This window comes from Protopterus annectens, chromosome 11.part0 (genome assembly GCF_019279795.1).
Source record: "Protopterus annectens isolate FY-2018-M chromosome 11.part0, PAN1.0, whole genome shotgun sequence".
In the NCBI taxonomy this organism is placed as follows: Eukaryota; Metazoa; Chordata; order Ceratodontiformes; family Protopteridae; genus Protopterus; species Protopterus annectens.
This window is the reverse complement of record NC_056745.1, coordinates 98,953,501-99,025,589: the sequence shown is the minus strand read 5'-3', so window position 1 is coordinate 99,025,589 and position 72,089 is coordinate 98,953,501. Positions and strand designations below refer to the sequence as shown.

General features: G+C 39.5%; 1 protein-coding gene across 1 annotated transcript; it reads right to left on the bottom strand.

Moving 5' to 3' along the window:
• Positions 1–20,412: 20,412 nt before the first annotated feature.
• LOC122814910 (uncharacterized protein PB18E9.04c-like) lies at positions 20,413–68,464 on the bottom strand. Its single transcript, XM_044087175.1, has 2 exons — positions 67,516–68,464; positions 20,413–21,473 (listed from the first exon to the last, which is right to left on the bottom strand). Exons 1-2 carry the CDS (start codon positions 68,462–68,464, stop codon positions 20,413–20,415), a joined length of 2,010 nt encoding a protein of 669 aa, XP_043943110.1.
• Positions 68,465–72,089: the final 3,625 nt, after the last annotated feature.

Below are 72,089 nucleotides of genomic sequence, written 5' to 3'. Positions count from 1 at the left end.
AGAGGGAGCAAAACCAATGTAGTGAGATAGGATAATTTCCTGGTTGTGAAATTGACTTGGGTCTGACTGGAACAAGTTGCCTAACCATGTCAATTATATAACAGTACCTAGCCTTAGAACAATTATTGATAATTTGCTTGGGAATATCTGTTTCATGGCTACTTGGATGCAAGCCTGAGCCTGGCTTAGTATTGTATCATAATATATTCTGTTGTACTGGATTGGAGATAAAGCTTCTGTCATCAATCTGCATAAATGCAGGGCCAGCTCCACAGTTTTGGAGGCCTGTTCAAGGTTATCAACCTGAACGGCTCCCAGAATTAATAGCACAGGGGTCCTGACAGGCTTAATGGGACTGACATATCCATAGCAGTATTTTAAAGACTTGATAGCCTATAGATATTAGAAATTTAGGGTACTTGCTATCATTAAATAAGTCTAATAGTGCCAAAAGTATTAAAGGGATCAGAGGTCAAAGGTGGATTAACAGAATCAAGGGATCCTCATGATTACCAGAATCAGCCACTCAACCTAGCAAGTTTAAAAAAAAGAAAAAAAAAACTTCCTTAATGAGCGTAATAATATGATGGCTAAAGACAAAACTGAATCAGATGACTGACAGCAAGATTAAAAATGTAATGGTGAGGAAGCAGACACTGTGTGAAAAAACTGTTATTGTGGTTTGTCAGGAAGTCTTCAATGCTGCAAGTTAAAATCAATTATTGTGGCTACTATTTTATTAACTTCATTGCATCCAACTTCAGAGGTATAAACAAAAATGTGGCTTTTTTCCAGGGGACCAAGCAATTGGAATACAGTTCTTTCAGATTCATCAGAATCAAACATCAGAGGTGTATTCAAAGTGTGGCAGTTAAAGTAACTTGTCAAAAAAAATTTTATGTGGCTTGTCAGGGGAGCTGTAGTGTATGTGTCTATAAGCAACTCACTATTATTTTGGGGGCACTTGATGGTAGTTTGGACAATTCCTTTTCATTGTTTGCCTTTGCATATGTTATTGAGATAAGGCCCATAAATGGAAACTTTATTTGTTGCAAAATTTCACTAGAATTTGTACACCTGTGGTATTATTTGTAATGCAAATTGTTACCTTCACATAAATTTACAGCATTATATTTAACCTATTGTGACAAAAATGCCATATATTTAATGTCATTCTGTTAGTGACTAGTTATAGTTTCATAGTTATGGCAAAATATTCTTTAAAATCAAATAATGAATCTGAATCCAGAGAGCACCCATGCAATACCAGGCTAGAACTCTTACCACACTTTTCGGCCACCAAACCAGGATTGAAACACTAAAGGTGAAGGAGTGTCTATACTCACCAAAGATATTCACACCACCAGGCTAGTTGCCCAACATAATGCGTCTGAAATTCTCCAGGTCAAACTAACACTAGGTAAGACTGCAATCCAAATTGTAGCTTGCTACAGACCCCCCACCATGCCCCAAGATTCTCACTACACCTTTCTAAACATACTGGAAAATATTAAGATACAACCAAACAACCTAATACTGGGTGACTTCAAATACTTTGCCATTAAATGGGAAAACTTCTCGTGTACCAACACCTTTGCCCAGCGGTTCTTGGAATTCATAAATTCCAATGCCCTGGATCAACTAATCCATTGTCTCACTAGAGGCTCCAATATCCTATACCTGGTCATTACCAACATGGGAAATCGATGCTCCACACTTATGGTCACCCCCTCGTTGGTCAGGTCAGACCATAAGCTAATCACCCTTAACATCCACATCCCACCCCCACCCCCCAGTAAGGAAACCTCCGTAAAAAACTTCTCCAAAGCCAACTTCATGTTACTCAAGTCAGAAGTGACAAACTTCATGACACCCATGCAGGTGGGAACTGAAAGTTCAACTGCTGAATCTTACCTTAAGGCACTGTACGAGCACATCCACTCATGCATGAATCCTGCCATCCCAAATAGAAACAATATACTCTCCTCCAACAAAATGAAGCCAATCTGGTGGTCACCTGCCATAAACAAACTTTACAACAAAAGGAAGAAACTGTTGCAGAAAAGAGGAAAATCCCAGGATGCAAAAAACTCCCTTCCCAGCCTCAGTAAGAAGCTGTGATCCCTCATAAAATCCTCCAAAGCTAGTTACGAAAATAAAATTGTCAAAGATTCCAAAGACAACCACAAGACATTCTAGAACTATGTCAAGAATCTAAATGGCAATGCTCAGATCTGCTCTGAGCTACAACAGAATGGCATTAAATATACTGATCCCAAGGATATTGCCAATATCCTGGCAGATCGATTCAGTGCCACCTTCACCCCCTTCTCACCCCCTAAATGGCCCATCTCAATACCGGAAGATTGCCAAATTCCAGTAATAATGGCCACACAGGTAAAAAACGCACTCTCCAAAGCTAAGAATACAGCATCCATGGAACCAGATGACATCCTGGGCTGTGTACTACATGAACTACAAAATTAACTGGCACCTCACCTAAGTGTCATGTTTAATCATAGCCTCACCTCAGGCTTCATGCCCACTGAGTGGTGCACAGCTACAGTTATCCCACTCCACAAGGGGAGATCCACCTTGGATCCTGGGAACTACTACCCCATCAGTCTAATGAGCCTGATCTGCAAGGCCATGGAATGTATTATCATGGAACTTATAAACAAAGACATTGGCAACCTTCAAACACTGGACCCCACTCAGTTTGGGTTTGTGAAGGGACGATCTTGTCTCCTGAACCTGATTGACTTCTTCGAATCAGTCTCCAGAGCCGTGGAGATGGGTAAGGCAGTCCACACAGCCTATCTGGACCTCGCCAAGGCCTTTGACACCATCCCCCACTCTGAAATCATAGATAAACTTACTAAGCTGGGCATTAATCCCTACGTCACTCAATGGGTTGCCAACTGGCTTACTGATAGAACCCATACTGTAAAAGTAGCTGGCTCCAAATCCACCTCCAGACAAGTGACAAGTGGAGTACCTCAGGGTTCAGTCCTGAGACCACTCTTGTTTGGCATCTACTTCTCTATAGTACAGGCCAATACTGAGGGGCTCTGGCTAACAAAGTTCACAGATGACTGCAAACTGGGAGCCATTATTGAATCTCCAAATGATGTGGATACTCTACAAAAGGGCCTTACAGAAACAGATGCTTAGTGCCAGAGCCATGGGCTCAAGCTCAATGCCAAGAAATGTATAGTTATCCCCTTTGGGAAAAAACATGTACCCATGAATTACCACATAGGTGGCAGTACACTAAATACCAGAAGTGTGATAAGAGACTTAGGGACACAGGTGGACAGTGGTCTCACCTTCAATAACCACATTGCCACAACAGTCAGGAAATCCTTCTATGTGGCACACCTCATCACTAAGGGCTTTTCATCCAGAAAAAAGGAGGTCATTGTCCCACTGTAATCATCCCTCATTAGACCCATTATAGAATACAATGCCCCATTTGGTATGTACCTCTCAAGACACCTGCAACAACTGGAAAGGCCGCAGACATACCTCACTAAAAGAATCATAGGCCTAAAGCAGATGCCCTATGCTGACCGCCTTAAAAAAACTTCAGCTATACTCTGTTGCATATTGTCTACTCAGAGGCGATCTCTGCTTAACATACAAGGCCATGTCAAACCCAAAGCTGTTGGACATGCTACACTTAAATAAAACCCAATCCCTCAGAGCCACACGCTCCAGGGATCTAAACCTTGACATCACAATAAACAAAACATGCTGGAGGGATAGGTTCCTGACCCAGAGACTCCCCAGACTCTGGAATAGACTGCCCATACATGTCAAGCAGAGCGCCTCTTTGGCCCTCTTCAAAAGGAACCTTGACGATTGGATGGGAGAAAAGAAATTCACCCCTGGGGATCACGTGAGTCACCCTCTTAGACAGGGGTCCAGGAAGTAACTAGTGTGGGAAGAAATAGCCAGGGAATTGTTATGGCTAGGCTTGTATAGTCCCTAGGGCTGATAGCCTAGTACCAACCTATGAACCTATGAAAACTTCAGTGTCATGTGAGTAGTTAATGCAGCCTTAGTGCATGTCTTGTGGACCTGATTCAGGCATCCATTCTCATTACTTGAGACAGTGCAGTACTTTGACTCTGTGGTGGGTATAGGTAGCAGAGATATGTGATACATGTAATGTGACCCCCAACTTTGCCAAGTCGATTATGTTACGCTTGAAACAAAAATGTTGCATATCACTGCTCTAACTTATACCATTACTGAATTAATGGCCTTAATCACATAGATTTTTCAAATGTTTCTTATAGAAACTGTATTACTTGGGTATGATTTTACTGTTTCATGAATATATCATTATGTAATATCATCTTCAAAACTTTTATATATGTATGAAATTAATAAAAACTACCATACATCTGTACTTTTATGGTGCTCTCATAATTTTATTTATCTCACAAAAACAAACTCAATTTAATCTGTTCCACTGTTAACCTGTCAGTCTGAGTCATGGCCGAAAGTTTTCAGGCCAATTAATAAATGAAAACATAATTTAAAAAAAAAAATTAGTTGTTTAACAACAGAACAGAGAAAGCTCGACTGTCAAAGGTAACTGGCCAGAATTACAGGCTAAGTAGGGAAGGGATGAAGTGTTCTGAGACCGGAGAACAGACAAGGGTTGACAGTCAAAGAATGCATGCTGACCATGTAAGAATGGAGACCAAAGCTCTACCAAAAACACGTGGCAGCAACCGTTGGAAGATTTCTGATTAGGTAATTTGTAGCACTGAAGAATATGACAAGAAACTCTTACTTGGGTGAGGCACAACTGATGCTTAAGAGGAATTTTACATATAAATAATTTTATGCCCCACTCTCTTAGAGACATCAAAGCTCTGATTCGTATGGGTTCTGAAGCATTTTGCATTACAAAGTATTCTTTGATAGCATTAGCAAGGCTTTGACAGGAACAACGAGAAAGTGCTTTGGAAAGAATTTTCTGTCCAAATCTAACAATGATTTGATGAAAAAGCATAAGATTGTTGTTGTGAAATGACATTGTGGCAGTCCAGGATAAAAACACAGTAAACTCTGGACTCTTCGGAGATATTAAATAAGACTACGGACAAGCTTGATTTATGGATGACAGAGTAGGAAATGGATACAATTTTTATGCAGTTAAAAGGAAGTTATTCACTTATTAAATGCTATTTCCATTGCAAAAAATATTTTTGTTTAGCATTAAATGCATGGCAGTAGAAGGCCCGCTACACTGGTCGCAAAGACAGACATATTAGTTTGAGATGCTTTTCTAAAGTATGCAACCTACATAGAATAGACAAGCATTATGTGATGCAGAGAAACAAAGCAAAGCGATTTTGGCCTGAAGTCATGCTAAACAGGAATATAACATCTAGTCAGTGACAGAAATTCTAGAAAGGGAAGATGCAGAAAAAGACGGAGGAGAGGAAATGTCAGAACAAGAAAATGCAGACACAGGGCAAATGAGAATCATGAATGTGCAGGGATGGTGAGAAGAATAAAATATCAAGGACAGGTTTAAGACTCAGATGCATATTAGATTTCAAAATCGAGATGAAGAAAATAAGAAGAATGAAGAAAAAAAACAGAGAAGTTACAATAATAAGCAGCAGGTCAACTGATGCACAGCTTGGTATAATCAATTATTTGCTAAGACTGAAATGTGCAACACGGAGCTTGAACTATTTAATTTAAATGCAGAAAAAATGAATATTTTGCTATTTAATATTAACAGTATAAGTGAGTTTTATAGAAGAGCAGTCTTGTTACCATTTTACAAAAGCTAAAGAAAGAAAAGTGAAATATTTGGGCATACAGGATATTAGGATTACAGTTTTCAAATAATGGAAAAAGAACACAGATAGGGAATCTTTTAGTTTTAAGAAGAATTTTCTGAAGTGGCCACTTTTATAAGCTTAGATTCAGGCTTTCGGCTTGAGAATAAAGTTTTGGCACAGCCTAGTGGGGAAAGTATATAGATGTAGCAAAGGTCACTGAAAGACTAAGAATGTGCATGCGCAGTATGTGTGCCCCAGTACGAAACAAATACATAGCTAAAGTACATGCAGAGGGGAAGGGCGATCTCAGAGTTTCAGAAGGTAGGAGTTGTGATATGACTATGGGAAATGAAAATGCATTACATGAACTACGTTTGAAATGATTAATAATGTTATTGCTACTCTTTTCAACAAGTGATATGAGGCCTATACCTTCCATTTAAGCTGCCACTAACTATGGAATATGGGAACATAGGTTTAACAACTCATCATAATGCCACACATCTAAGTACAAACAGCACTAGTACCTGGTGTGGGAACAGAACCTGCAGCCTTCTAATCTTTCTCCCTTTGTATCTGAGGTTGCAATCTGCTAAGCTACTCATACTCCCAATGGTAGATAGTAGGGAATTACTGTCTTCATTTTTACGTCTTCAGTACTTCGATCATTTTGTGTTCTCCACATGTTTAACCACAACTGCTGTATTCATAGGTTAGTACTAAGCTAGTAGCTAGCTCTTGCAAGCCATTTTAAGCCAAGCCAATTATCCCTTGTGAGACTCAAACCCTGCACCTTGTGTTTGTAAGGCAAACACCTTAACCATTAGGCCACCCCTCCCAACTCTATTCATCCTTTGTTGCATGCAAATATTCACCATCAACTGTGAACTTTAATTTCTTACACTTAAACTTTAAAGGGGTTTGTAAATTGTTATTCCAGCTATGTTTAGTATCTTACCAAAAGAAAGGATAACATCTAGGGAGGGGATGGCAGCTGCAGCCAAATGCTTCTCTGTGACACCCAAATCTACTTTTTGTCACTGATGTATCAAGTGATTTTGATATCTGTTTGTCTTTCAGAGTAATATTCAGATACTGTATATATCTAATGGTTTCCTCTTCTGCAGTTTATAATGTGGCCTGTGGTTGTTGCTGTCCTGGATGCACAGTTCTACACTTAAATTATTAAATTTTGGTTATGATGTGCAGCCAGCTCCATGGTAAATAAGATCTGGGACTATTACCCTGATGACCCAGGATCAGTTGTAACCAGGGTGCTGAAGGAGCTGGTGAGATAGGATGAAAGTGAGTGCCTGATGCTAGCTTGCCTATCCTGGGGGTTGCAATAGGTGCTAAAGTCATCTGGGCTTATGGTAGTTACAGGTTAGAGAGGTGCTCCGGATGTGTGCCTGGCTCTTCCAAGCTGTGTTTTCACATTAACCTCTGCTGAGCACGTCAGATTAGGCACACTCACAGGCATACCTCTCAACTGTGCAGATTTTTGCCTTATATTTTTGGTCCGTTTTTCATAAAATTGTGGCTTTCTCGCAAATTTGTGGCAAATCATTAAAGACATTAAGGTAGAAAATAATGACAGACATTTGAGTTTTAGACCTCCTACCCTTCAGAAAAGTTATGCTAATGCAAACTGTTATTATATAAACTTTCTAAGTTTGTCAAAGCAATATTTCAAAATTGTTCCTATTTGTACCACTTTTTTAATGGCTCTGTCCAGATTTCTTACTCTAAGAGGTTGAGAGGTATGCTCATAGGAGAAGTTGTAACAAACCCCTACATCTGTGGAGAAATCATGCATCCCACCAGAGGAAGGGGTTAGTGTCACAAAATGGAAAATCTCCAATGGCTACATCGATGATGGCTGTGAGGGGACTGCCTCACACTGATGACAGGGAACAAAATGGCATAGTTACAGCAGGGCCTTGATTTATGGCTGCATGAGTAAAAGAAAAAGTGTTTTACAAAATGAAGTGATGCAGGCTATTACTCAACCAAAACCCTTTTGCCTTGTCTTACTCATTCTGCCTTAGGTTTCCTGTGTCTGTTGGATTGCAAGCTTCTCTCTTATCTTCTGTTTTCTTTGCCCTGTTTCCATTTTGTTACAAGTTTCTCTGTCATCCACAAATTCATCAAGCACTTTCTTCTAGACTGATGGTGATGTTAGCAGTATGCATATCGAGAAGGCTTGGCTCAGTGTTAACTGCTAAACCCTGTGATGGGTCATTTATCAGCTGTGCCTCTATGCATATCGAGAAGGCTTGGCTCAGTGTTAACTGCTAAACCCTGTGATGGGTCATTTATCAGCTGTGCCTCTATGCATATCGAGAAGGCTTGGCTCAGTGTTAACTGCTAAACCCTGTGATGGGTCATTTATCAGCTGTGCCTCTATGCATATCGAGAAGGCTTGGCTCAGTGTTAACTGCTAAACCCTGTGATGGGTCATTTATCAGCTGTGCCTCTATGCATATCGAGAAGGCTTGGCTCAGTGTTAACTGCTAAACCCTGTGATGGGTCATTTATCAGCTGTGCCTCTATGCATATCGAGAAGGCTTGGCTCAGTGTTAACTGCTAAACCCTGTGATGGGTCATTTATCAGCTGTGCCTCTATGCATATCGAGAAGGCTTGGCTCAGTGTTAACTGCTAAACCCTGTGATGGGTCATTTATCAGCTGTGCCTCTATGCATATCGAGAAGGCTTGGCTCAGTGTTAACTGTTAAACCCTGTGATGGGTCATTTATCAGCTGTGCCTCTATGCATATCGAGAAGGCTTGGCTCAGTGTTAACTGCTAAACCCTGTGATGGGTCATTTATCAGCTGTGCCTCTATGCATATCGAGAAGGCTTGGCTCAGTGTTAACTGCTAAACCCTGTGATGGGTCATTTATCAGCTGTGCCTCTATGCATATCGAGAAGGCTTGGCTCAGTGTTAACTGCTAAACCCTGTGATGGGTCATTTATCAGCTGTGCCTCTATGCATATCGAGAAGGCTTGGCTCAGTGTTAACTGCTAAACCCTGTGATGGGTCATTTATCAGCTGTGCCTCTATGCATATCGAGAAGGCTTGGCTCAGTGTTAACTGTTAAACCCTGTGATGGGTCATTTATCAGCTGTGCCTCTATGCATATCGAGAAGGCTTGGCTCAGTGTTAACTGCTAAACCCTGTGATGGGTCATTTATCAGCTGTGCCTCTATGCATATCGAGAAGGCTTGGCTCAGTGTTAACTGCTAAACCCTGTGATGGGTCATTTATCAGCTGTGCCTCTATGCATATCGAGAAGGCTTGGCTCAGTGTTAACTGCTAAACCCTGTGATGGGTCATTTATCAGCTGTGCCTCTATGCATATCGAGAAGGCTTGGCTCAGTGTTAACTGCTAAACCCTGTGATGGGTCATTTATCAGCTGTGCCTCTATGCATATCGAGAAGGCTTGGCTCAGTGTTAACTACTAAACCCTGTCATGGGTCATTTATCAGCTGTGCCTTTATGCATATCGAGAAGGCTTGGCTCAGTGTTAACTACTAAACCCTGTGATGGGTCATTTATCAGCTGTGCCTCTTTTCAGTGGACCCTGTTTTTAGTTCTTATAGGTTCATAGGTTCATAGGTAAGTACTAGGCTATCTGCCCGAGGGCATTTATAAGCCTAGCCCAAATGTGTTGGCTTTCACCACCCCCTTTGATTAGTTCCCTGTACCTCTGTCCAGCTGAGCCATTAGTTCCCTATATCTCTGTCCAGCAGAGCCACTGCAGTGATCCCCGGGGTAAATTTTCTGTTTCCCATCCACTCATCAAGGTTTCTCTTGAAGAGTGTTAGTGAGGGGCTCTGCCTAATGTAGATTGGAATCCTGTTCCAAAGTATGGGGAGTCTCTGGGATAGGAATCTATCCCTCCAGCACATCCTATTTATCATTGTGGTGAGATTTAGATCCCTAGAGCGTGTGGCTCTCGGGAATTTGTTTTTTTTTTAGGTGGTGCATGTCCATCAATTCTGGGTTGGACATGGCCTTGTATGTCAGGTAGAGATCACCTCTGAGTAAGCAGTAAGCAACCGAGTACAGCTGGAGTTTCTTCAGTCAGGCTACATAGGGCATCTGTTTGAGGCCAGTAATCTTCTTGGTGAGGTACTTCTGTAGTCTTTCCAGCTGTTGCAGGTGTCTTGTAAGGTAAATCCCAAATGGGGCGTTGTACTCTATGATGGATCTGATGAGTGATGAGTAGAGGGGCATAATAACCTCTTTTGTTCTAGATGTGAACCCTTTTGTGATTAGGTGGACCACATAGAAGGATTTTCTAACCACCTTGGCAATATGATTATCAAAGGAGAGATTACTATCTACTTGGGTCCCCAGATCCCTTATTACATTTTCTGTATTTAGGGGACTACCACGTATGTGGTAGTTTGCGGGTACTTTGTTTTTTCCAAAGGGGATGACTATGCACTTTTTGGCATTTAGCTTGAGGCCATGATTTTGACACCAGGTATCTGTCTCAGTGAGACCCTTCTGGAGGATGTCTGTATCAGCTGGAGAGTCAGTTATGGCCCCCAGTTTGCAGTCATCTGGAAACTTGGTCAGCCATAGTCCTCCTGTGCTTCCTGTACCTCTGAGAAGTATATACCGAACAGGAGGGGTCCCAGGACTGATCCCTGGGGGACGCCACTTGTAACCGGTGTGGATTCTATCTGTGAGCCAATTGGCAACCCATCTCGTGACATAGGGGTTTATGTTCAGGATGATGAGCCTGTCTATAATACCAGAATGGGGAATGGTGTCAAATACCTTTGTGAGGTCTATGTAGGCTGTGCGGACCTCCTTTCCCTTGTCTAAAGCCTTGGTAACTGTCTCAAAGAAGTCCACCAGGTTTAGGAGGAATGTTCTGCCCTTAACAAAGCCAAACTGGGTAGGGTCCAATGTTTGGGGATTCATGAATTCCATGATGATGCGCTCCATAGCCTTGCAGACCAGGCTAGTCAGGCTTATAGGGTGATAGTTCCCGGGGTCCGTTGTGGCTCCACCTTTGTGGAGCGGGATAACTGTTGCTGTGCACCACTCTATGGGTATGTAGCCTGTAGAGAGGATGAGTTTGAACAGTGCATGTAGGTGAGGGGTTAGTTCATTTTGGAGCTCATATAAGACACAGCCTGGAACACCGTCTGGTCCCATTGAAGCTGTGTTTTTGGCTTTAGATAGGGCTGTTTAACCTGTGTGTCAGTGATTGCCGGGGCTCTACATTTTTCTGGTATGGTTATGGGCCCTTAGGGGGTAAGGAGGGGGTGAAGTTAGCACTAAACCTGTCTGCCAGAATGTTGGCAATATCAGTCGGTTCAGTGTATTTTATGCCATTCTGCACTAACTCAGAGCAGATCTGAGAGTTTCCACTTAGGTTCTTGACATAGCTAAAGAACACTTTGTGGTTATCTTTGGAGTCCTTGGCAATTTTTCTTTTGAAGCTAGCCTTGGATGATTTTATGAGGGATTGTAATTTCTTGCTGATACTGATCAGGGATGTCTTTCCTTCTTGGGATTTTACTCTTTTCTGTACTAGTTTCCTCCTACTATTGTAGAACTTGCTTATGGCAGGGGTCCACCAGACTGGTTTCCTTTTCTTGGAGAAGTGAGTCTTGGTTTTGCTTGGGATAGCACAATCCATGCATTCTTGCAGGTGCTCATAGAGTGCCTTTGTATGGGATTTAGAAGCTTGGACAGCATTGTCCTTTAGCATGGGGGCTATGATTCCACCTCAGTCTTAAGTAACGTGAAGTTTGCTTTTGAAAAGGTTTTTCACAGTGGTTTCCTTGATTGGGGGTGGGGGCGGAATGTGGATATCCAGAGTGATTAGTCTATGGTCTGATCTAACCAGTGAGGGGTTGACCTCCGGTGTGGAACAGCGGTCACCCATGTTGGTGATGACCAGGTCCAATATGTTGTCACCTCTGGTGTGGGTGTTGACCAGTTGATCCAGGGCATTCGAGTTTATAAATTCTAAGAAGCACTGGGCAAGGGAGTTAGTACTTGAGAAGTTCTCCCAGTTAATGTTTGGGTAATTGAAATTACCCAATATTAGGGGGCTTGGTAGGACCTTCTTATTTTCCAGTGTCTCCAGAAATGTGGAATGGGGGTCCTGGGTCATGGTGGGTGATCTGTAGCAAGCTACAATGTGAATTGCAATTTTGCCAGTTGTTAGTTGCACATGGATGATCTGTGAGGTATTGTGCTGCGCCACTAACCTGGAGTTGTGGGTATCCTTGATGCATATGGCTACACCCTCGCCTTTTGTGTTTTGGTCCGGGTTCTGTGGCTGAAAAGTATGGTATAAGTTATAGCTTGGTAGTGCTGGGGTGATCTCTGGAGCCTTAAACCAGGTTTCTGTTACTGCACAGATATCAATGTTCTCCATACTGAGGAGTGCCTCGAGTGCATGCATTTCGAGGTTTAGACTTCTGGCGTTGAGTAGCATTACCCTCAGTTTTTGGTTACTTGTGCTATTTACGGTGGTGGGTTTGTCTTTTGAGCCTTGCCTAAAAAAGGCACTATGGGGGTGGCAAAAGCCTTGGCCAGTATTCAAAAGCCTAAGGGTGGCAGGTGCAAGCCATCTCTTGCAAAGCAATGTATCCCAGGCGGACAGATACTGGATCCCTTTTAAATGACACCAGAAGCTTAGCCAATTGTTGAAATTGACCATTTTTTTCTTTATACTGTGGCATCATTCTTGGTGAGGGCAGGATGCTACTCAGGGTCAGGGTCATATCGGCCGGTCTGTTTCAGCACTGTAGCATTACACCGTATACATACCTGAGTGTGTGATATCACTGAAGGATTTCCAACAGTTTAGGTAAACCACAAGTGGCACACATCCACAGAATATTATCAATGCAACCTAACTGAAAAATTGAAGTTTGCTTAAGAGATTTTCTAATGAATGACTCATGCTGATGAAATGTATTCATGAGTCATAGGTTCATAGGGCAATACTAGGCTAATTACCCTTGTAAGCCATTTTAAGCCTAGCCAATTATCCCATGGGGGAATCAAACCCTGTACCTTGTGTCTGTAAGATAAACACCTTAACCATTATGCCAGCCTCTCAGATTATGCCAACCTCACAGATATGAGAGAACCCTAGAAATAATTTAGGTTATAAATCAGTAATAACAATTTACAGTGTGATATGTGGAAATATAATGGCATTCCATGGCAGCATATAACCAAACAGAACTGATAAATGGACCAATCTGAAATGAAACATTTACAAATAGCTCAAAACAACACTTTCATGTTTACCCTCAATCAAGCTAAGAAGCACTTCATTTATGCCCATAGACCAAGTGCCACACAAATTCTCCTTACATTAAATCAGCAGTCCTGTTTCTCTTCATTCTATTACGTCTGCCCTGCCTGTCTGCCAGTTATGTTTTGTGGTAAAATACCCAACTCCCGAATTTCATCCCAGCAAGTAAATGACCAAATGTATCCTTCCAACCATTTCATCCGCCCAAGTAATAACCAATGCATTAGAACACTATGGTTTTCCCTCTGGAAATAGCAACCTAGAGCAAGAAAAATGCGTTAAGAAACATACGAAACCCAGTTTTATTGAACATAACAATATCCTTATTCAGTTTAAATCTTTGGGTGGTCCTCTGGAAATAAATGCAGACTAAATGTCATATGCATTGATGATTTATTACATAATGTATTGACTGACATGCTCGCATGGAATTTCTTAAACTTTTTATTGCATTTCTTAATTTGTTAATATAGTTTTATTTCCCATTGCTGTTTATATCATCACGCATTTAAAGCACAGGATTTAGGAGTGGTGTAAATGGATGTTTTCAGTATAAACACTGCTGGATGCTTGTTTTGTTTGTGGAAGAAACACTGAATGCAGATTAGGCTTCCAAAAACCTGAAAAAAGCCATTTTTCTTTGTTTGGTAACATGTTTGATGTTTGCATTTTCTTTACTCTCTAACATATTTGGTGTTTACACTCCAGTGATTGCAGTTTTAGCAGATTATAGAGGAATGCTGTTGTGTTTATTGTGTTGATGAGAAGTAAGGACTTCAGCATTGCAATATGAAACATCATTGTGACGGTGCTGTGAAGTCGCTATAGCAGGAGCAACTGCTCAGGAGTCAGGTGACACATCCCAGAACCTCTTGAGGCTGAACTGTTTTGATTTGCTTTAATTAAGGGGAGATTTTATTTTTGGCAAAGAATGTTTAAAAAAATACTTGTTCATATGCCAGAAAACATTTTATAGAATGTGTAAAGCCACATAACACGATTTTGTGACTGGCCTTTTTGCTGAAAACAATGTCGTTGTCCATTTGTTTAGTCAGTACTATGTGCTTTACAATACTACTTCTTTTGTAGAAAAAACATTTTTTTCTATCCTATAATGCATGGTAATGTTATGCTAGAGGTAAATTAAGATTTACAAGTTAGAGTACTAACTAAACAAGTTGAATCCCTTCCACATTATGGTTATTCTTCTTTGAGAAAGCTCAGCACAGTAAGAATGCCATTGATTCAGCACCTGTATGTCTTTATGTGTCTGTGTAGACAAATCCACACAGCAATTAGTTTACAGATAAACCCTCTGTGACCCCAGAGCACAATATCTGTATGAATGTATGTTTCTGTAGGTCTCTCTGACTGTTTACTCTCTTTTTATTCACTTTGTGATTTCTCCTTATCTTCCTGTGTTATCGTGAAAAAAAAGAAACATTCACTAGCTGTCAAGTTTACAGCAAAACAAGAAATCCTTGCATCTGCCTTGGAGAGATGTAAAGCATAGCTTTGCTCTCTCTGAGGCATTCTAGTTCAGACTGCATGCCAAAGGCATTACACCAAAGCATATTTCACAGTACTGTGGAGTGCATTTAACTCGGGGTTGTTCAGTATGTTGGAAAAAAGCTCATGACAGCTGTTTAGTCATAACGAAACTAAGACTTTATTGTTCTAATAGACATGGTGGCCAGTAAAAAAATCAATGGTCATAAACATCACAGTCTGCACTTTTGGGAAACCCTCACTGACGTGAGGTTAGTAAGGCCTGCAGGGATATATATCATTACAATAAGGTCTTACTTGTGGAATAAGTAAACATGATGTTGGACATCTCTCCTCAAAATCTTTTACAAATTTGATTAATAGCTACCCAGACTGCAATAAATCCTGGTTAGGTTTACTTATGACATTGTCTTATCAATTACTTTTCTTTAGCTGTAGCAGTTAATTATTGTATTTATTTATGCATGATAACAGGATAAGGCCAGCTACTGAGAAACCATTTCACTGGAGATCCAGAGAGAGTTCCATACAAGATTTAGTAGTAGCAGAGCACAACAAAAAACAAAATAGCTGCAACAACAACCTTGAATAAATGTAGCTTAACAGAGTTACAATTTTAGGTATAGGACTGCAATATTTAAATAGTTATATAGTTATGGACTATCAAAAGTCTCTTTGCTAACACAAAGGTGCTGGCAATTGGACAGAATGTGGGCAGCCCTGGATTCAATTTCTTGAATGCCTACAGCATTAAAAGCATTCAATAAATTTTGGTAGGGTTTTCAGTTTAAGGCTTAAGCTCAGTTTATTCACGTGCTGATAACTAGATACTGTACAGTTAATAAAGATAATGCAACAAAACCCCAACACGGATAAGTAAATTACAAGGACACACAATCTGAATAAATTACAGATTAAAGCCAGTTTGGAAAGGAATGGCTTAATAGGCCACTTGAAGCACATAGTGTGGAGGTTCCCTGTAGTGACTGGCAGGTCCAACAATAGAGCAATGAAATATGTCATTTCTTTGTTCTAAAAAAGAGCCCTTTACTTAGGGTTTCAATTCACATAAGACCAGCCCTGATTACTTTGGCAACAGATTCCAAGCTAAAGACCTTGTCATAAGACTCCAGACATACTTTTAAGTACCAGCAGCTCCAGGTGTACATGAAATGGCTGATACCAAACCAGCAGCTGTAAAAATGGAGGAGGAGTGGGGTCGTGTAAACAAATGTCATATAAAGCTAAGAAAACCAAGATTAAAATTTTGCAGACACGAAAGTGAACAGAGATCCAGTGCAAGCTGCAAAGAATTGGATTAATATGATGACAGCAAGAAGCACCAGGAGCTCTACATCCACTGCAGTTTATAAATCACTGAGTATGACCTTCAAGAGCATGAATTTACAGTAAACCAAACAGAAGGGCAATTGTATTCAATATCTCAAAGATGTTCTCAGAAGGAATAAGCTACGTCTTGTGGGCAGAGTTTCTAAGGTGGAAACATGAGAACTAGGCAGTAGATGATACAGGGTACTTTAACATCAAAACAGTGCAACACTGAGCACATTCAAGAAAACTTCTTACCTCTTTGTAACCATAACTAACACTGCAACACAGTACTGGAGCACTAGACTCCTGAAGCCTGCACTGTATTGCCATGATAACCATCTTAGAGGTACTTTTTTCAATTGCATCTTACCTGGTTGTGGATACATTTCAGAATGTGTATGAGTATGTTTATGAAAAATGTAGTTTCCTGACAGAAAGATTGTTATAGCTGTGTCATTGACATAGTAATGATAGCATAAGCATTTCTCTCTTGCAATGTCTCCTAGGGATTGTATTTACACAAAAGACAGCACTGGACCCAAAATGAAGCCTTGAGATACATCACAGTAAAGAGATGAAAATGTTCATGGCAGAAACTATCCTTTGAGGTGAACCAGAAAAGTAGTAGGCAAACCAATCCAGGGCTACATCTGTGACACCACAGTTCTATTGTAAATGCTCCGGAAGGATACCACAGTCAACTGTATCAAATGCCAATGAAAGATAAAGCAAGACCAGGATCAGATAGGTGCACTGATCTTGTGATATTCAGAGATCATTAAGACCCTTTCAGGATTATCTTAGAACTGTTCTAAAACTGAAAACTGGACTGAGAGGGATTCTGTGTTTTATTTCTGTTAAAGTAGGAATCATGACACACACAAATCTCCTTCTCCAGAATTCTGATGGTGAAAGGGAAGGTTGAGATTTGTATATAATTGATCAGGTCATTTTGTTGAGAATCTAGATGACCAAAGCCTCCATAACTACAAATGGAAAAATTCCTGAAGTGGAGGGAATAAACCACCAAAAGGCACACTATGTAAACTAAAAAGTAATAAAAACGTTGCACCAATAGTCCCAACCAAACGTATATTCACCACAGTTATAGCACTTTCTGAGTTTCTGATGAATTTCCTGTGTTTTGTAATGAATGTGCTAAAACTGTGGTTTTATTATATATATTATTATTATAATTCTATAGCAGAGCAAGAAATGACAATTTACTATGGGAGGAGACACAGCACCTCCATATGGGACACACAAGTCTGGTGGGCAAGGGGTTAAATCCAAAAGAGGCACAATCCATGCTACAAATCAGCAAAGTAAAATCTGAATAACTGGGAGTAACAAACTCACTTTAACTTGCAAAACAGGGCATATTGCTCAGCACCGCTTTTTGTCCTGGGAAGCAATGTGTGAGGAATACCAAGTGTGATCAAGGAAGGTAAAAAGCCTAAATCCAGTCAGTCAGTTTGCATTCATCGATGGAAACAGCCTTCGGAGTGGTGAGGTAGGCTGGGATACAGCATTTATCGATGGAAATAGCCTTCTAAGTGGTGAGGTAGGCTGGGATACAGCATTTATCGATGGAAATAGCCTTCTAAGTGGTGGGGTAGGCTGGGATACAGCATTCATTGATGGAAATAACCTTCTGAGTGGTGAGGAAGGCTGGAATGTAACATTCATCGATGGAAATAGCCTTCTGAGTGGTGAGGTATGCTGGGCTGCAACATTCATCGATGGAAATAGCCTTCTGAGTGGTGGGCTAGGCTGAGCTACAACATTCATTGATGGAAATAGCATTCCGAGTGGTAGGGTAGGCTGGGCTGCAACATTCATCGATGGAAATAGCCTTCTGAGTGGTGGGTTATGCTGGGATGCAACATTCATCAATGGAAATAGCCTTCTGAGTGGTGGGGTAGGCTGATCTGCAACATTCATCGATGGAAATAGTCTTCTGAGTGGTGGGGTAGGCTGGGCTGCAACATTCATCGATGGAAATAGCCTCCTGAGTGGTGAGGTAGGCTGGGATGCAACACAGCTAACTTTGGGCTCCTAAAAACGGAGGTGGCTAACTTGATGGCACCCATGCAAATGAAGATCAGTTGCATGACCGCTGAATCATACACAAATGCACTGTACGAACATGTACACAAATGCATGGAATTCACCATACCCAACAGAACTCAGATGCTCTCCTCCCAAAAAAGGAAGCCAATCTGGTGGACCCTGCCATAAACAAACTCTACAACAGGAGGAGGAGGAAACTGAGGTGAAGTCCCAAGACTGGAAGAACACCCTTATCAGCCTCAACAAAAAGTTGAGATCCCTCATCAAATCCTCTAAAGCTATCTATGAAAACAGAATTGCAGCAGATAGTAAAGACAACCACAAGGCCTTCTATAGTTATGTAAAGAATTTCCACGGCAATATCCAGATTTGCTCTGAGCTACTGCAGAATGGTACCTCCTATTCCAAGCCAACAGATATTGCCAATATGCTGGCCGACAGATTGAGTGGCAACTTTACCCCTCTCTCCCCCCCTCAAGGGACCAGTCACAATACCAGCAGATTGCCAGGCACCCAGTATTACTGCTGCACAGGTTAAAACAACACTGTCCAAAGCCAAGAATACAGCTTCTATGGGACCTGACAATATCCCTGGCTGTGTTCTACATGAACTACAGAATGAACTGGCACCTAACCTGTGAGCCCTGTTGAATCACAGCCTCACCTTAGGCTTTGTCCCTACCGAATGGCGCACTGCTACAGTCATCCCTCTCCACAAAGGAGGAGTGACTACAGACCCTGGGAGCTATCGCTCCATTAGCCTGATGAGTCTGATATGCAAAACTATGGAATGCATCATCATGGACTTAATAAACAAGAATACAGGGAATCTCCAAACTCTTGATGCCACACAGTTTGGTTTTGTGAAGGGTAGATCATGCCTGCTCAACTTGGTCGACTTCTTTGAGTCAGTCACTAGAGCTGTGGATGAAGGCAAGGTGGTTCATACAGCCTACCTTGATCTGGCCAAGGCCTTTGATACCATTTCCCCAATCAGGAATCATAGAAAAACTCACTAAGCTAGGCATCAACCCCTATATCACTAAGTGAGTTGCAAACTGGCTCACAGGTAGAACCCACAGTGTGAAAGTAGCTGACTCTCAGTCAGACTGCCGACCAGATACTAGTGGAGTACCACAGGGTTCGGTCCTGGGTCCTCTTCTGTTTGGTATCTATTTCTCTGAAGTCCAGGCCAACACGAAAGGACTCTGGCTGACAAAGTTTGCAGATGATTGCAAGTTGGGAGCTATTATTAACTCCCAGAGTGATGTTGACATCCTACAGAAAGGCCTCACTGAGACTAATGACTGGTGTCAGAACCATGGCCTTAAGCTCAATGCCAAAAAATGTGTCATCATCCCCTCTGGGAAAAACCCGGTTGTCATGAATTACCACATCAATGGTAGTCCACTGAACACAGAAGGTGTTATAAGAAATCGGGGAGCACAAGTTGACAGCAACCTCTCTTTTGACCACCATATTGCCACTGTGGTCAAAAGGTCCTTTTATGTGGCACATCTCATTACTAAGGGTTTTGCATCCAGGAAGAAAGAGGTCATTGTCTCCCTCTACTCTTCCCTTATTAGGCCAGTCATTGTGTACAATGCCCCATTTGGCCTGTACCTCACCTAACACATGCAACAACTGGAAAGGCCACAAAAGTACCACACAAAGGGGATCCTAGACCTTAAACATTTGTCCTATATGGACAGACTAAAAAAACTCCAACTATTCTCTGTTTCATATCGCCTACTTAGAGGCAATCTCTGCTTGACTTACAAAGCCATGTCTGACCCAATTCTGTTAGAAATGCTACAGCTAAAGAAATCCCAATCCCTCCGCACCACATGCTCCAGAGACCTCAACCTCATTACCACAATCAACAGAACATGCTGGAGGGACAAGTTCATAACCCAGGATTGCCCATGGTATGGAATAGATTTCCCATACATGTCAAGCTGAACACCTCATTGGCACTCTTCAAGAGAAATCTTGATGAGTGGATGGAAAATAGAAAATTCACCCCAGGGATCACTCCCGTGGCTTTATTCGACAAAGGCACTGGGAACTAAGGTCGGGAGGCACGATGTCAGGGTAATCTTATCGGATAGGCTTGTAAAGGCTCCAGGGCCATTAGCCTGGTACTCACCTATGAACCTATTCATAGATGAAAATAGCCTTTTGAGTAGTGAGGTAGGGTGGGATGCAACATTCATTGATGGAAATAGCCTTCTGACTGGTGAGGTAGGCTGCGATGCAACATTCATCGATGGAAATAGCCTTCTGAGTGGTGAGATAGGCTGGGATGCAATTTACATTGATGGAAATAGCCTTCTGAGTGGTGAGGTAGGCTGGGATACAGCATTCATCGCTTGAAACAGCCTTATGAGTAGTGAGGTAGCTGGGATGCAACATTCATCGATGGAAATAACCTTCTGAGTGGTGAGGTAGGCTGGGATGCACATTCATTGGTGGAAATAGCCTTCTGAGTAGTGAGGTAGGCTGGAATGCAACATTCATTGGTGGAAATAGTCTTCTGAGTGGTGGGATAGGCTGGGATGCAATATTCATCGATGGAAATTGCCTTTTGAGTGGTGAGGTAGGCTGGGATACAGCGTTCATCGATTGAAACAGACTTCTGAGTGGTGAGGTAGGCTGGGATGCAACATTCTTTGGTGGAAATAGCCTTCTGAGTGGTGGGATAGGCTGAGATGCAACATTCATTGGTGGAAATAGCCTTCTGAGTGGTGGGATAGGCTGGGATGCAACATTCATTGGTAGAAATAGCCTTCTGAGAGGTGACGTAGGCTGGGATGCAGCATTCATCAATGGAAATAGCCTTCTGACTGCTGAAATAGGCTGGGATGCAACATTCATCGATGGAAATAGCCTTCTGAGTGGTGAGGTAGGCTGGGATGCAACTTTCATCGATGGAAATAGCCTTCTGAGTGGTGAGATAGGCTGGGATGCAACATTCATTGGTGAAAGTAGTCTTCTGAGTGGTGACATAGGCTGGGATGCAGCATTCATCAATGGAAATAGCCTTCTGACTGGTGAAATAGGCTGGGATGCAATATTCATCGATGGTAATAGCCGTTTGAGTGGTGAGGTAGGCTGGGATACAGCGTTCATCGATTGAAACAGACTTCTGAGTGATGAGGTAGACTGGGATGCAATATTCTTTGGTGGAAATAGCTTTCTGAGTGGTGGGATAGGCTGAGATGCAACATTCATTGGTGGAAATAGCCTTCTGAGTGGTGGGATAGGCTAGGATGCAACATTCATCGGTAGAAATAGCCTTCTGAGTGGTGACGTAGGCTGGGATGCAGCATTCATCAATGGAAATAGCCTTCTGACTGGTGAAATAGGCTGATATGCAACATTCATCGATGGAAATAGCCTTCTGAGTGGTGAGGTAGGCTGGGATGCCTAGTATGTCCTTGCCTAGAAGACAGCATCCACTTGGCTGGCCTCTACAAATATATCCCAGGGTGATGCACAGTTTTGTGTGTTTCTCTGGGGCTCTTTAATCTAGTAGGTAGTATAATGATTTGACATTTAAAGACTATTCTTCAGCAGACAGGCATGGCATCACTTATCTTCATTTCTTTCACCTTCCTACTTTTCTACACAGCACTCAGAGTCATGCACACTTGCATTCCAGGAAGTGATCTGGATGCACATGACAAGAGACATACAAATCCAGAAAGATCATCAAGGTCATATGATATGCCTGACAAGCTCATGTAGATCGCATGCACTGCTCTCGTGGAATTGCTGAAGCAAGTCACGGCAGAGTAAGTCAGGGGTGAGCATGCTGAAATTATTGAATTACAATAGCTACAGTTCAGAGGGAGTTCCACTCAGGGTAGTTTGACTACAAAATTAGCTAGTTATTTAACCAAGTGCCAGGCTCCCTCACAAAGTGACTGGAGCAAACACTTAGCTGAAAAATCAAGCCCAGTTTATGTCAATGCTTTGGATAACAAAGGTAAAAACCTAAGAAATCTCAAACCTTTTATAACAGAAAATAATTATTTTTATAGGATCCATTGACTCCACATTGAAGAAGATGATGATGTCATCTGACGCTGCCCACTTAGGGCCAGACAGCACCAAGGAGATGACAGAATCTGTAAATGCTGGAAGGAACATGCTCCTTACTCTGGGTAGATGGTAGATGAGGTGGTATCTTCAATTTGTTCCTGTTACAGTAACAATATTCATGCATTTGGTAGCTCTGTTTAAAGTACTGGTAATATGAAAGGACAACTGACAAAATATGACACACCAGCCCACTCTATATACATGTCATGGCAGTTTAGCTTACACATTTTGCTGCAGACTGTGACAATTTCCATTTCAGTTCTCAAGGATGTGGGTTTTTTGCAACCTCTTTTTCATAGCTTATATCACCATTACCTATTCTCAAATTAACAAAAAACAGAACAATGCAGGGAAAAATTAAATATGCCTTTTCTTGAGCTAAATTAAAAATCCCCAGTGTTGTCGAAGTGATATTTTTTGCATCCAGTGCTGAAATGCAGGTTAATTCCTAACTACACATGACAGTGTCATAGCAGCTTGTACCTATATTTGAAAAGAAACAGTTTTGTATAAACACACATACAAATCGGTTCATAGATATGTACCAGGCTAGCTGTCCTTGTAGGCCATTTTAAGCTTAGCCAGTTTCCTTTTTTTGTACTGAAAATAACATATCCCATTTGGTTATAGATTGGCCTTACCCATCCCGTGGTTCATAAATACATATTACCCCTAATGAAAATAACTGGGATCATAATGTAGATAATTTGTGGGACCCATGCATGGGAACGCATTTAGGAGCTGCACCTGTCCATTAGTTGTACAGGGTGAAGTCTTGGGGTAAATTTTCTTTTTTGAAACCATAGATCTACATTTTGCAGGCATGAACTTTGTTTTATGTGAATGGCGAGTCTCTTCCATAGCAGCAGTATCCTCTGCAAAATATACATGTCCCTCCAAATCATTTATGTAAATATGCGCACGAGTGTGCACACACACACACACATACACACACACACACACACATACACACATACAAACACACACACACACACACACACACACACACACACACACACACACACACACACACACACACACACACACACACACACACACACACACACACACGCACACACACACATACACACACACACACACATCAGTCATATAACTCTTCCCTGATTTCATTTTTTCAGATATTTAGATGCTTATAATGCCACAAGAAGAACTGAACCCCATTCTTAGTTAGAGTACATGTAATCGACCCCATTCCTAATTTGGGATATATGTAATACCATGACAAGTATGATCCCATTCTTAATTTGTGATATGCAATGCATGATAAGAATGGACTCCATTCATAATTTGGGATATATGAAATGCCATAAAAATGTAACCCACTTTCTAAATCAGGACATATTTAAAGTTCATGAAATCATTATTGCTTCAGTGTTTGGTATTTGCCAGGGTTGCACTGCCCAGCACCCAACAGGCATTCAGGAATTGCCTCCTTTCTCTTTATCTGTTTTAGTCTGTCTACTCCTAGGCATAATGGAAGAATCTGGGTGTCCTTGTTCCTTAGGGCTGTCTCTGGTGTTAGCATGAATTGTTTTGATGTTTTATAATTTTGTTTCTCATTATGCATGACACTGTAATCATGGGTATTTTTAGTCCTTGGTCTTTTTTTATTCACTCGCAGCTACCTTTCTTGCTTCTGTTTTCTTATTTAGTATTCAGTGGTCTCACATGACTATTAAGGTTGCCAACTTTTCAAATGTCCAAAGAGGGACATTTCTGGTGCAAACATCAGATTTTGCAGGCCAAAACATACTCACGGGCAGTACAAATGACAGAACTTCACTTTTTTGCCTAAATAAAAGCTTATTCTTGTAGCATTTTAGTTGCTTATTCTGTTTCTTATAGCATTTAGGTGTTTCAGATACAGAATTAACTGTTTTATGCAACTATTACATAAAATATAGGAAATAATTTTGTCCTAAAATCTCAGGACATTTGCCATTTTTACAATTTTTTTGCCGGACACAACTGCCCAAAGAGGAACTGCCCCCAAAGTGGGACAGGTGATAACCCTAACGACTATTACTTCTTCATTCTCAGTAATTGTTTATGTTTTATGTTTCTTGTTTTTCTCAAAGAGCTGTATAATGCAATGCTTACACAGATTCCAGTTTATCCATCTCCTCACATATTGTGTGTCTTATGGGTCCTCCCTTGAAAATTTCTCTTAGCATTCAAGGATTTTTGATACCACGATAGGAATCAACCCCACTCCTATGTTAGGGCATAAATAAAGTTCACAAAATAAGTTTTGCTTAAATTATATATAGAGTTATCTGTACTGGTAATGTATTTAAGCATGCTTACAAAATGTTTCCAATCAATCCATTTGTTCCTGCTACCACTAGCATTATCTGGGTGCCCTTATTCAAAACTGTTCTGTGATTCTGTAGCAATGGGTCTGTTAATGTGACCAGGGAAGTCTGTGAAAGTAGTTACTTCGTCGGTGTTGCCTGTAATCTGTCAGTCTTTTTGTACAATAGTCAATGACTACAGCATGCTTTCTCTGTCTGTTTTTGCATCTAAAGTGATTGTATTTGCCTTGACTTGCATGTTTGCTTCCCACGTTTGGCTTCAGGTTGGGTGTTTGGGGTACATTCCCACACTATTTTTTGGGTTAAGTGATATGAACAAACACATTTTTACAGAGAGCTGAGTAAGGAAATCATTTTTAAAAGAAATGTAGTTTACCTTAGATGAGTATTATGCATAAATCAGATGCTGGATGCATGTACAACTGCTTAATTCACTTCTTTAACTTGCAGCTTATAAATAGCAAACTAGGATTTGCACAATAATCATTTTGTTATATGAAATAATGTGAAATGTTAGTGAATCAACCATATTTATTTAAGTAATTTCTGAACAACATATTTTTATATTCTACCTTTTTTGTGGGCTGTTGAACAATATGTCTGTCCAACCGCATGTGGACCATGCTAGAGATTGTCATGTTTGCAGGGAGAGTTCTTGCTAGCTGCTGTGGCCATCCCCAGAATGGGGGCTAACTAGCAAGCATGTATGTGACTACTGGAACATTGGTTTGTATAATCAAGGTGAGCCATCTGTAATAAACATTAATTCTTTGACAGATGGGTCATGTAAATTAGGCAGTCATCCAAAAGTCATCCATTTTAACATGATCCGATATACATCACCAGAAACAACACCTAGAAAACACCAGTGCAAAGCAAATTGAACTATTTGTGGTGGCAACCTTTTATGGCATCCCAGTTGATAATTCCCACTCCAGCCCTACCTCCCAAAGAAGAGAATTTAAGACAGGATACATGTACCTTCCAGTGGGCCTTCCATTCACCTATGATTCCAAATTCATGTCACACCCGGTATCAAAATAGATTCTGAATTTTATTTCTCTAAATCATATTAGTAAGACTTACAGGGTGTGTCGCTTATGTGAAATTTCCCCTTACATTCATCACATGTAATCTCTATTATCTGCTAATAAGCTTTGCTGGTATGGTCATGGACTTCCTTTAGTTCCCTCCCTCAGGACCCTTACAAGTTATGTTAATATGTGGCAAGAAGCTCTAGCTTCTTTATGTTAGGAACTGAGCTGAGGGAAGGAAGAGCATTGAGTTTTTATCTGCTAATATTACAACAGAGATCAAGGTTCAGTGGTGTGGAAACTCTGTACCGTTTCCTCATGAATGCAGTCCTTTATTCTCATACTTCAGGCCCGACAGATAGCAGGCTATACTTAACAGCTTCAGTGATGACTAGATAAAGCAGTAGTGTAGTCTTATGTACCACGGAAGCTCAACACTGTGGTATCCCATTTCACCTCTGCAGATGCATGACAATACTTTGTCTCTAGTCAACAGCAGTTATTCAGTGGAAGCTTTCTTTGGTACTCTTTGCATCTGCAGAAGCCTTTGGCACATTGAGTCATACAAATAAATGGATACATTTCAGTACTGGCAGTAGAAAATGAAGATTTTACTACTGGGAATGAGATATTAGCCAATTTTAATACGCTTTCTGAATATTATATTTCTTCCTTAAGCATTTTCATAATGAGGCAAGCATTAGTATTGGAAGTGGGCCTGTGTTATGTCTGTATTTCCGTGCCAGCATGAAATAATAATGAATGAATGATGTCATCTTAGAAAATGGTTTTGAAAAATAAAATGTGCAAGTTGGCTGAAATGTGTCCCTAGTATGCTATTATTTTTCATGCACCCCAGAAAGAAACAAGTGCTAATTCACCGCTCCCATTACATTAGACATGTGTGGGTGGTTTATAGTTATAAAAGATCATGCCATTATTTCCCAAATAATAATGAGAACATAAATAAATTAAAATAAAAGTAAAATACCTTATAGATAACACTAGATGCTCTATCACAAGTGGGCAGGAAATGAATAGCAATGTTATATTTCTCTACCATAAATGAATGCTCTTGGACTGAGAAAATATTGTGTCATGCAAGCAGTTATCCCTTTAGTAAAGCTATCAAAGCTTACCTGCAGAATAAACTGAAACCTTGTTTCCTAGGTAACATTCATTCTTTCCCAGCCACTCCCTTTTCTCAAGATGCGTGAATCCAAACGTTTAGCCAGATAGACTGTGCACAGGTGAGTACATATCTGAAATTTTGTCGACTGAGGCTAGAATATGTTTACAACTGTCTATAAACACATGCCCTGGGATTCAATAGACTTCATGTATGCTTTGCATGAAGCCTACATGGAGTTTACATGTATGTGTTGTCGCACGTGGTGAGCAGCAGCACTCATAGCATATTCATGCTGTGTACCATGTTTAAACATAAATAAGCAAGGTTTCATGGCTGGCAACAGTATTGCCAGCCAGGAAAATGTGTAAGTGAACACAGGCAGCAATCCTGTTTAAAATACACTGGCCTGCGACAAACTGGAGAAAACAACACAGGAATGGCAAACAGGAAAAAAGTCTGAGTTCTGTTTTAATAAATGCTGTACAATGAAGTGCTTTTCGTTTGCTTCCAAAGCAAACTTCTTCAGATTACAAATACACTTTGCAAAATGCATTTAAATAAAGACAGGTGATACTCTTTATCACAACAAACCTTTGCTACATGCATTCCTTAAAGAAACACTCTCACATTAAAAACTACTGCTCACTACTCCAAAGTTAATTAGACGTCGCAGTAGAAACAAAACAATATTAACTCGTATAAATTCAAAATAGAATTAGAGAGCATTTATATGCCATAAGAATCAATTATGAGAATAATGCATTAGCTAAACATGTGATGATGGAAGATAAAGAACATACTTTTAAATTCAAGGTAATAGATGTATATATGCCTAGGATACATGAAGGGAATATAAGGAATGCCACAGAAAACAAAGAGGTCAATTGGATTATTAAACTCAGGGCAGATAAAGGCAGAGGCCTGAATGAAAGAGCCACAATAAAACCCATCCTTAGGAATAGAAGAGTAATGGCCAAGAAGTAATAAAATTTTTTTACTGATAGTCAATATTATAGACAGTTAAGTCCCAATATCATCTTTACTATCAATACAGCAAAAAATGGCAAGTACTCCGTACCTAGGTGAAAAGTAAAGCTAGTGCCTAGTAATAATTCCAAGTGCCAACTTAAAGGTCAAATGAACGTCCCTATATGTAGACTCTTAAAAGTATGGCATATAGGCCAGCTGTAGTAATCTCACTGAGGCAGGTTTTCAGATGATCTTGTAATATGATGTTTTACCAACAATATATAGAGTTATTCATATAAAGTGATCAAGAGCATGTCAAGTGTTATGTTAGCACTCAATGGTGTGCACTGCTTGTTAGTCTTGATTTTAATTAGTACATAGAGTTTGAACATGCCCATCGCTAATATGATTTTGAGTGTTAATCTCATCTATGTAATGTGGCAATCGTTGAAATGCCACGGGGAGTTGGTGACTCTAAGTACATCATAGTGGATGATTGTTGTTTTGAATGTTATATCTGCTTTAGTAATGGAATTATGAGTGTTTGGTAGTGAATTGACAAGTTGCTAATTTCTAAGTAAAAATTTATGGGGCTATATAATGCACATGGTCTATTTATATACATATGCATTTTTTATATATGAATGGTTTTCACTTAAACCAGATTTGAGCAGTACCACCTGTTGTAGCTTATAGCATATGCAGTGTTCTTATGGTTGAATTTATTTTTAAAAGCATTTTATAGGTATTCATAGGCTTTCTGTGTATAAGCTTTCGTTTCATAATATACAGAACATACATATGATAGAATTTATCTTTAAGACGTTAATACTAAAAGTTCACAGAATAGATGTATTAATTTTTAAATTTATGTGAGAGTGTACAAAGTTAGTATATATTAATGATGGCTTGTACTGACAATAAAATCAGTAAGTTCTATAGGTAGATCGGCTGATAAGCCGGGGTATCATAATTTTGATAAAACCTTGCATCCTATAGGGAGCCGATGTGATGATAGGTGCTTATGATGAATAATAAGAGCTCCGGACTATGTCCACCAAATACGGAGCATCTTATGTTCATCGGCATATAAATGATACATTGGTAGTAATGTTATTATATAACATAACTATTATATGTATGAAGTTATTGTGATATGCAGTTCACTTTTTAAAAGGCTATAGGAATTTATAGTTGTGAATATATTTAAATATTCAAGCATTTTATATTTTGAAATTTTACATGTATGAATGAGGTATATATTGTTAGCAGTGCTTTATATCCAATAGAGTGTTTAGCCTTCCTTTAACAGTTTTAAAAAGGTTAGGATGCTCAGAAATACATCAATACTTTTGTATACATGCTAATGTGACTTTAAACTTACGGAAAGGTTGGTCTGCTGAGCAAGTTAATTGATTAATTGAAGCAACATCACATGATGAGTATATAAGCAAATGTTTGTTTGGAGGGAAGTTTTTAAGGTCTGAAGAAGCTTTTGGTGAAAGTGCTAACCTGTGCACATAATAAAAGAATTATTTTATTTTTTATGACCAAGACTGGATTACTTTTACGAGCTAACTGGTTGTCTCTCGCTGGCTATCGTTTTTGGACTTATTACTACTTATTTTCCAGACAGCAGAGAGGCATTTACTCCTGTGGGTGTGTTAGTATTAATTGTTATGTTTGGATATAAAAAGTGCTCATTACTTGGAAACTATAGCTCTCATAAGTAAGACACACCAAGTTACATATATATATATATATATATATATATATATATATATATATATATATATATATAAAATAAAAGACATTTTTATCTTTGTAGACTTTTCAATTTCAAAATACAGCTGATAGAACAAGCTTCATTTATACCAGGAAAGTTATAAGCATTCAATTTAATTTGTCACAACAATTCTAATTCTTCTAAACGTAGGGATAAAGGTCTACCTCTAATATCTAACGCTACCTGGTCTATAACCATAAATCTAAATTTATGGTCTTGAAAAGTATAAAAGTTTGGCAATCGCTAATACAACGGAACAATGATGAACAAAACAGAGGTTGCCAAAATGCTATACGGTCTTGGGATGCCAAACAAAAATCAACCAGTTATCAAAAAATCAATACCAGCTGGATTTTTGTTTGGCATCCCAAGACCGTATAGCATTTTGGCAACCTCTGTTTTGTTCATCATTGTTCCGTCAAATTTATGGTCTTTGTACAACTGTATGTGTTTTGCTAGTGCATTATCAGTTTTACCTTTAGATATTACATACTGGTGTTTGTAGACTCTATCACGGAGTCTACATTCTGTTTTTCCAATATAGAATGCAGCACAGCATTGGCATCTAGCTAAATACACCACATTTCTGGAATTACAGTTGAACCTCTGTTTTAATTTGAATTGTCTGTTATTGATACTAAAATTATTGGTAACATCAATAAATTTACAAAAGTTACAGGGTTCACATTTGCCCATACCTGTTATTTTAGGAATAATTCTATGCTGTTGTTCCAACAAGTTCTTTAAATTTTTACCTCTTCTGAATACCACTTTGGGACAATCTCCCAACTTTCTAGATAATAATGGATTCATTCTGAAAAGTTCCCAGTTCTTCTGAATAATCCTCAAAATAACTTGGCTATCCACCGTAAACATAGTGGTGAAACCTAGGTGGAAATCTAATTTACTTTTTGTCACCTCACTATTAATGCTGCCTGTAACTACTACATTACTTACATTTCCACTTTCAGTTTGAATGTTAACTGACTGTTTAACACTAAGTACAGGATTGTATATCTTATTAGATTGCTTGAATTTTATTTCTTCTATTAATGAATCCAATAAAGTTTCAGAGTAATTATGCCTCAGAAACATATTTTTCAGAAAATAGCATTCATCTAGGAATTCATTCTCCTTGCTCACTATACGTGCAGCCCTCACCAGTTGGCCTTTAACCACCGACCGCTTCTGGTGGTGGGGATGGCAACTTGAGAAATGCAGGAAGGTGTTAGAATACGTACTCTTACTGTAGATCATAGCCTCAAAACATTTTTTACCCTATTCTTTGAGAGCCAAATATCTAGATATGCTATTTCCTCAGTGTTAAATGTTGATGTAAATTGTAACAACTGGGTGGACTTATTGAAATAATCCAATAGTTTATTACAGGCTTCAAGATTACCCTTAAATAAAATAAAGATATCATCCAGGTATTGTGTGCAGTAAACAATGGAATTGTTTACATTTTCCATCTTAAACACAAATTCTGTCGCCTAATATGCCATGACTAAATTTGCTATACTGGCTCCACATGGGGAGCCCATAGCTACTCCTACTTTTTTCAGATAGAACACATTATCAAACAAGAAAAAATTGTTAGACAAAATGATGTCAAGTAGTTCCATGACCAAGGATATTACTACTTCTGATGCTCCATTTTTCTTTAACATAAAACCTATCCACTCGATCCCTGTTAAATGTGGGATGCAGGTGTACAGGTCTTTAACATCGACTGTAAGGAAATTACAGTCCTCATCAAACTGCAGACTGTCAATTTTACTCAAAAAAGACCAAGAGTCTTTACACACTTGGTTTTCAGCTGATAAATACTCCTTAAGTAGAGAATCAACAAATTTTGCACATTGATAAGTAGGTGAACTACGTCCATCCACTAAAGGTCTCATTGGTGGATCCTCCAAGTTTTTATGGATTTTAGGTATCCCAAAAAAATAGGGGATCCTAGGATACGATAGTAACATGTAGTTATATATTTTTTGTTCTATCCTACCTTCTACAAATAGATCATTAATGCAATTTTTAATTTGTTTATAAGCCCTATTCACTTCTGTATGTGAACTCACTTCGTAGGCAGGAGTGTCTAATAATAACTTCATCCTACCAGTGTAGTCCAAATTGTCTAGGACTACCAAGCCCCCACCTTTGTCTGGTTTACACACCCGTATATCCTGTGATTTAATAAAATCCAAGTATTCACGTTCCCGTTTACTGATATTATATGTGTACCCACCCTTACATTTATTTTTGATATTATGTCTAATATCTAATTCACAAGTGTGTTCAAACACTTGAAGTATCGGATGTAGTGGTGGGTTGAACGTGCTAGGTATATAAAAGTTGTCAAACACAGGTGCATCCATCACATCCCCCATCATCAGATTAAAATTCAATTTCCTGGTAAAAGTTTTAATGTCCAGGATAGTTTTTACCAAATCTAAATGTTGGGAGGGAACAAAGGTATGCCCTTTGGCAAGTAATTCAACTATATCTGGGTGAATCCGAACTGAAGAGTAGTTAAAGACTTTAAAGTCCCCTGCTTTATTGGTTATAACCACTGGGCCATCTTTACTTACAGGAGCCACCCTTCCTATCTCTTCCGCTTGTTGAATTTGCAGTTGTTTTTGTTGGTGTTCTGATATAAGTTCCTCTGGTTCAGTTTGGCTCCTGTAAAGTTGCCTTGCCAAAAATTTTGGTTGCCTTGGCTAGGGTGAATGACATTGCTCTGTCCTCGAGAAGCATTTTGTAATCTTTCACTCCTACGGACCCCCACTGCCGCTTCGTTGTTTTCCAATGGGACTGCAAGCCCCACATGATTATTTATAGAGTCGCCCTCTTCTGAATGATTTGAGCTATCATTCTCATAGTTAGAGCTAATGACTACATTTGGTTGCCTGATCATTTGATTACCTTGCTGCCAGACTTGGGCCTTCGAAGGTGCAGGATAAGCTGTACCTTGATCATATGTCGTGCAGTCACATTGCAGTTTTTTAAGTTTGTTAGCTCTCAATCTGAGCATATATTCATCTATACTTGTAAAAATTTGACTGTATTCGAATTTGTACCGTACAAACTCCAACATAGAATTATTCCTAAAATAAACAGGTATGGGCAAATGTGAATGAGCCAAACCAAAACAGAGGAACTTATATCATAACACCAACAAGAACAATCGCAAATTCAACAAGCAACATAGTCTGTGTGGAGGGTGTGTTGAAGTGTGTATTCAACCATGTCAGGAAGGTGTATGTGATGAGTCATGAGATAGTTAATCTGTGATGTTGTCACAGCCCATTGATTCTGTGTGATAGGCCTATATGAAGTTAAGACAGTGCATACTGGCTATCCTCAACTGGCCTAGAGTTTAAACACAATCCCCCATGCAGGGATCATTGAGAAACTCTCCAAGCTGGGGATTAAACCTTATGTCACTAGGTGGGAACCAGTTGGATCAGTGACAGAACACATACTGTGAAAGTTGGTGAATCAACCTCTACCAGTAGAGCGGTCACCACTGATGTACCCCACGGATCTGTGCTTGGCTCTTTACTGTTTGGAATCTATTTCTTGACAGTTCAGGTTAAAGTATATGGCCTTTGGCTTACCACACTTGCTGATTCTTGCATAGTAGGTTCAATCACTAAGTCCACCTATGATGATAACATACTACAGGAGAGGCTAACACAGACAAATGACTGGTGACAAAGCCACATGGTAGACAAAGAAATGCAAAAATGTGTCTTTATTTTGGGTTTCTGCAAAGTGGAATTTCTTGCTAATTATGGCATTGACAACAGTCCCGCTATGCTGAAACCCAATAATGCAAGCACTGGGAACACACATACATAGCACTCTGAACTTCATCCATAAAGTGTCCACACTAGTACTGAAAGCCTATGTTGTGCACATCATAAGTCATGCCATCATATTCAGATCTCAGGATTATATTACAACACTGTTCTTGAACCTCATCAGAACACTAATATATAGTATAATGTACTTTTTTGCATGTACCTCACCAGACACATGCAGCAGCTGGAGAGACCACATAGGTTACTCACCAAGACAATATAGTGCTTACAAACCATGCCATGATGTATGTGAATAGACTGAAATCCATGTCACTCTAATCTGTATCATATAGGCTGAGGTGACTTTTACCTTGCCTCTGGGCTAGTCTCTGACCCTGCCCTAGTGGGAATAGTGCACTTCCACAAAACAGATATAGCTGATGACATCAGGAGTGTCTGGTGAGTGGAAGATGGCAATAAGTGTCCTACATGCTGGTGTAAAAGGCTCTCTGTAATGTCAGGCAAGAGCACAAACCCAAGCACACACACCCCAGTTGACTGCACTAAGAATAGAACCCCTGTCTAGCTAAGTACCCAGACTACAGAACTCTGTATTTAAGGCAAGTGCCACAGCTCAAGTCTGACTTGGAGTGTCTCAGACAACACTTTATAGCTGATGACATCAGCAGTATTTGGTGTGGAGAATATGGCAATAACAGTGTCCTACATGCTGGTGTAAAAAGCTCTCTGCAAAGGCAAGCAAGTGCTCACACCCCCAGTTGACTGCAGTAAGAATAGACCCCCTATCTATCTAAGAACACAGACTACAGAACTCTGAACACACACACACACACACACACACACACACACACACACACACACACACACACACACACACAACTGCAGTGAGAACAGAACCCCTACCTATCTAAGTACACAGACAACAGAACTCAGTACTTTACACAAGCTCCTTGGCACAAGTCTGACTTTTATAAGACTGCAGGTCATCTTATAGTGGATGACATCAGCAGGGCATGTAGGGAGGTCTGCATAGGTTCATAGCTTCATAGGTTCATAGGAGGTTACTAGCCTAATGGTACTTGGGTGTTTACAAGCCTAGCCATGTAAAAACACAAGTACCCTTATTGAGCATAGATAGATGGTTATTGTTAGCAGAATGATTTTGTTATGTCATTAGCACTGACTGCCCCTGTCCATAGGGATATAGGTATCACCTCAGGGGTGAATTTGCAATCACATAACCAAGGAAAAGATAATGCACTAGGAACAGGGTCTCAAAGGTTAAAATGCCTCTATCTTTAATAAAACATAATAAAAACAAAAGAGCAAAAATATTCTGATGAAGTCCCAAGTATAATAGGGAAGAAAGTGGTCAATATTTTTACTCTTTTGTTTTTATTATGTTTTATTAAAGAACATGGTATTTTAACCTTTGAGATCCTTGTTTCTAGTGCATTATCTTTTACTTGTTTATATGGTGATAACATGTGAATATACAATCACCCATTCAGTTGTCAAGGCTGCACTTAAATGGGGTCTTTGAGGAACACTGTCTCACATGCAGTGGGAGCCTATTAGAGAGGAGTGGCAATCACTCGGAGATATATCTGTCTCCCCAGCATGTTCTGTTTATGTCATGGACTAGGTGGCAATCCCTGGAGCAAGTTATTCTTGTCCTATTTTATGTGCAGATGTCCAGCATTTCCAGTAGAGCAGGATCTGAGACTGGTCTGTAGGCCAGGCATAGGTCACCTTCCAGCAGCCTGCATGATACTGAGTACAGTGACAGGTCTTTCAGTCTTTCCATGCATGTCATGTTTTGGAGGCCCTGGATTCTCCCAGTCACAAACTTCTGTGTTCTCTCCAGTTACCGCAGGTGTCTGGTGAGGTGAAGACAGAAGGGAGCATTGTACTCAGTTATTGGTCTGAAAATGGTAGAGTGCAGCAGAGCTATGACCTTCCCATTCTTGGATGTGATGGCCTTATTTATGACGTGTGCAATGTAAAATATGTGTCTCACCACTATGGACACAGTGATTGAAGTACAGATTGCTATCAACATATATTCCCTAGTCTGACAACACTGTGTTTGAGCTTAGAGGGGTGCTATATATCATAAATAGTAGGTGTACTTCATTGCCAAAGGGGACAATGAGGCATTGTTTTGCTTTAATGTTCAGTCCATGAGTTTGGCACCAATCATTTGTGTCAGCCCCTTCTGTAATATGTTAACATAGTTGGGGGACTCTATATGACTGCATCCAGTTGACAGTCAACTGCAAACATGGTACGCCATAGGCCATCTACCTTTGCCTGGACTTCAGAGAAATAATTTCCATACAGGTGAGGGCCCAGCACAGATCCTTGTGGTATTCCACTGGTAAGAGGTCTGGGTGTGGAGGTGCAGTCCCCAATTTTGACAGTGTGTGTTCTGTCAGTGAGCCAGTTGGCTATCCATCTAGTAATGTATGGGTTAATCCCCAGATAGGACAGTTTATCTATGATACCTGGATGAGGGATAGTGTCAAAGGCCTTGGATAACTCAACATAGGTGATATGTCCTTTTATCCTTCATTCAGATCTTTGGTTTCAGTATCAAAGTAAGCCTTATGTGATTGCAGGGTGTAACAATAAAAACTTAAACAACAACAAAAAAAATAATGTTGGCACTTCCTGCATTCTAGATATGTCTGTTGATGCACCTAGTATTAGGTCCATCATTACTAGAAATTGAAACATATGTGGGAATAGTGAATTAATACAAGTTATAGGTGATAAACCTAACTTTATATATAAGGAAACAGATTGTTTAAAAAAGTGTTTACAATTTGATTCCACATATAATGGTATCCCTGATAACAGTAGATGCTGTAAGGGGATGTATAAATGTGGCTTCTATTCTTCCTGTTGTTTTATTTTAGATTGATTTACTATGTTTAAATAAGACCCTTCCTATTGATGGTGTATACAATTGTAATACTAGTGGCATAGTTTATCTTGCTATTTGTTCTGTTTGCAATTAATTTTACGTAGGTATATCTACACGGCCACTTAGCAAAAGAATTAAAGAACATTATTATTGTATTAGAACTAAGAATATTAATATTGCTCTATTTAACCATTCCACTATATGTAGTGGTTTTAAAAAAAATGTTTACTGTTTTGGAGCATGTAGTTAAAAATATAAGGGGGGGGTCTTATAAGGACAATCTGGAACAAAGAAAAACTATGTGGCAGCTAAGGCTAGGAGCTGACAAAAACTGGTATTAATGATTCAGTCAACATTAAATGTTTTTTTTTTTTTAAATAGGAGACTGAAGATTTTAAAATAAATTTTTAATGATATGTTATTGGATATGTGTCTAAATATTGCATTTATTGTAATAATTGTTTTATTGGTTAATTAGTTCAAATTAGGTTTGGTATATAAGGAGTTACTGCTGTTTGTGTTTTATTTCATTCTGAAGAAATCTTTTGAAGATGAAAGCGATATTAAACTGTGCTTTTTGCTATTTGCTGGTGGTTTCTTTCATTGTTTGGCCAAATTGGTGGTTTGGTTTTTATTAATGTCCGAGAGTTAATATTGAGTCTGTGAAACAAACCTGCAGCTTAACTGACTCTGTGGAAGCAGGTGTAAATGAATTGACAAATTTATTTTTGAGTGCCAAAGATACTGCTTGAATTTAGGTGTATTTAATACTTTAAAATACTTTTAACTAAACATTGATAATATAATGACATGAATTCTTCATAGTACATGTGTTGCTGTGTGTTGGCATAGTACACCAGGTTAAGCAGTATTGTGGGGAGATAACCATGACATTGTACCACCACTCACCATCACTTGGCATTGCTGCATGATGTGAAACTCTGTACAAACATAGAAGCCAAATAAGTGAAGGGGACCATTGTTTTTATGTTACTTATGTGTGTTGTGTGTGATTCTAATTTTTGACCAGATTATAGGTGTTAAAATGGGGTAGATAGGAAAGTGGTAAAATGGGGAGCAAGCAGGGGGAAGAACAAAGGGAAAGCAATACAGGAATATGAAGGAGGGAGTAGGAAAAAACATAGCTATCCATTTCTTCAACAGTAAAAACTGATCATATATGCAGAATATTACCTGAAATTGGACTATCACCTCTAGAGACAGGGTGACAACAACATAATCATGTTGTATAGCCAAATGGACAAAATCAAGTATGTCAAGAATACACATGTGTGCAATGGAGAGCTGTGTATGGGATATTTTTTTTGTGGGACAGGTGCCTATTTTTTTTAAATTCAGTAATAGAGGACGACTGGGTAAGGGGCATAGGTATGTCTGGATTGGGTAAGTTGGGGTAGATGAGGAAGCAAATGCAAACAAACAAGACAAGAAACAAGGACTGTGAGGAACACAAAAGGTTGGATGACACCATGATTGGAATGGGGGAGGGGACAGCCCAGGCTCATGCCTGTCAAGCTTGGAGACAGAGAGAGAATCTAGTCCTCACCCACTGGGCTGTCATCACTGTCCCCTTATTCAGCTGGTAGCTGGAGCACTTGCCATCTCCTCCTACAGACCATAAGGGACAGCAGCCTCTCCATCTGGCATAGGCATAAACTAATGGTGCAGTGCACAACTCTAAGCACCACCCCTGGCATCTCTCAGCAGATGATGAAATCACCACCTATGCCACTGCTCCCAGAAGGTACCACTGCATGAGCTTTTGGGTCAGTACTACCTGAGGGCAGAGGTATTGCAGGGGAAGCAGAGATAGTGCTGCCAGGTTGGCTCCCAGATGTGCTGGGCATTGGTGCTGGAGCTGGTGGAGTAGGGGCAGGCTGATCCACTGGGGCTGGCCTACATCACTGTGATGTGTAGCATTTAGTGATGTGGTACACATGGATGACATGGAGATATTTTGACGACACATAATGGAAAATAAAAAAAGAGAGATAAGGCTGGGGTGAGAGAAAAAAGAGATAAAATTAGTACCATCATATGTGACATAGAATGCAGTAATACAATTATACAACTCTTTTATCTGAAGAATTACATTTAAGTATACATCCTAACAGTTACTCACTATACTACAGATTGCTGGAGGTAATCCTTGAAATGTGCATATATTGCACATATGTGTGTTCCAGCTATGCAGATTACAGTTTACAGCAGGGCATTTGTGCCACTGTTATGGAATTTTTAATGTAATGTAAATATTATTGAAGGAATAACAGTATTTTATAGTTGTGAATCGTAGTATTTGATCTCACAACCTCTAAATACAGTATAACATTAGACTCCTACAATTTGTTTATGCTACAGACTAATGCATGCATACTTGCTTTTACAGTTGGGATATGCATGCTCAATTTCATACAACTTTAGAAAAGGCAAAAAAAGCTATCTTTAACTTTTAAAGCTACAATAATACTTATTTTCTGCTGCATACATACCACTTGCTTCCCTCTGTCTCTCCAGTTGAGAAACATGAGCCTGCCAATTGAACTCACATTTGGTGGGAGCTGGAGAAAGAACAGAAATGAACAGAAGAGCATTATGCATACCAGTCTTGCCTATATTTAGCTTTCTAAGTCTTACAAATACTCTCTTATTGTCATACTTATACAGCTGTGGGATGTCCGTAGTATCAAACTCATGCAACCAACTGTTGAGAATATCCCTTTTATGCCTGCATAGATCATTAAAATGATGCCTACAATGCTCTCCAGTTAGTGGGATACCAGTGGCACTGGATCTAGCCTGGTCTAAACTATTCCATGTCTCAGACTTGTACTGGGAGCCAAAATAGTGCCCATGCTATAGTATTTGGCTGTGGTACTGCACCAGGAGTCCAATAAATATCCTGGGCTCCTGGACACCCTGCCTTTGCACCCTAAACTTAGCACCTTCCTTTCTTTCATAAACCATGTCTACCAGCTGAACTAGAGCAATGGAAACTGATGCTTTCTCACCAATTCCAGTTATGTTTAGTGGTAGTATACAAACCTGAGCAACAATGCCAATCATGTTTGCGTGATGTTATGCATGGAGGAATTAATTTAAATTGGAAGATTACTCTGACACTTGGCCTTAGTTTGAAGGGTGTCTACTGATGTAACCTGGAAATATATACTGGAAATTAGAAGCTAACTGTTAGGTGAATTAAGTTTGGAGATATACACTGGGGGCATAAATGTAATGACCTGGCACATTTGTTTTTGCCTTTATACACTGAGAAAATTTGATTTTTACACTGCGAGGTTCAAACCTAGGCATAAAGGACTAAATGTTTTCTTCCACAGCATTGATTTTCCATCTTTGCCACAGAATAAGTGCTGCTCAGACAACATCTGGAACTATACTGAAAGGCCAAGTGGTGCAGTGGTTAAGGTGTGTGCCTTTCTACCAGAAGGTACAAGGTTTGATTCTCACCACTGGAAAGAGCCTTACAGATTGAAGATGTATATTTTGGTGGGAGGTTGGCATAATGGTTAAGGTGTTTCCTCTACAAACACAAGGTGCAGGGTTTGATTCTCACATGAGGTAATTGGCTTGGCTTAAAATGTCTCACAAGAACAGTTAGCCTAGTACTAATATATGAACCTATGACCCTATACATAAATGCAGGTGACAGATTGAGCTGAATGTGTGTGACCTGATAAGGTTATTGGATATAGATCCAGTTGTGTATGTGTCTTATGTAATTGTGAAGCCCAGACAAGTCCAGATAGCAGAATTATACATATAGAAATGTAGTAGACAGTATATCTTCAGTCATACATCTGAAAACACAATAATGGTGTCTCATGCATATAATTCATATCAGATCCACTTTCTGAAGTGTTATAAGTGAGAGTGAATATAATGGGAAGTGGAACAACAGTAAAAGTGTATGAATATTCTGTATTAGAACCCAGGGCCATGTGTATGGCAGTCCTACACTCACACCTGTTGCCACAAAAATATTGAAATAACACTTGTCTATTTTTCAGTTCATTGCTAGGAACTGCACTGTCACAACAGTAAACATAGGTTGCACACTCTGTAGTAGAACCTAGGACCATTTGTACACCAACCCTACACATACACCTGCTGCCACAGGACTAGTTACATGACATTTTCTAATTTTCTATTCATTCTTTAGGTTCTGTGTTAACCACTGCACAATGTCACTTAGCTGGTTTGTGCAGTGCCCAACATAATTAATTGAATGGATCCAGTTTCAGTTATTGGCTGTCTGACTCCTCTCTGCAGGTGTTGGGAAACCTTGCTTATTACTGTGCAATGCCACTAAGCACAATTGGGCGATGCAACACAGAAATTGTAACAATGTATTTTTTTTTGCTCTTTGCCCTTTGCCCTTTTACAGACACCTGTTTTCAGGTATTCTGTGGGTGTTCTGTCTGCTTCCTGGTGGGCCACTAGTCCAATTTGTGCATTGCTGTGCTTCATGCAAATGAGATGAGCACAACCAAAGCTGACATTCATTTTCTCCATTTCCCATGTTTGCACTAAGCGGTACATCAAGTGCCCCCCTCAAAAAAGATGAAAAAAAGGGAAAAGTAGTTGAAATGAGGAAAAGAAATCTATGACATACACACTGCAAAATGTTAGTACACATGAGATATTTCTACATAGGTCTGGATTTGAACTCTCACTCAAATGGCCCTTCAGAACACAGTAAAGGTGCCTTATTCATTTTTGCCACACAAACAGCAAGGAACTGAAATCATTTTTCATATTACCAAATAGCAACATCATATACAGTAATATGAAACCATACAAGTGTTATTTGTACATTTAATAAAAAAACGAACAGCTAAAACACAAATTGACTTTATTTCTCAAAAATCAAACTAGTAAGCACTTTCATTCCCTTCATGGAACTTCTTCAGACCTGAAGAAGTTCCATGAAGGGAATGAAAGTGCTTACCAGTTTGATTTTTGAGTAATAAAGTCAATTTGTGTTTTTAGCCGTTCATATTTTATTATTTTGCATTTTTACGGCTGTTTTATTTGTTTGTTTGGAAGTTTTGTGAGGTGTTATTTGTACATTTATTATTTTTGGATGTAATGCACTAAGTGATCACACAACCAGTTATGAGTATTGCTTGAAAATATGCAGTTCTGTCTTACCTCTCTGTGTTTGTTGGTCATTCTTCTTTTATCTGACCAGTAATCTGAGACATGCAGTCTATAAGCCATTCTATATCATTATCCTTAAAATGTATGAGGAAATTAAATGACAATAATATAAAATGTAGTTGCCAGCAAATGAAGGGGAGGTTGAATGCTAATGAACAGAACCTGTGAATTGTGTACTGCTCATTTACATTTCCAGCCTTGACAAAATTACATCCAATACTTTGTAAGTCTAACCTGACACACCCACTGGAATGTAGGGCAGTCTGCACTGCTGTTGTGCTTTCCTTCTCCCTACCAGTAATCCTTCACAGTTGCAATCCATTAAAACCAAGCACTGCGGGAGTGCCTGCACTATGTTTACACAGAGCCTAGTGTTTGGGATTCAGCAATTCTAATGAGTTTACACCTCATCTTCATTTTCACTGTGCTGACAGCCTTGACTCTACACCATAAAAAGGCAACTGTGTAGCTAGGTAAAATTAAGGTGAGGAGACTTGTTTATGTGGAGAACACAGAAAAGAGGCTATCACTTTGTGATATATCTGTGCAGAAGATTACTGAACTTGAGAAGGTATACTTGCATTTTGTCATCTACATACTGTGTATGCTGAGATGTAATTAAAAAATATCTGTTTAATAGTTTTATATATATATATATATATATATATATATATATATATATATATATATATATAATGATTAGCAAAGGTTTTTATGCTTTTATCTGTATGGATTAGAGGTGTACTGATGACATGGGCATGTTTGTCAGGGCACTTCACAAGTATACATGATTGGAACTATCTTAGCATGAAATGGTCTGTGCTTAATCTGTAGACATGTTTCAGGGACAGTTCGTTTGATAGCATTTTTAGCATTTCAAAGATGTTTTTTTAGCAGAATGTGTCATTTTCCTGTTCTTTTGGAGGTTGGGTTGTTATGGCACAAACAAGGATATGTGGCTATTGTTACTCTCCTTTTTTGCATGCAGCTTATTGTTCATATTTCAGATCTCTACTCTGTTTTATGTTTCTTCAGTGGACAATACTGAAATGCTACCTTTTCTGTTTTATCTGGGAACATAGCACTCAACTATCCAGATTTTTGCAGAATGTCCAGATTATTGCTTTATATTTTTAGTCTGTTCCTCATAAAATTTGTGGTTTTCTGGCAATTCACTAAGGATTGAAGCTACTAAATAATGACACATATTTAAGTTTCAGACTTGTTACCCTTCAGAAAATGTATGTTAACACAAAAAGTATTATTCTAGCAACATTCTAAGACTGTAAGAGCAATATTTAAGATCTGTATGTATTTTTGGGCCTTTGTCCTTCTATTATTTTAGGTTCAGTCCAGATTTTTTGCTCTAAAAGGTCGAGAGGTATGTCTGGGAGAAGCTATTTTGTAGTTAAGTATATTTATGTGTAGTATCATTTTGTTGTGTTTTAGGACACCTAGGACTGACTATGCCACCCAGGTGTCTCAATCCTCAAAATACACCCTTCACTGACCCTGAGAATCAGGTCATTGTTGAAGCTTTTAGGTAATATGGTGCCTTCCTGCTTGAGAGGGGACATGGAGATATGTCAGGAAGAATTTGGCAGCTGATCACTGCAGATGTTAATGCAGTCGACGGCCACAACAGGACATATGACCAGGTGCACCATAGGTCACTGACATGATCTCATCTGGATGGAGGTGAGCAGCTACAGTGGATCATAATCGGATGGGTACCAGGGGGCTGCTACAGAGCCACCACTAACAACAAATGAAAAGTTCCTGTCCACTGTCAGAGATCCAGACAGCTCCTGGGAAAGTACAAAACAGCATGTCCTTGACATTGCTGCTACTGTTTTAGGGATAGCAAGCATGTCCCAGGAGGAGCTCCCAGGTAGGCTTTTGTATCTCAGTTGTTAAATACTATTGTATAGTAAAAAAAATTAAAATCAATACGTTAGTTCTATTTCACAAGAAATGTTTTTTTGGGGGGATTGAAGATTGCTACTGTTAATAACATATTCTGATTTATTACACATGGGCTTAGGTTGGACTTGTTATCCAAGTTCTTGTTGAAAGCATAGTCAATGGACATATAAAGGGGCAAAAGTATTACCCCCTGTGTTACTGTTAATTGTGATGATGTTGTGCTCACCTTTTGCTTAACCCCTTCACAACCATCTGGCATACAGAGCATGCCATGATCTGCACATGGTAAGCCAAACATTTTTATGTCAGTACTGATGTACAATTCAAAGAAATATTTTAGTGTGATGTTGATGTCAGCACTGTTGTGTGTATTGCTGTACTATCTAATAGTGGCACCACTTTTATTTTGTTAACATATATTGGACTATAATAGTGTAGGTATTAATTGTTCCTGTCTTTGTTGCTTATTATCACAGGTGATCCTGACAGTGCAAGTGTGGGACTTCTACCACCTGATGTCAGATTACCAGCAGTCTCTGATAATGATGATGGCCAAACAGAAGCACAGTCAGGGGATGCAGACATTGAATCTGACACCTCTGGAATTCCATCTAACACAGCCAGTTGGCCTACACCTATCCATTTCAGTGACCCCACAGATATTGGACAGGTGGAGGGCAAGACAATCGATCAGGGAAGTGTAGTTATTGTGGCTTCAGTGTCTGTTGACTCTAGCCATAGCCAAAATGTGGATGAGGTGCAACACAGGAGGGTTGTTGGGGTGCACAGAGGAGGCCTGCTGTCCCACCTCCACCTGATCCAGGTGTCTTTTCCCATGCCACTCAACATATGTTTAGGGCCTTCATGGAGGCACAGGCATGCTCCCATAAGTGCTCCAGAGAAACTCTAAGGGTTGTAGATGTGGCACAGGCTGACATGTGTGACTTGGTCCATGTTGCCAAGTCAACAGAACAAGAGGTGTTTGTGATGGAACTTCTGCTGGGAAGGGGATGGCATCCTCTTGGGCACAGGTCAGCCACATCATCTGCTGCTAGACAATGTGGTCATGCGTAATCACTCTCCCACAGTGGTAGTACTTCCACTGCTCCATGAATGGTCAAGGTGTCCACACCCAGATGTAGCAGGCCATGGGGTCATGGCCTTGGGTGCCCTCATTAGGGAAGCTCACAGTCACATTCAGGTAACAGCAGTGCATCTGACCGTGGATGTGGATGAAGCCAGTGCAATTCCTGGCAGAGCCAGTTCTCATAGTCAGGGATGACAATGATTAACTGCTACCTCTACCATGCAAGGCTCACACCTTTCCAACATACCAAGATGTAGAGCTAGCACAGAGCTTGGCAGTTCATGCAGAGACACAGACACCAATTTCATCTGGAGGACCCATACAGACACACACACAACAGTTACGTATTTCAGCCTTGCAGCTTAAAACTCATTTTGTCTCGCTGGCCATTTGTTGCTTTATCCAAATGTCCACCTGCTTCTCTTTCTTACACATGCTCACTGACCTTTTGTGACAGCCTAGGCTTCCTGCCCTCCCAACACCCTTTGCAAGTGATAACTGTACCATATCCCTGTTTTTTTATCTTTTGGATTTAGGGATACATAAGGTTTTTGTCTGATGCTCAGGGTGCTTAGCTGACTTAGTGCTTAGTGTAAATGCATTTGTGATGTTGAACTGATAATTGTACCTTTAATGTAAACATTAATTAAATCAACAGCAGCCCCTAACTTTGTTCCTGTGTAGACTCCTTTCCGTGGCTGTATTACAATAGGTTTTGGAATTCACAGGGAAAACCAGCACTGAGTCTAAAAGGTTCCTTTATAGCTTGTTAAATGCTCCTATATCTTGGATTGATTGATTAACACACAATTTAGCTGCTTGTGCTGTAATTTGCATGCCACAGTGTTTACCTTGTTTGTGCAGCACTGTGCAGCTCTATACACCACGTAGAGCCAATTACTGAATCCAAAACAGTGTGCTACCAACCCAACATGCACACAATGTGAATAGACTTTGTAGGTTTTATTGAATTTGGCTGATGCTTTATACACAGATCTGTACAAAACTTGCATGCAATTTGTATACATGCTCATTTAATAAACGTAATTTTATAATTGTAGAAAGCAAGAGCTAAAATGATTCTTTAGTATTAAGAATCTGTGTGTATGGTAGCATAATTTGACTTTAAATGTATACACTTTTAAACTTTATTATAAATCACAGGCAACTGTATGAGACCCTATCTGCAAAATCTAGTTTTCTGCCTGCATTCTATCTTATTTCCTGTACTGGGCTTTTAAAGCAGAACTAAAATGCTGTACTTAAGTGTTGGAAGAGTTGAAAATGAAACTGTATTGATGGGAAAGTAATTCTGATTAAGGCATGCAGGGGGTTAATTTTTAATTAATGAAATTAGCAGTATGTACTCTGTTGTTGTTCCTACTGTTCAGTCCCAGCAACTGGCATTTTCACATCCAGATTGCCTGCCCAGCATACTGGACTGCAGTCAAGACTTGACTGGTTATGTTTCTAGAACTGGCCAGTTGTTACGATAGGTAAAGGTTACAAAAGCAGAACAAGAATTAGATTGTCAGAATGATTTCATTTGTTGAGTTAGAGTTAAGAGTCTCTCCTCCTACAGTAGGATACATTTGAGCATTTTTTTGTGTTTTTCTGTACTACAAAGTCTACTTTTAGTCTCTACAGCATTTCATAATTACAGTTCGCACCCCCCATCTGTTTCTTCTATAGAAGTACAGTTCTTGAGATGCTAAAGCCTTTTCTCTTGACTATCCTGTGAGACAATTGTCTTGTTAACCCAGTGTCATTCATGTTATCAACATATCCAGTTCATTTGTGCCAGCTGGCTAACCAGACTTTTTTATTAACTGCAAGGTATTTACTAGGTCTAAAATCCATTGCTACAGTATAGGCAGATGGCTATTTAACTGTGAAGCTAGTATAAATAAAAAGATTTACCGTAAATAATTCATCTGTGTTTTTTTTCTGGTATCAATTTTGTATGTAAAAAAAGAACAGACACTTGCTGTACTGTGTTTTATTAAATTAAGTTTATTTAATTCTATTGACTTTTTCTTTGGTGCTTATGTGGTTTACTGGATTTTTTTTTACTTTTACCATTATTTCTGTTTTCCTGGCAAGCAAGTACTAAGCTACCTGCTCTTGTGGGCAATTTTAAGCCTAGATAATTTCCCTTCCGAAGATAAAAATTAAACCCTGTAACTTGTGTCTGTTTTTTTTTTTTTTTATTATCATACATTTGAACAATACAATGACTTAAGGTCCACTCCTCTGGCGTTGAGTTTTGCTGCCTGAAGAAGTACTCCATTTTGTTTCCAAATAAAACCTGATTTACCAGTCAATACTGCTAATGCACAGCTCTGATATTTTAATCAATGTGGTATTCGATGATGCCTTGCTTGTGTGTAGAATTTGCCAACATGTAAATACTTTGTTAGCTTAATATGAGTACCCAGACTAATCACCCAAAAAACAACTAAACAAGTCAAATTCATCAACAAAAAACATGCTAAAACTGCAGGAGCCATTTGATGCAAATCCTTTTTTGCAGAGGTGAGCTGGCTCCTGCTGCAATACCCATATGGAGGGGCTTCACCTCCATATCTCCCTTACTTACATATATTAATTACATGGTTCCACAACTGTTGGATAGGAGAATTACCCTAGAAGGGTGAAAAAATGATCATTCAACTGTGATCTTGCAGTAGAGTTGATACATGTTAAAATATTCTGGGACATTTAGATTCAGAGAGTTGGTATCAGGCAAATTGCATTCCTATAGTTACCATTTGTTGAATTGTAGAATTCCCATACTATGCACACATGTTATAGAAAACTAATTACATACATAATCCATCTCCTGTAGGAAGCTTTTCTTTTCACAGCTAGGAAATAGTGCAATGAAATTAGTGAAATGTTGTACAAATGAATGCCTATATCCATAACACAAAGAAACTATTGCTTGCTTGGCACAGGTTTCACAAGGAGGATCCTTTCGCTTTTGCAAAAAGGCCTGAGAATCCTAGCAATGGAGCTGTGTAGCATGAATAAAATGTACATGTTGGTGAGAACAGTGACATTCGATGCTTTGGATGTTAAGGCAGATTGACTTGCGCATGAAATAAGGACATCTGTAAGAAGGCTAGAGACTGCAAAGGGAAACCAAGGAGCCCTCTTTTTAGCTAAATAGTTTATTTCATCTGGAGGCTGTAAGGGAGAGAGAAAAGATGTTTTGCATACAACTATGTATTCATTAGCCAACTGCTGTGTGTTTAGTTGCTTCCAGCTGCTTGGAAAAAATCCTCTGTGTCAGTTAGGTCCAGCTAAGCATGTTGGCTATAAATCAAACGGTTATAGCTAGAAATGAACGTTATTCAGGAGACTGCTGCCCACGATGAGGATTAACAATACAAAAAGTAGAGCTGAATCATTCAGCTAGAAGGTTCCAGGGAGTCAACAGGGAAATGTTCCACTCATTTAAGTAGTTCACCATTTTTAAGTAAATTCTTATAATGTGGGAACATTTCTTTGAAAGCTATTGCTGTAGTGTATATTATCTACTAAGTCTGCTATCAAAAATAAAAATGTAGAGTACTTTGCTTACTCAAGCTAAGTATCTTGGATCTAAGAAAAAAATTCCTGGCAAGAAATGAATAGTTAACAGAAAGGATTTCCAGTCCACACTGAGGCTTAGTTCTATACAAACTAGCAGCTGCAAACTCTCACAGAAAGAGTAAGTAAGTGTCAGACCCAATAAAGCAATTTGATTTTTTTAAGATGATTCTTGTAAAGTGCTTGAATTTACTTGAAGAGTGGAGTCTTGCTGTACTTTGAATAGGTCCTGCATCCAAGTGGCATTGCCTCCTTCACATCACAGACTCTGGTCTCACTGCTTCAATTATACTTTCACTAACACTTTGAGAAAAGGCAAGAGAAGCAGAAGAAAAGGGAAATTTAATTGTGGGAAGGATTGGCAGATTAATGAACTGTGTATGAATTAGGCAAAATAGTGCGTACATAAACAGTCATACTAAAGTAATCAGGTAAGTGCTGGCATGAAGGCAGAATCATCAACCTGGGAAGTATATAATGTAGACAATGATCTGCAGAAAGATGTGTCAGGTGTCACAAGTCTGTTATGTGTTGTAAAAAGCTTGATAAGGCAGAAGTTTTGGGGTAAATTAAAAGCTGAATTTGTTGGGAAAAGAACAATCAGGTAATTCTGAGAAATAATGAGCACAAAAAAGCAGCACATAGAAGACGGAGGTTGAATGTGAGGAAAAATGTAATCATCAGTATTTTAGGATGGCAAAATGGAAAACAAAGTGTGGGGTGGAGCTGAGGCAGTTGTTTTCATGGAAATGGAGGAGGAAATCATGTTTTATTTATAGTAAAAGGGGAATACACACAGAGAGAGTTTAAGTGCAATGTACAGGTTTACAGAACATCAGAGCATGCGTATAGTGTAAGAAGTGCAGGACAAAAAATTAAACTCTTGTGTAAAGTGCTCCATGAAAGGTAACGTGTGCAGAATCAAAATACAGTGCTACTACAACAGATGAAATAATGTATGGTGGTGATAAAATGACACACAAAGTTCCTTCAGAAGTAGAAATAAAGCATCTCATGAGAAAGGGGTGCAGAGAAGAAATCTAGATATAAAGCAGGGTGCACACATACATCATACAAGTGTATATGTGAGTATGGAGAAAAAAAAAACATTGGAAATGCCTGCATTCCTTGCATGATCTCCATATCACACTGCCTGCAGATGATCTTATCCTACTGATTGAGGAAAACTCTACAAAATGGTTTCTATGTTCGTGGCTCAGCAAAAAAAGGCTTACTTTTAACACTATCAAGGGTGACACTGTGCTTTTTGCTACCAAAAAGTTTATACAGGCTGACGGTCTGGCTATCGAAGACATATCTATTCTGTAAGGAAATAGTTATAAATATTTAGGCATATGACTGGATACCTTGCTATCTTTTACATTTCATACAGACACTGCACTGGTTAAGGAATAACAGCAGCTTCAACTGTGTTATAAAATTACCAGCTAGCTCATTTCTGAAGCAATAAAAACTGTTTAGAATAAAGGTACGTTATGTTATCCATAAAGCTAATGACATTGTTAACTGCTTGTTGAACTAAATGTTGTATTATGCTCTTGCATCTGCAAATATGTAAATACTTTTTAAGCATATCCTTATGTCTATAAATATATTTTGTTAATTTCTTATGTAATCCTATTCACCTGGGCTGTGGTTGCAAATAGTCCATTGAGATTAGTGCACTACCATAGTAAACAAACAAATAAACAAATAAATAAATAAATACTCATGTTCAGACTGGAATATCTACCTAACTCTTCTGGCATTAAGGTCATCCTACAATGCTCATCCACAAACATGATCAACTTCTTTACTGCATTATTCAACAATAGAGAACATCACTGCTTTGCCATGCAGAGTACAAAATGGCTGCTTGTAATGACTAGAGATACATATAACCTTAGTTTTTTAGATGTAACATTTAATACATGTCTCACCTCTTACTCCAAAGCTGGTCTCTGTCTTTATTTATCCTTTGAGAACTTCAGAAAAAGGAGTTCTGACCCTGAAATGATTCATTTTTGAAATGGCTATGAGGGAGAAAGGAAGGTAGCACCACTACCTGGAACAACTTGCCAGCATATATCATGAACGAACAAAATGTGTCACGTTTAAATTAAAGTATTGAGTTCTTACTGAATCGTTACAGACATTACTAAAATTGGGTTAATGGTTGATGTTAACATGTCTAGATCCTATTTTTAACCAAATATGAATTAGTTAGTAAATTGCAATTACATGCCTTCAGTACCTATATTTGGGTGTATAAAAAGCTTGATGTTAATTGAGTATTTTATTATGACTTTGTTTCACTGGCATTCTGTTATTTCTGTTGTATTACTGTGGGTATTTGTAGCATGTACCTTCTGACCTAGGTCATAGCTGAAAAGAGTCTCTGGACCAATGCACTTACTGGTGGGAGGTTGGCATAATGGTTAAGGTGTTAACCATACAGATACAAGGTGCAAGGTTTGATTATCACATGTGGTAATTGGTTAGGCTTAAAATGGCTCACGAGGGCAGTTAGCCTAGAACTAATCTATGAATTCAGTTAAGCAAAGTAACAAAAGTATGTAATTTATAGAAGACATTGTATCTTGGCTGCATAAGAGATCTGTAACTGTTCACCAAGCCTGCTGCTAGAGACAATAAGATGCTATTTAAAAGTATTTTTGCTGGGCAGGGGTAGTTAAACCATCCTGTATCTTACTAAAGTGGGGGAGTAATGTCTTCACATTCCTTAACTTTATCTGTCTTTATATACATTACCTCAGAGGTCACAGCAACTTGGAGGCAAGGGAAAAGCATTTATTCACTTTTACCTGAGCCACTGCAACCTCAGAAGTAATATATTTAGAGAGTGGATCAACCACCCGCCTGCCCGCACACGTGTGAGCTGCAGAGTGGTTCAGATTCCCTGAAAAAAAAACATTTACATTAAGATTCATGACAGTCTACCAAGCAAACATCACTTGCAGTAGATTTGCCATGATACATTATCTATGGTAGGTCAAAGTAGACCTGTCCATTCCCTGCTTTCTCGCTTAAGCCCTTTTACTAGGAGTACAGATTTTTCACTTCACTTTAGTTTAGATAGCACCCCATGGCCCTCCAGCTTCTGCAGTTCTAATTTTATCATAGGTTAAGTGTATAATGTACTACTCAGGTACATAGTTTATAGGTAAGTGTATAATGTACTACTCAGGTACATAGTTTATAGGTAAGTGTATAATGTACTACTCAGATACATAGTTTATAGGTAAGTACTAGGCTAGCTGCATTTGCAGACCATTTTAAGCCTAGCCAATTTCCCTTCAAAGGTCAGAATCAAGCCCTGTATCTTGTGTTTATGAGATAAACACCTTAGCCATTATGTCCAACTCCCACTGCTTTATGCCAACAATTTCAGGCAAGCCTAGCATTGTTTAGTTCTTCCTTTACTGTTGTGTTTGTCGGTGTACTAGTCATTCATAGATTCATAAATGTATGCTAGGCTAATGACCACTAGGGCCTTTTTAAGCCTAGCTGTACAAACCCAAATGTCATACAAGTTAGATGTTTAGATGTTTATGTAGGAGGTGATTGTTGGTTATGACATTATTTATTGTCTGCCTGTGTCCATAAAGGATAAAGGCACCAGGCCAGGGGTGAATTTCTGATTTCCCATCCAATGATCAAAATTATGCTTAAATGGGGCTAGGGAGGGACTTTGCTTCTCTTGGATGGGGAGCCTATTCCAGAGACTGAGAATTATCTGAGATGCATACATATCTCAAAAATGTGTCCTATTTATGTTGCAAGTAAAATTTAGATCTTTAGCTCTAATAGCTCTGATGCTGTTTAGTTTTTCAGCTTTTCAAAAGGTTCATTAGATCGGGGTCTATGGATGCCTTGTATGCCAGGTATAGATCACCTGTCAGTAGGGTGTAGGAGGCCATGTATAGATATATGGTTTTGAGGTGCTCAGCATATGACATTATGTTTATGGTCTGTATTCTTTTTGTAAGGAACCTTTGCAGATGTTCTAGTTGCTGCATGTGTATGGTTGGGTACATACCAAAGGAAGCATTATACTCTATAATGAATTTGATGAGGGTCAGTTACTTCACTGGACTTAGATGCCATGAACTTACATATAAGTTGAGCAACACAGAAGGATTTCCTTACTACCCTGGACACATGCTGGTCGAAGGCTAGGTTATCTACATTTGTCCTAGATTCCTGACTAGTGAGTCAACTCTTAAGGGGTGTTATATCGATGACATAATTTCCCAGGATGACCAGCTTCCCAAAGGGTACTATAATGCATTTCTTGGCATTGATTTCCCAGGATGACCAGCTTTCCAAAGGGTATTATAACGCATTTCTTGGCATTGATCTCCCAGGATGACCAGCTTTCCAAAGGGTACTATAACGCATTTCTTGGCATTGTCTTTTAAGATGTCACTTTGGTACCAGTCATTTGTCTGTTTTAGACCCCCTTGTAAGGTGTTTCCATCTTGGGGGATTCTATGACTCCTGCCAGTTTGTAAGGCCTTTGACATTGACCTTGACATCTGAGAAGTAGATGCCAAAGAGGAGTCGCCCAACATGAAGCCCTGAGGGACTCCAGTGGTGAACAGCATCTTTATGGAGGTGGCCTTACCAATCCTAACTTCCTGATCCTATCAGTGGGCCAAATGGCTTTCCAGTGCATTATCTATGGCTAATTATATAAGTTTGTTAACAATGCCCAAGTGGATATTATATCAAATGCCTTAACCTGGTCAAGGTAGGCAGCATTCACTGTTTAACCCTCATCCATTGCCTTGTTGACCTTCTCAAAGAAATCCACTAGATTCATTAGGTATTACCTTCCTTTGGGAAAGCCAGACTGGGATGGATCAAGTGTCTGAAGGTCTCCTATGTCTTTGCTGATCATTTCCATGATAATTCTTTTCATGGCTTTGCATGTAAGACTAGTTAGACTAATGGGCCTGTACTGGGATCTGTTGATGGTCCACCCTTATGAAGATGGGTGACCATTGCTATTCTTAATTCTTGTAGCACAAAGCCTGTTTTAAGACTGTAGTTAAATAGTGACTCCAGTGTCCCTCATAGGTCATATTTTAGAATATTCTCCTCTCAGCTGTCCAGATATTCACAGAATGCCCAGATTCTTTCATCATATTTTTGGTCTGTTCTTCATAAAATTTGTGGGTCTCTAGCAAATCATTGAGAATTAAGGTCACTAAGCAATGATACACATTTGAGTTTCAGGTTTAATATTCTTAAAAGAAAATGCATGCTAACAAAAATCCTGTTATTCTAACAAAGTTTCTAAATTTACAATATCTATACTTAATATCTGTCCCTATTTTTTGGTCTTTGTCCCTCCATTATTTTAGGCTTTGTCCAGATTTGTTGCTCTAAAAGGTTAACAGATGTTCAGGAGGCATCCTGGGATATTATCAGAGACCCCTGAGGCTGTGTTTTTGACCTTAGTGAGTGCAGCCCTGACATGCTCTCTGTTTATAGTTGGACGGGTTATGTTTGAAACTATTTCTTGGGGGGGTGGCTAGGGGTGAGTGCAAGGTAATGTTGGAACAGAATTTGTCAGCCAACAGATTCGCTATATCACCAGTCTCAGTCAATGTGGCACCATTACCCACCAGTTCAGCACAATGCTGTGTGCTGCCTTTGATGTTTCTGACATAATTGAAGAAGGCCTTATGGTTGTCTTTTGCCTAGGAGCTATTTTGACCTCAAAATTTACTTTTTTGGGGATTGATTAGCCCTCTTAGTTGCCTGTGAGAGAGTTCTTATCTTTATAGAGTTACACTTCCTGATTTTTGCCATGATTGTTTTCCTTTTTCTTATTTTACCTGCTTAATTTGTGATGCCACCAGGATGGTTTGTTTTTGGAGTTTGTTTTGGGCTTACTTCTGGTTGGTGCAGCAGCCTCTATGCAGCCATTAACATGGTCATACACATTTTCTGCAAACAATTCTGCGTAGGCTGCTGTGTTCTCTGGGCTTGGAGGGGCATTACATTTTGGCATACTATTTTTACACCTATTTTGCCTTGGAATAGCTCTAAATGTTACTGGGTTTGCTGGGGTTACTGGGTTAATTTTGATTTTGACTGAGACAGCTTTATAATTGGACACTAACAGGTCAGATGTGACATGGGGTGTGTGGTATGGTGCAGCATTCTCCCATATTTGTGAGTATGAGGTACAGTCTATTGGAATCTCTACTGCGTGTATGCACTAACTAGCCAAGAGTGTTTGCATTAACGAAGTCCAGAAATCTCTGCCTGCAGATGTGAGGCCTTGTGGGATTCCCAGTCTGTAGAGCGGTAAGTAAAGTCCCCTTTGAGTAGGGTGTTAGCTTGGATGGTAGGTGTCTTCAGTTTATTTAAATATGCATTGTGAGTTTCTTGGGACATGGAGAGTGACCTGTAGCTGGCTAGGATATTGTACAGGACTGTAGTCATAGAGAGTCCATTATTGTATAGCCCAATTGTATCATCCTGTTAGACCACCTTAGAGATATGCTTGTTACTGACATATATCAAGACACCTCCACTTTTAGCCCTTGTCTGTGCAGCTTCTGGTCTAAATGTTTGGAAGGCACTGAAACCTTTCACTGCCAGGGTACCCTCTGCAGCTTTAAACCATGTCTTGGTAATTGCATGAATGTCCATATTCTCTAGGGTGAGAAAGGTTTGGAAGGAGTGCATGTTTTGGAGGACTCCAGGCATTGAGCACTAACACCCAGGAGTTCAGTTGAGTTGATTTTGCTATTTTGATAGGTTTTTCAATTTGGCATTGCCTAAAAAAAGGCTCAATGGAGGATGATAAAGTTTCAACCAGTATTTGAAAGCCTAGAGTGAGCAGGTGCAAACCATCTCTGGCAAAGCAATGAAATCTTTTAACCATGTCCATCCATGCTTACAAATATTGGAGCTGCTTAAAATAACACCAGAAACTATCAGCCAATTAGTAAAATCAATCATCTTTTGTTCGTATTGCAGCTCAATGCTAGGATCATAGCAGCCTGAGACACATAGTCACAGAGATCCATAATGTCTTTCTTCATATAGTCTAGTGAGCTACATCTCAAGTCATTTACACCTACATGGACTGTGATGGAATCATAATGGTACCTGTGGTGTAATGCCTTGAGTGCATATGGACTGTGATGGAATCATAATGGTACCTGTGGTGTAATGTCTTGAGTGCATATAGACTGTGATGGAATCATAATGGTACCTGTGGTGTAATGACTTGAGTGCATATGGACTGTGATGGAATCATAATGGCACCTATGGTGTAATGACTTGAGTGCGTATGGACTGTGATGGAATCATAATGGTACCTGTGGTGTAATGACTTGAGTGTATATGGACTGTGATGGAATCATAATGGTACCTGTGGTGTAATGCCTTGAGTGCATATGGACTGTGATGGAATCATAATGGTACCTGTGGTGTAATGACTTGAGTGTATATGGACTGTGATGGAATCATAATGATACCTGTGGTGTAATGACTTGAGTGCATATGGACTGTGATGGAATCATAATGGTACCTGTGGTGTAATGCCTTGAGTGCATATGGACTATGATGGAATCATAATGGTACCTGTGGTGTAATGCCTTGAGTGCACATGGAATGTGATGGAATCATAATGGTACCTGTGGTGTAATGCCTTGAGTGCATATGGACTGTGATGGAATCATACTGGTACCTGTGGTGTAATGACTTGAGTGCATACATGATTTGTCAGATCCAGGCTCCAGTTAAACCATTATCTTCTCCTTGTTCAGACTTGTTAGAGGGGCACTGGTATGTCTTATAATGGACTCTCTATGACTACAGTCCTGGGAAGTGTGTCTGCTTGCCTTATGGGCTTTGTATCTGGGGCTCCACTGAGTGTGACTGTATGTGTAGTGTTAGGTGTTACTTTTGTTGAGTGCTTTTAGATTTATTGGGGATAATGTTTGTTGATGGGCAGTCTAAAAGGTCTTTGCTGTTTGGAAGATTGCATTTAAGTGCCTCAGCATACGTTGGCCTATGTGTGTTTTATGTGCTATGTATAGTAGGTATTGTGTGCATGGTTATGACAACCTGATATGTGCTTCTATGAGACAGTTTAGCCTGCAGTGACACTGTGTATGTACACCTCTTGCATACTGTATCTGTTACTTTACGGATAAAATGGTTGTCAGTAAATATGAGACAATTGCTACACTGAAAATACCTATATCTACAAAGCTGGATGCAGAGAAGTTAACAAATTACAATACCATGTTGTCCAGTTCTTTAACTGGTGAGCTAAAAGGGTGTGGAGAACTGGGGTTACAGAAGGCTATTAATGGTACTTTATTTGGACAGACTGGGCTATACAATAAATTCTACTAAATTCAATAGTATTATCAGTCAGTGCACAGACTAGCTGCGCTAAGCTTGTCAGCTAATAAAGTATTTGCTCTATACTTACTGCTTATAGAGGAAATTTGCTTTCTAGTTGCTGCATCTGTACAGGTGACTGCAAACCCACGGCATGGTGAACAGCTCTGCCCAAACCTGCTGACTTTATACCAGCACTGAAAATACTGAGATTTGACTACTGAGCCATCTGGCCAATAAAGCGACTACACTTAGAGCCATTTTGAATGTTTCCAACTCAGATAGACCAGGCAAACACTTACTGCCACTGTTGAATAATTCCAGTCCTCTTAATGTAAAATCATAGTAAAATGGGACCGGACGGTGTCCCAGGCTGCATCCTACATGAGAAACGCACTGTTCAAACTCAGCCTCTCCACAGGCTACATACCCATAGAGTGGCACACAGCAACAGTTATTCCACTCCACAAAGGTGGAGCCACAACAGACCCCGGGAACTATCACCCTATAAGCCTGACTAGCTTGGTCTGCAAGGCTATGGAGCGCATCATCATGGAACTCATTAACAGAGACATTGGGAACCTTCAAACACTGGACCCTACCCAGTTTGGCTTTGTTAAGGGCAGATCATACCTCCTAAACCTGGTGGACTTCTTTGAGACAGTTACCAAGGTTATAGATGAGAAAAAGGTGGTACACACAGCCTACCTAGACCTTGCTAAGGCCTTCGACACCATTCTCCATTCTGGTATTATAGACAAGCTCACCAGCCTGAACATAAACCCCTACATCACAAGATGGGTTGCCAACTGGCTCACGGGCAAAACCCACATGGTGAGAGTTGTGGGAGCTAGGTCTGACTCTAAATCAGTCACAAGTGGTGTTCCCCAGGGCCCAATCCTATGACCCCCTCCTGTTCGGCATATAGTTCTCAGAGGTACAGGCAAGCAGAGGAGGACTATGGCTGACCAAGTTCGCAGACGACTGCAAACTAGGGGCTATAACTGACTCTCCAGCTGACACAGACATCCTCCAAAAGGGTCTCACTGAGACGGATACCTGGTGTCAAAATCATGGCCTCAAGCTAAATACCAAAAAGTGCATAGTCATCCCCTCTGGAAAAAACAAAGTAGCCATGAACTACCACATAGGTGGTAGTCCCCTAAATACAGAAGAAGTAATAAGGGATCTGGGGACCCAAGTAGATAGTAATCACACCTTTGATAATCACATTGCCAAAGTGGTTAGAAAATCCTTCTATGTGGCCCACCTAATCACAAAAGGGTTTGCATCCAGATCAAAAGAGGTAATTGTGCCTCTCTACTCATCATTCATCAGACCCATCATAGAGTACAACGCCCCATTTGAGATGTACCTTACAAGACACCTGCAACAGCTGGAAAGACCACAGAAGTACCTCACCAAGAGGATCACTGGCCTCAAACAGATGCCCTATGCAGCTCGACTGAAGAAACTCCAGCTGTACTCGGTTGCATACCATCTACTCAGAGGTGATCTCTGCCTGACATACAAGGCCATGTCCAACCCATAATTGATGGACATGCTCCACCTAAAGAAAATCTTATCCCCTCGAGCCACACGCTGTAGGGATCTAAACCTCACAGCAACAATAAATAGGACGTGCTGGAAGGATAGATTCCTGTCCCAGAGACTTACCATGCTTTGGAACAAGATCCCAATCTACATTAAGCAGAGCTCCTCGATAACACTCTTCAAAAGAAACCTTGACGAGTGGATGGGAAACAGAAAGTTTACCCTGGGGATCACTTCAGTGGCTCTGCTGGACAGACGCACAGGGAACTAATCTAAGGGGGTGGAGAAAGCCAACACATTCTGGCTAGGCTTATAAATGCCTTCGGGCAAATAGCCAAGTACCTACCTATGAACCTATGAACCTAAGAGTTTCCTAAGTACAGTGCCACCACAATCAAACTTATACAAACGTAAACAGCTAGATAGATAGTCCCTTTAGTAAGGTGATTTCAAGGAAAACAGTCTAATAGTAGCAATGGAGTAAAAAAGCTATTTTTTCAAGTAAAATAACAATTAAATGTGCAAATAAATCAAGAAAACAGCAGCAATTTGTTTAAATAAATTAAAGAACAGCAGTTTATAAATCAAAAGTACTTTTCTTTGCCTGAATGACACTGGATGCAAGTAAAGCTCTTAGGAACCTAGACTAGGATACCAAGCTTTGCTGATCTCTGTGGAAAGACTCTTTGGTGTCTTGCCAAAAATCATAAGTGCTTCTCAGTCATGGTTAGTTTGTTGTCATCATTGGTTCCACTTGCATTTTCTTAAAAGAGTACAAGCTCAGTTTCATTTTTCTTATCTACTCTCTTCCAGTAGTGACGGTCCTTATTTTTTAGGTACATATATATTCATTTGCTATATTTTGTTTTCATATGTCACGAGCAAGATATGACAGCTTGTTTAGTCCTAGTGCATCAATGGCTCTTTCCACTGTAAGTCACAATTTCACCTAAAGACATGTGAACTTGAAGGATGTAATTCCAGGTAGGTGGTACAGGAGGCAAAGTCCCATGCTGTGGCATAGCCTACTGTCTAATTCATCCTGAGCCTCTTAAGTTAGTTTTTTTGGTGATTGGATTTTCACTGATAACATCAATATATACAGTACCAACCAGAGGCATAGGTGCTTTGCTCTTTTATTTCACTTTTTCAGTTTTAGAGATTTTAAGCAATAGTTCTAACTTATTCAGTGGTATGCATTAAAATAATTTTTCATAATATTGCAAAGAGAGACAGAAAAAAACAGTTCTTGTAGCAAGTCCATTAAAGTTTTGCTGCTGTCCTTTTTGGAGTGATCCAAGTAATTTCTTGACTTTATTTATTAATCTGTTTGTTTTTTTTTTTTTAGTTTGCTAACTGGCTAGGGGAACTAGCCTGAACACCCTTTTCTTCCATAATCCAGGCCACAAGACAGTATGCATAATGATACAATAATTCTGAAATATGTTGTTACAGAGATTTCATAAATAGTTACATTTAAAGAAAGTGACAGTTTTACATAAAATTTAAATAGCTAGCTAGCTAGCAGAGCTGACAGAAAGCCCTTGTATTTGATAGTGAACAGATTGACTTTTAGGAAACTTTGACAAAGGTTTATACACTTTACAAAACTAATAGTATATAATGAAAAGCGTTTTATATTCTGTTGCACTGCTTCATGCATTTGGTACAGAAGTGTCATGCAATAGGTTTTATTACAGCTTTATATATCATTTTTACATTCTTAAATGTGAGCTTGGTGTTAATGGTACAAGAATGAAAATTAAAGGCAACTAACCTTTGCTACATAGTAGGGTTGTTTAGACTTGGTTTCAATCAATCTACACAATGACAGGTTCATCACGTCATAAAATGCACGCATTTAATTACCTCATGTCTTTATCTATTCTGCTGTCTTTTAATTTACTTTTGATGATGCTTGCTTTTGCTGTTTACACTTGTATACTCTTGTAGTAAGTTAATAGCCAGGCCTACTTTTCAACAAATGTATCTTAAAATTTGTGGTAAACCATATGTTAGTTTATGACCATCTTAGCCCATGATGCCCCCTTCAGCTTTAGCCCTTGATCCTTCTTAGCATCAGATTAGTATTTTCTCTAGTGAATACTGTCTTCACATCATATGGCCAAAGTATATCAGCTTTGGTATTACTGTTAGACCTTCCAGTGGATAGACGGGTTTATTTTCTTTACGTATTAATTAATCTAATCCTCTTGCAATTTATGGAATTCTCCAATGTTTTCTCCGACAACACAAATTATTATCATTTTTTTCTGGCCAATAACCTTACTTGTCCAACTCTCCTAGCGTATGTTATTACTGAGGAAGCCATACCTTTGACTATACAGATTTCTACTGTCTTTTGGTAACATTATTATGTCTTTACTATTTAAAATCTTACCCAAATTAACAATAATTTTCCTACTAAAAAACAAGTACCTTGACTATGGCTGCAGAGATGTTTGAACTTGGGAAAATAAAATCTGCAGTACCTGCACTTCTTCACACACACTTGAGGTGAATTTCTTGACGTCCATGTCTCAAATATATAACAACATTGATACGATCAGACATCTATCTGATCATAACTCTATTTCACTCCAGTCTCAGTCGCAAACCTGTTTTAATATGCATTTGGTTCTAACTGTTCTTGTTCTGCATGCAGACTGCTCAGAGGGTAAGTAATGTGATCCCTTATCCTCATTGCTCTAAGAACTTGCCATAGTCTATTATGGTTCACACTGACAAAGACTTTAGAATAGCCAATATAACAAAAGTAAATATTTTTCTGGAACTCCTTTGGTTTTTCATTATCCAGTAGGTGTTGGCAATTTTATCGCTTGTGCTCCAGTCTCTTCTGAAAACAACTTGTACAACTGGCACTTCTTGGTCTATATATTGCTGGATTGTAGCTTGAGGGATCCTGGGTGTTACTGAGCTAGCTTGTGAAACAGTTGTAATGCATCTGCTACCCATTTTCTTATTGACACTATTTGCCAATATACACAGATCTGTCTATAATAAAGAATGCTTTAAATCTCATTTGGCTTGCCTCATGGAAACTTAAACATGCTGCTTTTACCGATTAATTTAGAATCAAATGGTTCTCAAGTCTCTGCAATCTGCTGAGAACACTTTACATATTGCTGCCCCATTACATTTAACAACATTATAACTGATTTGTCATTTGGAATGTCAGTAGTTTCCTAACACACTATTCCATCATTACAATTTACCTAGGTTTCCATGGTAGCATCAAAATTCTTTGGATGTCCAACATATTCTGCCATTTTTATGACCTGACAATGTTCTGACACATGTATCTTTCCTTATTGTTTAGGTCTTCTTGGCATAATCAGATGACTATATAGCAAGGAAAGCTACAGTTTACTGTATATTATACAACGACCCCCCATTAATATTCCAAAATGTGCATGCTGATTGGTCAGTGTGCACGGGGTCTATATTAGAAAGTCGAAGTTTCAGAACTTCGAATGTTCTAATATTGACTCCTATTCAGCAAAAGCTGAAAACATCGAACATACAGAACAGCAAATTTTTTCCTAGGGAAAAAATTCACTGTTCCCAAACACATACGCACAACACAAGCACACCAAACAAACAGCAGTCCACACACATACACCTAAAATCTTACACCTAACCCAACACTAAACTATACACACACCACTAACTATCCACTTACCTTAACCCAAACCCTAACCCTAAGGTCCGTCACTATCGCTCACTCACCTCACCCACGCCCTAACCCTAACTCACCTACCCCGCCCTAACCCTCACGTCCACACAATCACACACTTACCTGACCCGCGCCCTAACCCTAACTCACCTAACCCACCCTAACCCTCATGTCTACACAATCGCACACATACCTAACCCGCACCCTAACCCTAACTAACCTAACCCGCACTCAATAGCACACTTACCTGAACCCGACCCGTAACTTTCCACCACAGCGCTGAAAATACTGAAGCAACAGAAATGGACAACCGAATTCTTTCCCTAGGAAAAAAATTGGTTTTCTGTTGCTTCAATATTTTCAGCTTTTGCTGAATAGGGGTCGATATTAGAACATTCGAAGTTTTGAAACTTTGATGTTCTAATATAGACCCACGTGCATGTTGTCAATCAGACTTATACTAATGGAAAAAGGTCCAGTCACCCGGACTTTTTCCATTAGTACAAGTCTTTTTTTTTTTACAGCAATGGAGAGCGCAAGATCTCCGTTGCTATTTAGAAACTGTCTCGCTATGTTAAAGGAGTTCAACATAGTGAGACAGCTTTAAAAAAAGTAACGGAGATCTTCCCTTCTCCGTTGCTTTTTTTAAAACTGTCTCGCTATGTTAAACTCCTTTAACATAGCGAGACACTTTGTAAAAAGCAATGGATATCTTGCTTTCTCCATTGCTTCCACACACAACTCTGATGTACTGCGTAAGTATAAGCATGCACAGTACATCAGAACTGCCACAGAATACCAGACAGCTGCGGAAGGGCAAATTGGAGGCATTATACAATGCCATTATTTAAGAAAAGTAAGTATTTTTTCTTAAATAATGTCATTGTATAATAGCAATAACCCACTTCTGAGTATGGGTAATGCTGGATTTACCCACGGTTGTCTTTGTTTGGCCACACGGGCTTCGCCCTCATTATCAAACCACACCAACCATGGGTAAATCCAGCATTACCCACACCCAGGCATGGGTTGTTGCTTAAGTATTTATAAAGTCTCAGAATTTCACTACAGAGAGATCACTGGGTTCCTTTGTATTGCAGATGTTGTGTTTTTACTTTTGGTGTCTGTGGCCTGTCACCTAAGGGTGCAAGGAGGACTGCCCCTTGCAAAAAAAGATTTTTTTGAGTATTGTGTGATATTTGGAATGTACTTTTTTTTTAGGTGTGCAATGCATTAAAGATTATACAATCCTACTTTGTTTTCAAATATTTACCCATGTTTTTTTCTAATTAGGCATCCACAAATCACTTGGAATACTTTTTCACAAATTTGTTTTCACTATTATATGAAAATTGCTTAATGTCATATTTACACAATTTGCATGTGCACAGATGTTTGTGCTGGTTATTTGCTTCAGCATTTGAACATTATCTTGCCTGTTTAATGCAGACACTTACAATATACTATCATTAACTGACTGCTTATATTCCTATATGGACATTGTTAAATACTACTTTGCACTGCTCCGTTGTCTGCCTGTTAATGTATTTTTAGCATATATAAAAGCTGTATAATTATTACACTCGCATTTACATTCTCTGCAATCTGGATTTGGGATTTGGCAGTTCAGATATTTTTGCCATCAAGAGTTGTTGAAGTTAAAATTTGGTGGTACTGGTAATACCACAGGTCACTGCATTTGGCTTTTTTTAGCTAACAGCTATGCTTGTTTTGGAGATACATTCTTACTGCCCCGTATAATACAACATTTAGTGTTACTTGTATTCAGCTGTGCTGTGGATTTTTATTTTAGGTAGCAGATGATTTCTACCTTATCTGTGCGTGCACACGTGTGCTCTTGTTGCCCCAGGGCAGTCAATCCATTCATTCTCCTTTCTCCTGGACCCTAGCTACAATCACTTGATGAGGCACTGGGAGGGGTGTGCAATGGACTGTCCATGGAGAATTCCCCTTTACTTCTGCATGAGGTATTTCTGCAGCCTCTCTGCCAGTCCCTCTGAGCATAAATAGCAGTCTCTCCTGACTTCTTCAGGGAGATGACACTATCTGGTGTTACCTCAGTTGTACATCAGCCCCTCTCAGCCCAGAGAAGAGATGAGCAGGCGATTCCCCTTCACTTCTCTAGATCCCTGCCTAGATCCTGTAGTGTTAATGCCACTAATCAAACCATGGTCACCTGGGGTCACAGTAAAGGCTCCATTGTTTTGTACCACAGAGACAAGATCAGATGTTTTGTATTCTTTTAACAGTAAGCACACCAAATTCTGAACCTTTGGATGGTCACAGTTAGACACTATTATCTAAACCTGACATTGTTCATGTTTGCAGGTATGAGGGAATTGTAGTATGTGTGATACATTAAATTTGTGTTCTAGTGGCTGCATTTTTCTGCAGAGTAGCTTTTTCTTTGTTGGATACCTCATTCAATTAGTGAGATATAGTAATTAAAAAGCTCTGAATTTGTTTGTATTATTATATGAGCATATTTATTACTGAGATCATTCTACATGCCCATTGAGACTCGCCTGCTTTGCACGACTCTGTGTTATCATCTGTGGTGGGAGAAGGTTTGTGCCAGTTTCTCTTTTGAAGTAATGGATGAAGATGGAATTTCACTTTATTATCCCATCACATTTACGATAATTGGTGGTATCATTTGTGGTGTGGAGAGGTTTTGCACCAGTTTCTCTTTTACATGGATAGGTGAACATGTACATTTAATTTATCATCCCCATGAACCTTATAAGTATGTAAGTTTAGGGTAATCATCAGTGTATGATTATGTAGACTCTTGTGACATACTTAAGATATTTTCCCAGTAATGTACTATTTACATTTGATCACCGAGACTGTCAAATATTTACTTCCAAATGAATTTCAGGCTCCTTATTATGCTAGCATCATAGAGGTTGTAAATGTAGACTACAGCCTCTAACATAATTAGACTTTGATTATTAAATCTATTTGATATTTAGAGTTCATTTTTATCTGATATCACATTACTCAAACTTAATTGGGTCTTTTTTATTAGTCCACATTTGTATTGTTCTTCTGGAGCTTCTGGTTCTTCTGGTACCAGTTTTATTACTTTGATATGCAAGCTCTACCATGCAAATAATAAGGGGATGGAAGGATCCAGTATCATAATGTAAGGCTTACATCTTTATTATCCACAGATGATAATGCCCTCTTAGCTTCAAGTAACTGTGATATCTGGAATGTTTGCTTGTTGTGTGTGAAGTAGCTGGATTTGAAAATTGGCACCTTCTGATCAGAGGTCATGATTCCCTTTGGGGGAAGACTAGACTACTGTCTGCATGTGAAGGAGGGCCAGCTACATCAAATAAAGGAGTTTAAAAATGTTAAGTTTCTGTTCATATGCCAAGGTAGAGGGGACACAGTGAAGACGGCCAGCAGACAGAGGAAGTAATGGCAGTACTGGTGTGGTCAAGGGAGAATTTAAGCCATAGGACAAAGAACTCAGTTTACCAGTGATTCAACATCCTGTTCACACCTATGGTATTGAGGTTTGGGCAGTTATTGAAAAGAAGACCATAGACAAAAGTGATGGAGAGGAGGTCCCTTGGTTCCTAACAGGGTAGTTGGCGCAGTGTCATAACAGAATAAACAGATGAGAAATCCTCATATTTCTTCTTTCAAATTTTCCTTATCAAATTAATACCCTTCCCCTCTGCTATCCTTTAACACCCCTTCTTATCCCATTGCATATTGATACACCAACATTTTCATATACTCTCAGCTATTATTTTTTTATTTTTTTCCTTTCTAAAACTCCCCTCTATGTTGTACCTCTCAGCTGCCTACATCATTTGTAAATATTGAATATAGTTATATTTTCTTACTTAGAGCAATCAGTGTACAGTCTTGTCAAATTAGCATGCAAACCACAATTACTGTTACATGTCTTGTACAGACCGTGTTTGTTACAGTACCACACTGCACTTGCACATGTTTTATTTTCTAATCAATGCCAAAACTGATGGTATATCCTCAGTTCTTGTATATAATGTGCTACAGATGGAGCCAAAAATCAAGTTGTGGACACAAGGAGAAGTAAGTAAGTTAACTTAGACACTCAAGAAGTAAGTAAGTTAACTTAGACACTTGAGAAGTAAGTAAGTTAACTTAGACACTCGAGACGTAAGTTAACTTAGACACTCGAGAAATAAGTAAGTTAACAGACGCTCGAGAAGTAAGTAACTTAACTTAGACACTCGAGAAGTAAGTTAACTTAGACACTCGAGAAGTAAGTTAACTTAGACACTCGAGAAGTAAGTAAGTTAACTTAGACATTCGAGAAGTAAGTTAATTTAGACACTCGAAAAATAAGTAAGTTAACAGACACTCGAGAAGTAAGTAACTTAACTTAGACACTCGAGAAGTAAGTTAACTTAGACACTCGAGAAGTAAGTAAGTTAACTTAGACATTCGAGAAGTAAAGTTAACTTAGACACTTGAGAAACAAGTAAGTTAATTTAGACACTCGAGAAGTAAGTAAGTTAACTTAGACAGTCAAGAAGTAAGTAAGTTAACTTAGACACTCGAGAAGTAAGTAAGTTAACTTAGACACTCCTCACAGGACATGCATTACTGGAAAGATTAACACTTTCTTCTTTAACATTCAGACTTCTTCAGAACAAGAAACGATGGTGAAAAACAGTCAAAATAACTCCAAAAGCCCCCCCCCCCCCCAAATAAATCATTTACCAGTCAGTCTTCATATTTCCTTTAACTTCAACAAGCATTTGATATTTAGCATGTCATTCAACCCTGGGCTGAGATGTGGCATTTAACCTAACCTGCCACATTATCTATCCTCTTAAACAAACTATTTATATCACCCCCTCTGATGCAATCCTTTACTTCATCTAATATAAATAAATAACTAATTCCCTTAAAGCTGTCACAGACTAAAGTGTGATTATAAAGAGTGTTATTCATATCTTTGCTTTTAATAGAATTCATATGTTCTTTTGTCCTACTAGAAAGTTTTCTAATAATTTTCCTGACATAAAACACATTGCAGGTTATACAGGTGCTTAAGTAAAGAATTGTTTCCGATTTACAATTATATCATTCCGTACATCCAATAATCCTTTCTTATGAATCAATGTTCAAATTATTTCCAATATTAATACATCTCCATGCTTTACAATAACCGTATCTGGACATTCCATTCTTTTCTGTTCTACTAGGAAGTTTCTTATTACAATTCTATTCTAAATTTTTCTTTACATATTCACCCTTTTTATATATAAACACTGGTTTCTTTGTCTTTTCGGCTTCTCCCGGTTAGGGGTCGCCACAGCAGAGCTCCGGTATGCTAATGATTGGCAGCAGATTTTTATGGTGCCAAGTTGCCAGCTCGATGCCCAACCTTCAGCGAAGGCACGCCCATTCACGCATGTCTTTTGGAAGCCACTTGACTGTAGGGAGGACATGCAGACTCCACACAGAAGGCATTCTATTCGAGAATCGAACAGGAGAACATCTTGCTGTGAGGCAACAACGCTAACGCTGTACCACCGCAGCTTATGCAAACACTGGTTTCTTTCCTAAAACTTTTAATTAGGTCTGAATTACCTTCAAAAATTTTCTAATTGCATCTTTAGTTTGATTTACATCCATACTGTACCTAATAGGATATGCTAACCTAAATTTACCATCATTGTTAACCATGAAAGGGCCACGCAATGTACATTAACTTGTATAGCCAGTGCAGAGAAACTATAAATAACCTACAGTGACAAACATATAGCATGTCTGTATAGTCTGTAAATTCAAGAAGATGTCAGTCATGCCTGACTTAGGGAGCAGAAGGCTAGCAGTGTCAGTCATGTCTGATCTAGGTAACAGAGGACTACCTCTGTCAGTTACACCTGATAAAGATAGCAGAGGGCCACCATTGTCACTCGTATCTGATGTAGGTAGCAGAAGGCTACCAGTGTCAGTCACACCTGATGTAGGTAGCAAAAGGCTACGGGTGTCAGTCACACCTGATCTAGGTAGCAGAGGGCTACTGGGTTCAGTCACACCTGATGTAGGAAGCAGAGGGCTACTAATGTCAGTTACACCTGATCTAGGTAGCAGAGGGCTACAGGTGTCAGTCACACTTGATCTAGGTAGCAGAGGGCTACTAGTGTCAGTCACACCTGATGTAGGTAGCAGAGGGCTACTGGTGTCAGTCATACCTGATGTAGGTAGCAGAGGGCTATGGGTGTCAGTCACACCTGATGCAGGTAGCAGAAGGCTACTGGTGTCAGTCACACCTGATGTAGGTAGCAGATGGCTACGGGTGTCAGTCATACCTGATGTAGGTAGCAGAGGGCTACCAGTGTCAGTCACACCTGATGTAGGTAGCAGAGGGCTACTGGGGTCAGTCACACCTGATCTCGATAGCAGAGGGTTACTGGTGTCAGTCACACCTGATCTAGGTAGCAGAGGGCTACAGGTGTCAGTCACACTTGATCTAGGTAGCAGAGGGCTACTGGGGTCAGTCATACCTGATGTAGGTAGCAGAGGGCTACTGGTGTCAGTCATACCTGATGTAGGTAGCAGAGGGCTATGGGTGTCAGTCACACCTGATGCAGGTAGCAGAAGGCTACTGGTGTCAGTCACACCTGATGTAGGTAGCAGATGGCTACGGGTGTCAGTCATACCTGATGTAGGTAGCAGAGGGCTACCAGTGTCAGTCACACCTGATGTAGGTAGCAGAGGGCTACTGGGGTCAGTCACACCTGATCTCGATAGCAGAGGGTTACTGGTGTCAGTCACACCTGATGTAGGTAGCAGAGGGCTACTGGGGTCAGTCATACCTGATGTAGGTATCAGGGGGCTACAAGCAGACATGGTTTACTTGGATGTCAGCAAGACATTTGAGTTGGAGCCACACAGGAATAATACAGAAAACTGGGGAGTTGCATGGCTAACTAGAAGGGCACAAAGGGTTTTGGTGAGAGGGACAGTGCCAAGAATTAGGAAAACCCTGATATAGACAGTGGTTAGTATCAGTGGGGCATCATTCTGAATGGATAAAGAAACATCTTTACTAACAGGCACCTCAGCTTCCCTTGTAAGAAGATAGGGATTGTATGCAGTGTAAAAAAAAGCAGTTCTTTACACTGAGTCATTTTATGGCTACACTAAATGTCAGAAAGATTCTGTATAACAACACTTGTCTGCTTTACTCTACATATTTCTTTTTTTTTCTCATATTCCCTATCTGCTTCAGTTTATTTCCTGGCCTTCCCCTCTGCTCAGTCCTGAGATATCTGTTGTTTTTTACTGGTTCTCTTGGATATGACCCTTTGCTGAGTGTGTCTCCTGACTTCTCAGAGGCAGTGCTTAGTGACTGAGCGTTCAAAGTTAAGGCCATAGAATGAGTTCTACATGAGGAAAGAGTGATCTATGGCCATGAGGCAACATATTGCAGAAGCCAGTTAACTGCCTTTCAGAGAAGGATATGTGGAGAGGCATCCAACCACTCGCTGACCCTAAGACAGAGGCTGCATGTGTAGGTCCTGTAGTCTCCATCAGAGGTCATTGTGTAGGTCCTGTAGCGTCCATCGGAGGTCATGTAAACAGTGTGAAAATCCCATAACCGCCCTTCTTCCTTTTCTTGGAATAGGATGGATGGAATACCATGCCATTCAACCCAGTCTAGCTGACCCTTACAGCGGCTTTGACACTCTTCTCCAAGCTTTGGGTTCTGGTGTAACAGAATGTGTCTGTGTACTAGCTGTCCTTAAACTATTTATGTTTATTTCTTTGTGGGTTTTATGCATTCATATCTGCATATTTGTATACTAGAGTGTTCATCTAACCTTAAATAAACACAGTTTCCAATAAGTTTGCTACTGTATGCTTTATTTGAAATGCATAAATGTACCTATACTAAAACTAGATATATTATTGCTATCTGAGATATCTGATATCTGCCTTCAAAAGATCGATCAACTCAGTGGAATTTTAAGAGTAAGGTAACCTGGCACTTTTGTCCTAAGTCTCTACTGTGCTCTTAGTATATAGTACTTTGTAATTCATTCACCTTTGCTTTGTATGTGATTCCTAATACTCTGGGTGGTACAATGTCTGTGGTGTTATATGCAGATTTATTTTGCGTGGTGGCATGAACTAATGAGGGCAGGTTGAGGATGGAGTTTGGAATTGTACAATTATTCATAGACACTAGTGTGTGTGTGTGTGTGTGTGTGTGTGTGTGTGTGTGTGTGTGTATGTGTGTGTGTGTGTGTGTGTGTGTGTGTGTGTGTGTGTGTGTATGTGTGTGTGTGTGTGTGTGTGTGTGTGTGTGTGTGTGTGTGTGTGTGTGTGTGTGTGTCTATGAACACTTTTCACTGACAATCCTTCATGTATTTGGTGAGCACTGGTGGGATTCTAATTACCATTTACCTGATGCTGCACACAGTCTGGGTGGTAGCTGGATTCATACTGTCATCCTCAACATGACAGATGCCATATAGGGAATAATTTATTTTGCAGGCACTGTCCTGTCATTTCAGTGCCAACAATCAATGCATTTCCGTACTAATGGAACAAACGTTATTGGTTGCTGTCTTTTTTTTTTTTTAGCTTGATCTCATGTCAGTAAAACGTGCCCTCCTCAAAAAACATACTTTGCATTTACTCTGCTGGCCAGCTGCTAAGGCAAACCTGATACATTGCTCTGGTCAGTCCATGAGGTGGTCCTGTGCACGTACATGTCACGTTTCGAATGTTTTACTTTTCTGAAGCTCTTCTTTGCAGCACTGAAATGGTAGTTGCTCATTGCATTGTGTCACTGTTACTCCACAGTAATGCCGATATTGAATCCTGCCTTTAACAAGGTTACCCTCTTCCACACCCTGATCTAGACCTATGGTGTCACAAAGTGCCAGGGACTATACAGCATCAGTGAAGCTTCTTTACAAATCGTTACTGAGCCTTTTATTTATTAGTGTGGTATTTTCCATGGTGTAGGCAGATTTCTCAGGCTCCATGAAATGAAATTCCAGTTAAGAAATTACTATTTATACACAAACAAAGAAAATAAATCTCTCACTCTCTTCCAAAGTGTAATATCTGCACTGCACACCTAAACTCTACCAATGGCATATAGCATCAGTATGACAGTGTAGGTATAACAATGAAAAAAGTGCAACTGTCCTTTTTTACTCCCTACTTATACCAGTTTCTATAGTGTTGGCACTACACTGTGACTGTAGGGGTAATGGTGTAATGAGGGTAGGGGTAATGGCGTAATGAGGGCAGGGGTAGTGGTGTAAAAGGAAATCAGGCTCTTCTTCATTCACAAGTTCCCAATTACAACAAAGTAAATTACAAGTCATGTGTATACTGTTTTCCCTGAGTTCTGTAAATATAAAATATCACTTAATTAGGGTGTCAGCCTAAAAGAATATGTGTCATGTGATTACAATTATTCTAGTCCAGGTCTTTTTGTCGATGCAAAGCCACCTCATGCTTTTCTCCTTCAATATGGACATTTCTGTCTATGTTTCACAAAAGTATGAATCACATGGAGTCACACTAAAATGAAACTAATGGCACCAGGTGCTGCCTTATTGCTGAGCACTCAACAAGTAATCTTTGGAACCATGCAGGAAGTAATGAACTGGACCATGTCCACTGGGAGATGTGGCTGTTGCTCATAAACCATGTAAAAAGGACAGAAAGTTTAATTTTCCATATTTTGACAATGCAAATGCCAGTGACTTTCATCTACAGTATCATACTTAAACAGTCAGATTCAATAAGGCCTACATAGTAGTGCACCGTTTTGGATTTGTAAGTGGCTCTACATGGTGTGTGCAACTGTGCAAAGAAAGCAAACACTGTGGCATGAAAATTATAGCATAAGCAGCTGAATTGTATGCTAATCTACCAATCCAAGATGGAGGAGCTATTCAACAAGCTATAAAGCAACTGTGTAGACTCAGTGCTGTTTTTTCCTGTGAATTCCAAAATCAACTGTAATACAACCATGGAAAAGAGTCTAAACAGAAACAATGTTAGGGGCTGCTGTTGCTTTAATTCATGTGTATGTGCAACAGGCTGAAGTCTATGCTGCTGATGCTGCTAACAGACCAAGGACAAAAAGGAGAAGAGTTTTCAGACCCCGGGTAACTTATCACAATCTACATGATGTGGAAATTGTAGAATGCTACAGGGTGGAGATAGGCACACTACAGAAACTCTGCATTCTCTGTCATCCTCAACTTAGAGCCAGGGCAAACCAAGGGGAATCCATCCCAGTGGAGACAATGGCATGTATAGTACTTAGAATCTTAGCTACAGGTACCTTTCAGAGACCAGCAGGGGAAATGCTGGGGTTGTCACAGGCATGCGCATCCAGGATCTTCTTTCAATTCTTGAATGCTATGCTCCAACATGCTAGTAAACATATACATTTTCCCTGCACTCC

Coding starts and splice junctions, on each gene's coding strand:
- LOC122814910 (XM_044087175.1), bottom strand. CDS start 68,464: ATGACTGACCCCAGTAGCCCTCTGCTACCTACATCAGGTGTGACTGAC. Junction 21,474..67,515: donor ATCAGGTGTAACTGACAGAG/GTAGTCCTCTGT, acceptor GCTGTCTTCTAG/GCAAGGACATACTAGGCATC.